Source organism: Triturus cristatus, chromosome 4_1 (assembly GCF_964204655.1).
Source record: "Triturus cristatus chromosome 4_1, aTriCri1.1, whole genome shotgun sequence".
NCBI classification, from domain to species: domain Eukaryota; kingdom Metazoa; phylum Chordata; class Amphibia; order Caudata; family Salamandridae; genus Triturus; species Triturus cristatus.
Window position 1 is genome coordinate 655,343,996 of NC_140585.1, and position 72,089 is coordinate 655,416,084.

Sequence of the window (72,089 nt, forward strand, 5' to 3'; positions counted from 1 at the left end):
TAAGACCTGTGGTGGGGTGATTTAGTGATTACCACCGAAGATTGAGATATAGAAAACCGCACTCCCTTAAAAAGAATAAATTACATGATTTGTGAACTATTGAAAACTTCAATGGAATTCTACTAGCCCAGACTTGTTGTATGGCATATTGATTAATCAACAAAGACCTGGCTCACAACAAAGGCAACATTAGATTTATACAAAGGACAAGGGGTTAAGGGGGTATCTGCCTCCACCCAACCGCTGACAACTTTTTCAGTCTAAGACCCGTCCTAGGTGCCCAAACTGTTCAAATATAAATACAGTCAGAATACTCCACAAAAATATTCCCTTAGTACACAGAAGGTGAATATAGATTGCGTCAGAAAATAAGTGAAAGCGTGAGAAAACACCTCACGTGTGCTACACCGGAGGAGCTACCGGCAGGTTCTCACCAGCATGCCCACATCTATCATCATTGGTTGTTTTCTCACTGAGAAAGAGTGTGTCCAGTGAAGAGACTAAAGAAGTGAAAAGTTAGAAGTGAGTATATCCAAAACAAAAACCACGTCAACTATACAGGACAGTGTGTCCCACAATTAAAATTGAGCTAAGTCTCACATTCACCTTTGCCCTCTTTATTCACAATCGTGACCTTACTCAATATTAAAAACACAGCATGTTGCAAACCTTGTCAAATTAGGCCAAATTAGGCCAACATGTTTCATTGCCTCTGCATCGTCGTGGCAATTTCGTCAGGGCGCGAGGTTAGTGTTTGCCTCACTGGACAACTGACTTATGTATGAGAAGTAGCTGACAAACAAATAGACAAACAAGACAAAAATTCACAATACAACCAACCAGATAATGTTGTGTAAATTCACAACCTGAAAAACGCCCAATCTTAAAGAGCTATATTTACCAAGTGGGAGCCTAGGGCGCACGTACCATCTTCCACTGCGCCAAAAGGGTGTTTATTCAACATACATCCCTTTATTTTGAAGCACTTTCGTTGCTCAAAATATACCTCTGGAGATATGTTTGTAGTAAAATATCATTAATCAAACACTGTACAGGTATATTAGGCCGAACATTTAGCATGCGCAGTGGTTGACACTGCAATCAAAACAAAACTAGCATGAATCTCACGGGCAGTGGGATTTCGGATACGACGGCTGTTGGAAATGACCATCTTTTGTGTGATATGCCCCCAGATTTTTGCGGTCACTATCCTATTTTTTGCTAAACCCATTATTGTTGGCTTTAGGACTCTGCACTCTGTATTCCTACTAACTAGTGGTAAAGAGCTTGTGCTCTCCCTCCCAAACATGGATTATTTACCTATAAGTCCCTAGAAAAAGAAACTATACATACCCAGGGCCTGTAAATTAAAAACTAGAGGGAAGCTGTGGTACCCATTGTGCCACCCTCTAAGGTAGCACTGTAAAGCACGTCTCATGCCTAGCACTACAACCTGTAGTCCATTTTAAAAGTTGCCATTTTGAACTGGGAAAATAAACCTTTTGCTAGGCCTAAATCTTCCTTTTTACCACTTATAAGTCACCTCTAACATGAGTTATAAAGGCTTACAGAACACAATGCATGGTATTTAAAAAAAGACATGTATATTTAAAGCTTTATATGTCCTGGCAGTGAAACATTTCAAAAATCATTTATCTCTGTGGCAAGGCTGACCTGCCATAGACTAACACATTTCATAAGTGATAACATCAGTATGGGAACACCTAGAAAAATACTTCATTCACTCATTAGAATTGCAATTTTAAATCCTCTTTAGTCGGGTTTTAAAATATTATTTTGAAAATGCCACTTTTATAAAGTTAGCACAAGATGATGGATGGAGCGCTGACACTTTCCAGACACTCACCCCCAGTTACAGATCTGGGTTGAATCCATCATCGTTCTATAGCTCTCTTCGCCACCCCAGGTCAGACCCAGCTATATGCAAATAAGTCTTGACCCTGTGCCTCATGGGATCAGTCCAGCACGAACTGGCAAGCCAGATCTTCACTGGACCGGAAACAAGCATCCTGGGACCGGTTTTGGGTGACACCCCTCATCAGCCAGGCTAACTTGTATCCAGTGGCAAAGTGTGCAAGGGACCATGTCTGGCAGTACCCTGCCAACTTAGGGCGAAAATAGTGTTCCTTTCGCACTTTTATAAAGTTGCCATTTTTCTGCTTAAACAAATTGTGCCTTTCTGCCAGTGTCCAAGGTCACACCATTGATTTCTTCCAAACAGTGGACAAAAGGGCCTTGAAAATGGGGAGGGTGCTCCTCTCCTGAGCAGGATGGCCTGGGGGTTGTACCCAGACCCTTTCTGATCTTCAAAGGCTAGTCTGAGGGCAGCACCTTACTGACTTCAGAAGATACCTGGCCTGTCACTGGCAAATACAGCTCGCACCCGGGTCTGTCTGCCCTTTCTTTCAATAGCCTGACTAGTGCCACACCAAGGGAAAGGGAAGAACTGCTCATTTTAGGGTTAGATAAAAGGGGGTCCCCCACCCATTGGTTGGCATTGGGCATAAAAGTAGCAATCCCAGAACCTCTTATCAAAACACTCCTGGACCTTGTACAACCAGAAGCAGGTCTCCCTGCAGTCTGAAGCCTGAAGGAAGACTAGGCCTACTTCCCTTGAGCCCAGGTCCCCACACGTGACTCCAAGGGTCAGGTAGCTGACCCCCTGTTTGAGCTGCAGGGACACAACAAGAGACACAACAGGCTTTCAGAGGCCCTACATGCAACTGCCCAGCTAAACAACACTAACTGGACTGACCTGGACCCTGCTGCTGGCCTCTGTTGGAGTGAGTCCTAACTCCCAAGAGGTTCCCTCCAGGTCATGAATCCTTGGCTGATGTTAAAATGTACTCCTCCAAAATTAAATCTGAAATTCTCAAACGGACTTCACCAAAGCCAACGCAGAAACGGCATCCGACATTCGTGGATACAGACCGCAGACTTCACAAGCACAAAGCTATTCATGTCAACAATGACAGCCCTGCATTTGCTGACAATGTGAAGTTCTGATTATTGACCAGCTCTTCACACCAACAATGACCAGCCCCTCGTCCCCCAGTCAATGCGAAGTTCTGTCTGAGACCTAGGACTTCAACAACCTGCTGTGAATGAGACCCTCTCTGAATCCAGCCTGCAGCCCAACCGCCATACAATACACCTCAGCGGCGAGAGCTTCTCGGGTACAACAGGACTAAGATAGGAGATAAACTTTTCTCTTGGATTCACCTTGTCCCTGAATCAAACCCGCACTCCATCGCAACCACCCGTAACTTTTGACTAAGACCTGGTCCAGCACAACCAGATAACACAAATTGATGCCTTGTGCTTTATAGAGTTATTTTTACTGATAACTTAATAAACTGATACCTCTGGCTCTACTGGATTTTTGTCATTTTGTAGTCACTTTACTTAAGTGGAGCTCGCACCCCTCTTGACTTGAGATCATATAAAAGGAGAGTGAAGTCAGAGTCTCATTGCTTCCCAAAGCAGTTTGTGTCTGGCAGTCATCAGAGGATAATCGTGTAGTGCATGTTTTGTGGTAGAAGAGTCTGATTGGAACCTTTGACTTCCTACTTTTTGCACTATCTCGCTACTCAGATCATTTTAATGCTCATTGCTATTTTCAAGGCCTTGTAGATTAGAATAAATTTTTACTTACACGGTTTCCAATCACATTTTTTGGCACAATCATATTTTGCACTTTGCGTCTCCCTTGTTTCATTGTCTACATTGTACATATCGTCATTCTTTCCTGGACTGGAGCCCATTATGAACTCATGTGCAAAGAACTTTTGTTAAGTCCATAAGAGTCGTACGAAAAGCACTTTAATGCAAGGATTTGCAAGAAAAAAAACAATAACTATTGTCTTTTACTATATTTCCAGAGAGAAAACGGCATTAAGTTTTAGAGGAGAAATGGCTGAGTTCGAGGACTTTTTACGTGAGATAATTAGATAAAAGGATTGCTTATGGATTTAATGTTATAAGGGTTTTTGTCTAATTTGGTATTGTTTCTTTGCAGACTTTCATAACCAAATTCCAAAGGAAGCATGACAATCCTCACCCCAGTGTTTTCTCTCTTCCCATTTACCTTTTCCCCACTGTATGGGCTGCAGTAATTTCTGTTATATTTAGAAAGCATCGTGACTCTGTGGATGTCAATAGGATTAGCTTAATGGCACTCCTGCCGACTGATAATGAAGAGAGTAAGAAAGTGGAGTGACAAAGAGGCAGACACAGGGGGCCAGATTTATCAAGGTTTCGCTTAACCCTTGTGACATACAAGGGGGCGCAAGGGTGATGCAAAACCTAAGTGACATATATAAAGCCACGCATGGCCACCTTGAGTGGCCCTGCATGGCTTGCTAAATCTACAGTAATGCAAGGCAGTGCAAATCACTGCCTTTGTTACTCTGTGGTAGGGAGGCATTTCATGGGTGGAGTGTGGGTGTTCCCATGTAGCCACCAATGGATTTTGGCTCATTTCCAGATTTCCACCTGGAAATGCTTCAAAATGCTACGTGTTCCCAGTTGAAGCATAAGAAGGATAAATAGCTTTATTACTCCTTCTTTTTACCTATTTCTACGTGTGCTGCATTTTGTGGAAAGAGGAAAATGCCTCTCACGATTGTTTTTGGGCAGAAAGGTGCAACTAAGGAGAAAAAATAAGAACACATAGAATGAATTGGAGTATTTACATTGTGAACATTATGAAGGGTTAGATTTTGGAGTTGGTTTAAGTGAGGTAGAACTGTTCATGGAGTGGGAAACACCTAAAAGAGGAGTACTACCTAGGACATCAGAAACGCATCTGGTAAAAAAGAGTCACTAAGGTTTGTAAATGGGCTCAAACAAACACAAAAAGTAGTGTGATACCCTCAGAGAAATGCGGTTTGCTTAATCAGCAAGTCAGCAGGTTACTACCAGAGACCCAGTGAGTTCTCTGTGTGGTGCTAGTGTTTTTTACCTAAAATCAAGGCAATTACAAGAACTGGGAGAGGATGGCTCACTCACGTAATGTGACATGCTTCATTATTTGCCACCTCGTCCCACCCTGGTAAGATATTACTACCAGGGTGGACTCAACCTCAGAATAGGGCTTCTGAGGGAGTTTTAGATATTTCTTCTCTCAGGACAATTATTTAGGTCCAGTTTATGACTTTAAAAAATCATGGGACAATCCAATAAAGTATCCTTTAATTTGGTGGTATCCCTGGTTGCTTAAAAGATTACCAAAGGGTAAGTATAAGAAGCATACTTAGATTTAATGACCTGTATGCGTCCTGTAAAAATAATTATGCTAACATGTTTCTGTCTTTAATCAGCTGTGGGTCTAAGGCATTCGTCAGGGCCGTGCCTATGCCCCCTACACTGCAATTAGTAAGTGCCTGGTGGGCTTAGATGCAATCAGAGGACTTACCTCTCAACTGTATCATAATTAGTGATAACCTAGGAGATAAATACAAAAAGCAGCAAAAATTGTTGTTCATGAATAGGTGAACAAGGAATTACAGTTGACTTAACTTAGCACAATATTCCACCAGAGAGATGGTCACTTTTACCCCAAAATTTAAAATATGTAACATTATATGACACAAATTAATTTACAACAGACAAGTGATTAGGGTGAGAAGACTAACTCTTGCCTTTGGTGACATATATAAGGTCAGTCTCGTGTATATCATATAACAATGCAGTGTATGTTTCTAATAGGACTTCCTTATTGTTATTCAAACTTCTTTTCGATATGTTCTTTCTGTTTTCTGGTTTCTGTGCAGTCTCGTGCTCTCCATGCCACTGGAATCAAGCTATCCTGGCTGAAGAGGGGTGATACCCCGAAACCGGTCCTAGGATGCTTGTTTCCAGTCCAGGGAGGACCTGCCTTGGCAATTTGGGCTGGACTGTTCCCATGAGGCACAGGGTCAAGACTGATTTGCATATGGCTGGGTTTAAACTAGAATGGCATGATGAGCAAAAAACGATGGATTTAGGCCCACATCTGTGTACTGGGGTGAATGTATAACATTGTTCTGCATTCTGTACATCAACTGTTGTTTTTGCATTTGTGACCCCGAGTGGGAGGGGTATGCCCAGACGTGGGTCCCGTGCTCTCCATGCCACTAGAATCAAGCTATCCTGGCTGAAGAGGGGTGATACCCCAAAACCGGTCCTAGGATGCTTGTTTCCAGTCCAGGGAGGACCTGCCTTGGCAATTTGGGCTGGACTGTTCCCATGAGGCACAGGGTCAAGACTGATTTGCATATGGCTGGGTTTAAACTAGAATGGCATGGTGAGCAAAAAACGATGGATTTAGGCCCACATCTGTGTACTGGGGTGAATGTATAACATTGTTCTGCATTCTGTACATCAACTGTTGTTTTTGCATTTGTGACCCCGAGTGGGAGGGGTATGCCCAGATGTGGGTCCCGTGCTCTCCATGCCATTGGAATCAAGCTATCCTGGCTGAACAGGGGTGATACCTTGAAACTTGTCCTAGGATGCTTGTTTCCAGTCCAGAGAGGATCTGGCTTGCAAATTAGGGCTGGGCTGTTCCCATGAGGCACAGGATCAAGACTGATTTGAATATGGCTGGGTTTGAACTGGAATGGCATAGTGAGCAAAAAAACGATGGATTTAGGCCCAGATCTCTGTACTGAGGTGAAGGTATGGCATTGTTCTGCATTCTGTCCATCAACTGATGTTTTTTGCATTTGTCACCCCGAGTGGGACCGGTATGCCCAGAAGTGGGTCCCGTGCTCTCCATGCCACTGGAATCAAGCTATCCTGGCTGAAGAGGGGTGAAACCCCGAAACCGGTCCTAGGATGCTTGTTTCCAGTCCAGGGAGGACCTGGCTTGGCAATTCGGGCTGGACTGTTCCCGAGGCACAGGGTCAACAAGACTGATTTGCATATGGCTGGGTTTAAACTGGAATGGCACGGTGAGTAAAAAAACGATGGATTAAGGCCCAGATCTCTGTACTGGGGTGAATGTAAGACATTGTTCTGCATTCTGTCAATCAACTGTTGTTTTTGCATTTGTCACCCCGAGTGGGACGGGTATGCCCAGACATGGGTTCCGTGCTCTCCATGCCACTGGAATCAAGCTATCCTGGCTGAAGAGGGTTGATACCCCGAAACCGGTCCTAGGATGCTTGTTTCCAGTCCAGGGTGGACCTGGATTGGCAATTCGGCCTGGACTGTTCCCATGAGGCACAGGGTCAAGACTGATTTGCATATGGCTGGGTTTAAACTGGAATGGCATGGTGAGCAAAAAACAATGGATTTAGGTCCCGATCTCCGTACTGGGGTGAATGTATGACATTGTTCTGCATTCTGTCCATCAACTGTTGTTTATGCATTTGTAACCTCGCGTGGGACGGGTAAGCCCAGACGTGGGTCCCGTGCTCTCCATGCCACTAGAATCAAGCTATCCTGGCTGAAGAGGGGTGATACCCCCGAAACCGGTCCTAGGATGCTTGTTTCCAGTCCAGGGAGGACCTGGCTTGGCAATTCGGGCAGGACTGTTCCCATGAGGCACAGGGTCAAGACTGATTTGCATATATGGCTGGGTGTAAACTGGAATGGCATGGTGAGCAAAAAAAAACGATGGATTTAGGCCCATATCTCTGTACTGGGGTGAATGTATGACATTGTTCTGCATTCTGTCCATCAACTGTTGTTTTTGCTTCTGTGCAATTTCGTCATTGCCTCAGGAATTGTCCAATTTGTAGATCTTCCATTAGTGCGTGGGGGTGATAGTGTAAAAATCTTAAGGGGCTATTTCTGTCTGTAGGTTTATAATAAACCTCAGTTCTCAAATGACCTCCGTCATGGTAAATCCTTAAATCTCTTTTTCGCTTATTGTAAATCTTAGAAATTGATCCAGATTGTTAAGCCAAAGGGAAAACTTCATGGTTTCTTCTCTGGTGCTCCTCCGAGTCACCAAGATATCATCGATGTACCTTTTCCCCAACCTAATCTGGTTGTGGACATCCACATAGATGTTTTTACTTTCGAAATCGTGTACGTAAAGTCATGCTAGACTCGGGGCACAAGTTCTCCCTATGGAAGTCTCATGGATCTGTAAGAAACATTCTCCCTCATACTCAAAAAGTTTACGAGTCAGGACCATATGTGTATAAACCAGAATAAAACCCACTGGTGATTGTTGGTTTTATTGTCTTGGTGTGAGAATATTTTCAATGACCTTTAGAGTGGCTTCTTGTGGAATATTAGTATACAGGGATTTCACATCTAGGGTCAATAATAACTCCCTTTCTTGATCAAAAGGCATGTCCTTCAGTTTTTTGAGGATATCCTTTGTGTTTTTCAGATATGAAGGCATTTCTGTGATCAAAGGTTTCAAAAAGAAATCACAAAATTAGTACAGAGGCTCCAGTGCGGATTCTATGCCTGACACTATCGGTTGGCTTGGAGGGGGAAATTTGTTTTTAGGTACTTTGGGCAGAATGTAAAAATATGGTGTTTTGGGTTCTTTTCCCACAAAAAAGGGCCTCATTGTCTTGTGATCCATCCGTTCTCTTGTCCTTCTCTCATTAGGAAGGTGATTTCCTCCATTATGTCTGGTGTTGGATTCTTTGTCAGTTTTTCATAGTGTTTTTTGTTCTCTAAAAGTTGCATACATTCTGCGTAGTCTTGGGCATAATCTCTATCGCTCCACCTTTGTCTGAAGGTTTTATTACCACTGTGTCATTGTTCTTGTAGGGCTTCCCTTTCACCTTTGAACAGGTTCTGAAATGGGGGCTGTGGTGTATGTCTAAGGTATTCGAGACCTGTATTGATCGCCTGTTCGAAATCCGTCACCTCTGGTGGTAGCTGTTGAACTTGTTGTGTGAAGGTGGATTTTTTTCCAAAAGACCAGTGTTAGTGTCTTTCGCATCAGCCCTATCCCCCTGATTCTCTCTATTAGTGTAGAAAGCTTGAAGTCTTATTTTTTTTTTTTTAAAGAACTCTGCCATTTCAATTTTAAGTTGGAAAAACAATCCTTCAGGGTTGGTACAAAACTCAGGCCTTTATTAAGGACCTGTTTCTGTGTTTCTGTCATGGGTGTCTGGGTAAGATTTATAACATTGTCTCCTACTTCTTGCTTGTCTCTAGTTGGGGTTCCCCTGTGTTCAATTTCCGTGTGTCTATTTCTTGGTCTTTCCAGGCCACCTTTTGTACCCTGTTCCTGCCTCCCCATCTGTGGCCCCTCTTTAAAAAGGCTATGGGGCCAAGGGAAGTATTGTTTTGGTTGGTATTGTGGGATGACATAGGGTGGTCATCCCCATTGGGGACTTGAGAGATTGTCTCTCATGTGTGGTCCCTGTGCCCTCTGATTAATTTTGGAACTCCTCCTCCCTCTCCCTCGTCTTTGAGGTTGATGGGTGATCTGCTGGAGAAACCATCTGTCCCTGTTGAGCCCTTGCTGTCATCAGACGAGGAAGAGGACTCACTGTCTCTTCGTACATAGTCCGCCTTAGCATATTGACACACCTTCTTGTGGAAGAATTTTGACAGATCCTTTTAAAATGTGTTTATTTTTTGCTGTGTTAGATAATTGTTATACTCAGTAAGGCCCTTGTTGACCTCTTCCAGTTTCTTTTTGAACATTGTGATTGATATTTGGGTTTTTAAAGCATTCTCCAGAGTATTAATCTCTACTACCTTTGCATCAGATCATTTTTGGGCTGTTTTTATGATTAATATCAGCCAGTCTCTGGTGCATTTACATGAGATGAGTGACCAGTCTTTTTGAAATTCCTTGTCTTGTAAGTAGATTCTGGGTTCATTAGTCACTATCAAGCCCTTCGGGCGGAATTTCCTCTCAAATACTCCGTCATTATAGCTTCGTGGAGCATAGTTTTCATTTGTGTCGTTTTCAAATCTGACAAAGAATCCCAATTGTTCATCTGTGTTATTGTCTGTGCTACAGTTGTGTCTCTCATATGGGCTTAATGGGCTGCCTAGTGACCAACACAGGTAAATCCATTAACATATTATGACCTGGTCAATGTCACTGGTCCCCCATGCAACTTCACCACTAAGTAGCTGCCCCCTGAGTGTGCTCTTACCCTTCTGGGTGGGGTGTTCGATACCCTTCTCCACCCGCAGGCTCCTGCCCATGCCTCATCCCTGGTGGTTCAGTGGGAGAGCTATCTGCTCTTCTGATGTTCTGCCCTCTGTCCCTCTGCTGCTTCTGTCTTTTATTTGCTCTCTCTTTCCTTCCTACTCTGTGTGCCTTTTTTCTCCTTCTGCCTTTTTCTCTTTTTTTTTCTTTTGCCTCTTTACTCTTGTTGCCTCTTCTTCTTGCCCTCCAGCGCTTTCCTATTTTCTTGCCGCTGCTGACCCCCAGGGCCCCTCATCCCACCAGCATGCCCTTTTCCCCAGTCCCTGCTTCCTCCTTTCTGCCTCCCAGCTGACCAGTTCTCTCGACTCACACTCCTTAATGGCAGCCTCCGGGCAGCACCGAGAGCAAGCCCACTGACCTGGTCAGTGTCACTGATCTGCCCATGGAGCCCCACCACTAAGTAGCTGCCCCTGAGTGTGCCCTGGCCCTTCTGGGTCAGGTGTTCGAGGCCCTCCTCCACCCGCAGGCTCCTGCCTGCACCTCATACCTGGTGGTCCAGTGGGAGAGCATTCTGCTCTTCTCCTGTTCTGCCCTCTGTTGCTTCTGTCTTTTATTTGCTCTCTATTTTTCTTTCCTCCTACTCGTTGTGCCTTTTTTCTCTTCTTGCCTTTTTTGCAGTTTTTTCCTTTTGCCTCTTTACTCTTGATGACTCTTTTTCTTGCCCTCCAGCACTTTCCCGTTTTTCCACCGCCGCTGACCCCCATGGCCCCTCCAGCGCTCCCTTTTCTCCCCTCCCTGCTTCCCATCTCCCAGCTGACCAGCCCTCCGCCCCACACTCCTTAATGACAGCCGCTATGCGGCAAGGAGAGCAAGCCCACTGACCTGGTCAGTGTCACTGCACTCCCCATGCGGCTCTACCACTAATAAGCTGCCCCATGAGTGTGCTCTGACGCTATGGGTCGAGTTTTTGAGGCCCGCCTCCACCCACAGGCTCCTGCACCTCATCCCTGGTGGTCCAGTGGGAGAGCATTCTGCTCTTCTGCTGTTCTGCCCTCTGTCCCTCTGCTGCTTCTGTCTTTTCTCTGCTATCTCTTTTCCTTTCCTCCTTTCCTCCTACTCTTTGTGCCTTTATTCTCTTCTTGCCTTTTTCACAGTTTTCCCTTTGTCGCTTTACTCTTGTTGCCTCTCTTTCTCGCCCTCCAGGGCTTTCACGTTTTCCCACCGCTGCTGACCCCTGCGGCCCCTCCCCCCACCAGTATGCCATTTTTCCTGCTCCCTGCTTCCCGCCTCCCAGGTGACCAACCCTCCTCCCTCACACTATCTAATGAGGGCTGCGCAGCTGGCATGCAGCTAGCGTGCCAAAGGCAAGCCAATCTGTTCCTGTCCGTGACCTGACCGTGCCCAGCGACACAGACCCTGGTCCTCCGACTCACCACCGCTACCATGCCAGCATCCTCCTAGATCTCAACCCCAGACGCAACAACAAATGCCAGCTCTTGACACCGACCAATATCCACACAAAGGAATTATCGGGGAATAATTAATCAAACAGCCCAGAACTATGGCATGCATGCATCACGGGAGCCGTACAAAAAATTATGGCATGCAAGAAGCTGTGCAGACATGCTGGGATTACTTTCAATAGTACTTGAGTTTAGGTTTTGTGTAATGTATTACTTGAACATTTGTTGGGATTTTAGTCCCTCCACACACATGCCACAGAGATCTGGGACCTCCTTGACACCATCTCACCCAACATCGCCTTCCTGACTGAAACCTGGACAAACTCCAGCTCAGCGCCAGACATTGCTACCACCATCTCCAATGGCTACAAGATCATCCACAAGGACCATCGCATCTGGGCAGAAGGAGGCATCTCCATCATCCACAAGAGCTCCCTCCACCTGACCACAGACTCAGATGAACCAACGACCCACATGGAACATCTCCACTTCCAGATTCAGACCAACCCCAAAACCACCCTCCGCGACAACCTCGTCTACGGACCACCCGGTCCCTGCTCCTCTTTTACCGATATTATCATCAACATCATCGCACCCCAGGCCCTCGCATCCACCGACTACATCCTACTCAGAGACCTCAACATCCACCTAGACAACTAAAAGGACCCCAACACCTCCTCCCTCCCTGAGAACATCTCCAGCATTGGACTGAAACAGCTAGTCACCACTCCCATGCACACAGCAGGACACACACTCGACCCCGTCAGCACCACAGGAAACAGAATCACCTACAGCCACACCACCGAACTCCTTTGGACCAACCACTACTGCATACACTTCTCTTTCAACAAACCCACCGCACACCAGCATTCCCACCATTTACTCAGCAGAAGCTGGAACACAGTCACAAAAGATCAACTCACCACCTTCCTCAACGACCCATCACCACCAACATCCTCAGACATCAACACCACAGTATGCAACCTCCACCAATGGATTGCAAACTGCAACAACACTCTTGCCCCCCCCCCCCCCAAGAAAGCCACTGGCAAACAACATGTCAAGAAAGCAAGCTGGTTTACCCCGGCGCTTCAAGAGTCCATACACACCTGTGGACAGCTCGAGAGTTATGGAGGCACCACAAAACCCCGGAAGCTCACGCTGCCTTCAAAGCAGCCACCACCACACACAACCACTGCATCAAAACTACAAGGAAGAAGACCCTCCAAGACAGAACCACCAACAATGCACAAAATAGCAAAAAACTATTCTGCATCATCAAGGAGTTTGCCAAAACCAACAGCGAGACCACAGATGTCCACCCTCACAAGACCTCTGCAACAGACTCAGCACCTTCTTCTACCACAAGATCAAGACTATCTATGACAACTTTGACACCCAGGACCACCCCACGGTACCAGCAACCTCCGCACTGACTCCCCCCAGACCAACTCTACACAGCTGGTCCCCACTTGCCATGGACGAAACCTTAAAGACCATGAAATGTATCTACTCCGGAGCACCTTCGGACCCCTGCCCATACTGCATCTTCCACAGAGCCGCCTCCGCCATCACACCCAAGCTATGCCAAACCATCAACTGCTCCCTCAAGTCTGCCACCTTCCCCGATGACTGGACACACGCTGAGATCAACCCCTTCCTTAAGAGACCCTCTGCTGACCCAACTTCAGGCCCATCTCCCTGCTCCCCTTCCGCGAACAAGACCCTTATGGGTATCAGAGCGCTTTACAAGGTCGATGTAAGTGAACAAATACAGGCATAGAAAAAAATGTAGGCAAGACTAATACAAAAATAGAGATTAGCAGATATATTACAGGTAATATGTACAAGAAAAAAAGATCAAGTCAATTTAGCCATGAGAATAGCTTTCACTTCTTTTTTGAAGAATGCAGAGGAGGGATTCTGTCTCGTTTCTGGGGGCAAAGCATTCCAAATCCTGAGAGCCATTCCTGAGAAGGACCGGTTGTACATTGTGGTTTCAGTAGAAGATTGCTGGAGTTCCTGGTGGATCTATTGCTGCATGATAGCACTAATTTCTGAGCTAGATAACTCTGAGTTTTGTGATGTAGTGCCTTGTGTGTCATACAAGCGATTTTCAGATGAATTCTAGCCTCGAACGGTAGCCAGTTGAGGGCTCGAAGGTCGGGGCAGATGTGACTGTTTCTATTGGAGCCAGTGATGAGTCTAGCAGCATCGTTGATTGAAGCTCTTAAAGGGGCCGTCATCGATCTGGGAAGGCCGCAGAGAGTGACACTCCCATATTCCACTCTGGGGATTACTACAACTTGAACAGGATGCTTGAAGTCATTTGGTACTCCTAGAGTGACTGGTATGGTGTTGGATAATGATTGATTGACCTTGAATCTTTGTGATCTATTTTGAAGGAAGGAGGTGAACTAATTTAGAACAGCTCCTGATAGGCCCATTCTGTATTTCAGAAGGTCTATCAAGGTGTTGTGTTTGACGGTGTCAAAGGCCGCGGATAGGTCAAACAAGATTAGTAGACAGGCATAATTTTGGTCAAGGATTTTTAATGAGTCATCTGTTATATGGGTCATGGCTGATTCGGTACTGTGCCCAGCACGGAAGCCTGATTGGTATTGGTTAAGCAAGTTGAATTGGTCTATGTGTCTGCCAAGCTGCATGTGGACACATTTTTTCTAAGAGTTTAGACAAGGTGGGGATAGTGGATATTGGGTGATAGTCATTCAAGTCCGATGGGTCCGCCAATGGCTTCTTTAAGATAGGGGATACCTGCTCACCGTTAAGGACTTCTGGGATGATTCATTTCAGGAGAGAAGTGTTTATAATCTTGGTCCAGAGCGGCAGTAACAGTGGAATGAAGTCTTTTATGTGGTTTGCGGGAAGAGGATCTGTGAAGTGACTGGAGGGGTTCATTGGGGCAAGCGTTTTTAAAATAGATTCTTCACTGTAGGTGTGGAAAGAGGACCAGGATGTGTTGTTTTTGAGGTCAAGCTTTGCGGTACCTATGAAAGGGGCACCAGGTGAGGGCAAAGAAGTGTCCATGGGGTCGGTAAGGGAGAGTAGGTCGTTGTGCAGGTCCTTCTTTATGTTTTCTGTCTTTTTAGTAAAGAAGGATGCAAATTCCTCACAGTTGGGTAGTGTGTTTGGGTTAGCTTGGTGGCGGTGGGGTACCTCCTTAGATTGTGATTTGACTAGCTCAAAACGTTTTTGGGGACGGTTCTTGGCTCGGTCTAATTACTTAGAAAAGAAGTCTGCTTTTGATTATCTGATCTTTCTGTAGTAGGAGTTTCTCGTACTCCTTAGAAGCTTGAGGTGGTCAGAGGATGGTGCCGCCCTCCATCTTCGTTCGATTAGTCTTAGGGTCTTTTAGCCTACCATCATACCAGGGTTTAGAGTCTTTAGAGGCTGCTCTTTTCAGTTGTAAGGGAGCTAGATTGTCTAGTACCTTGTTCATTGAGTGGAAGCAATGATTGGTCAGATCTTGTACATCTGATAGGCCTTCCGGGGGAAGCAGGATGTTAGGACTATAGATTGTGAGTAGGTCGGAGACATTGTTTAGATTTCTCTTCCAGATTTTAGTTTTGGTCTGTTGGCTAGAAAGTAATTTAACAGGTTCGTTGATGTGGAATGTAATGATGTGGTGGTCAGTCCAGTCACAGGGGAGGATCGAATCAAGCTGAGTGGAGTCGGTTTCTGAAATTACTAGATCAAGGGTTGAACCTTTATCATGTGTGGGGCTGTCGCAGTTTTGGGTGAGGTTAAGGTCTGATAAGAAGTCTTTTAGGCTGTTGACTCCTGGGTCGTGAAGGTCCTACCAGTGGAGATTGAAGTCACCAAGGAATATTTGAGTAATTTTTTGTCCATCCTTTGTAGCTAGAATGTCCATAAGATGTTCGATGAAGGTGAGGTTATCACCTGGTGGGTGATAGAATGCGTTTAGAGAGCATATTGGTTTATTATTGCTAGTGATGTCTAAACACAGGTATTCACAGGAGGATAGTATCGGGGAGTGGGAGAGGTTCACTGAGAGATTGCTCCGATGTATACAAGCAATACCCCCACCTGGGCCTATCAGTTCTGTCAAGTCTTGTTATGTAATGGTTTGGGGGTACTAGTATGTCTAGGATGGGTGTAGATGATTCATTTAGCCATGTTTCAGTCAGAATTAGTAGGTCAGGTTCATTCGAAAGTATGAGGTCAGCTATATCGGTTGCATGTCTTGAGGCAGACCTACAGTTTAGAAGTATACATTTTAGCCGAGTTTTGATTGGTGTTGTGGTGGGTTCGTGTTATATGGGGACTTGCATGAGGTTGTTTTCCAGTATACCTCTAGAAATATGTCTTGTAACTCTATGAGTATTGGCGGGAATGGATTGAATAAGGACCGGTTTAAACAAGCTGTCTGAGTGTTTAGTGTTAAGGGGGATGGCCGGTAGCTCATAAGAACGGAGTAGGGAGGTTAAGTCTTGGTCTGAAAGAGAGATATTCATTCTGCTCGGACGGGATGAGGCATTAGGGTAGGGCATTGTTCTCCAATTTGGTGGCACAAGTTTCGGGGGGCTTGTGTGCCGCTGTTGGGTGAGTTTTGAGTTGTTGGTGTGGTGGTGATTTCTGGGTTCAGGATCTAAGCGTATGTATTTGGGTTGTTGTAGAATCAGGACATGAAGAGTTTGCAGGTCCTCTTTGACTTGATGTAGAGATATTAGTATCTCATCAAGTCTGGGGTCTGGTGTCGGAGGTAACAAATTAGCTGTCTGGACTGTGGTTATGGGAAGAGCTGGTGCGCTGTGTGTGAAGTTTGGGAGGGAATCGTATTCTGAATCGTAGAAAAGTAATTTTCCTGTGTGATTGTCAGAGAGGGGGAGTGTGGAGGCGAGATGTGGGGAGGAGAGGATGTGGGTTATGTGTGGGATCATGGGATTGGTAGTGGGGGGCAGGGGCAGGTGGGAAGGAGGGAAGCGAAGAGGTAGGTGTGTGGTTATCAGAGAGGGGTCTAGAGGCGAGATGTGGGGGGGTAAGGAGGTGGGTTAAGTGTGGGCCAATGGGATTAGTAGCGAGGGTAGGGGCGGTGGGCACTGGGCAGGTGACAGTCAAGGAGGTAGGTGTGTGGTTGTCTCAGAGAGGGGTGTAGCAGAGAGATGTGAGAAGGTGTGGATGTGGGTTATGTGTGGGACAATGGGATTAGTAGTGGGGGGGAAGGGGCAGGTGGGAAGGCGGGCTGCACTGAGGTAGGTGAGTGGGGTGAGAATGGGACCTTGAGACAAATAGTGGTGGTAGGGGCGGGGAAGGAATTGGGGAATGTGTGTTGTCACAAGGACGTGAGGAGGTATGAATGGGGGTGTGAGTGGGACAAAAGTAGTATTGGTGAGGGGAGATGGTACAGGGGAAGGGGGGTGCTAGGAGATAGGGGTGTTGGGTGTGGATGGAACAGTAGTAATATTGGAGGTGCTGGGGGACTAGGAATAATTGTAGAGCTGTGAGTCATCTTGAAGGATCATATTTGGTTGTAGTCTTACAACTTTCCTTAATGAGAGGAAAGATATTATCAAGTAAGTTAAGGTTACGGTCTGATGCTTGCATAAGGATGATCCCATTGTGGTAGATGATGATTGTCGATGCAGCATTGTAGATTGGGGAGCGGATGATAGATAAAGTGAGACCATGTGCTGATTTCCTAGTGGAGGCGATTGAGAATAGGGCCAGAAAGGCTTTCCTCCATTGGGCTCTTCTTTTGGTATAAAAAATGATGTTGTTAGTTATGTGTCCTGAGGAGAAGCAATGGTCAGAGATTGGTGTTTCGGGGCGAGATTTTGATAAATTGTGTTTTAAGCTTTTAACTCCTTTTTTGTGTAAATCAGTGGGCTCCATAGTGGAATTGAAGCTTATGGGAGGGGGTAGAGAGGGGTGGGGGTACATGGGATAGAGGGCACTAGGAGGTTTAGGTAGGATAGGGTCAGGTCAAGTGCTCTCACCTGGGAACTAGTTGAGTAGGGAATCGCGGAAGATTTCTGTGGTTTATGGGGAACCAAACCATTATGAGTGAAACAGTTCAAGATGGCCGCTACTTTTTCCAGAAGGAGCTGTTCCAGAGGGGAGTCCTCTCACTCTTTCCATTAATTGTTCCAATTGGGTAGTGGTCCTGTTTACATTTCCAAATGTGATGTGTTTAGTAGTCCTTTTATTGTTTTGGTGTAGTAAACTTTAACTAGAGGACCCTTGTCTATTTCTAATTAGCTTTGTGCCGAGGTTAGTCCTTTCTTGATTGTTAACTCTGTTGCTGCCATTTTGTGTAGCTTGTAGTGTCAAAGATGTAGTGCCTACAGGAGATCCCAAAATCCCAAAATGGGCTCCCATTTGTGCGTAGGCATGAAGCAAAAACGAATCACACCGTACCTTGGTCACAGCCCTGATGGTTTCCCCTTAATGGACCTAGTATACTGCTGTCAGCAGCAAGAACTGGCCAGAGCTTAGTGCAGTCTGTAGGTTGATTAGTCTGCAGGCATATAGTTAAATGCTCTAGCCGAGAGCTTATGGCTCAGCGCTCTCTCTTTCGGCAGTACAAGCGCTTCTGTTACGGCTCGGTTCTCTAAAAGATGTGTGTCATCAGCGGGAGGGGCGGGGGAGGCGCCGTAACTTCTGGATGCTTGGCTCCCCTGCTCGCTGGTCAGTGTGAGCGTCTGCAGCGCATCATGCCAATCGGGCGATCCAGAGCTCTCCCGTTTCATGAGAGGCCGTCGAGCATGCCTTCGCTGCACTGGGTTCTTATGCTCCGCCAGTTGGGTGGTCCCAGATCTTCTCGATTCCTTTTAATCATTGTGCTCGCTTAGGAATCTGAGCCTGCACCGTCTGAAGAACCAGAACCTTTTGGACCTGGCGGCGCAGGGTACGCCCTCTGTCTCCGGGGTTCACCTGCTTCGTTACACAGAGACACGGGACACTCTGTCGGCGTTAGAAGATTGGATTTATTTAGCTGCAGCTAGTACAGTTATCCTAGAAGTACACAAAGTAGGTTCTCAGGAGACTGCCACTTCACTCTGTGGCGCATTAGATTAAATACTATACAATACAGAATTATTAACAAAAAACACGCCCCAAGCAAAGAAGAAAAGAGCCAATAGGGTAAGTGGAAAACAAAGCGGAACCAGTAAGAAGGGTTCGAAAATAGAAAGATCAGATGACTCGAAGAGACCTCTCCTCCAACTGTGTTTGTCATCCCACCCCCGAACTAATTTATTAACAGATTACAACTGACTTGCAGGTGGTGAGATACGTTTGTGTGTATTGAAGGACAGGCATGACACAAGAGAATGCTAGCAAGAGACGGTGAAGGCCAGTCGATAAGATATGATCGGGAAAGAATAGTGTGAGCCTACAGATAGTTGAAACAGGGATTAGAAAAGCCAGACAAGGATTAGTGTACTCGGCTAGTCCAAACACCAGCTTCACAAACAAGGCCGAGAACGTATTTTGACCCCAAGCTACGGGAAAAGCAGAATAGACTTCGTTCGCCGTGCTGCCTGAGTGATGGCAACACAAAATGGCGGCGGGTTACAAAATGGCGGGTCGTTTCGATCGTGATCAAAAATCGAAGTTCCTCACGTCCCCAGCAAACACGCCGCAGATCTCTCTCAAGTCACAGTCTCAAGGCCAGGGGGCTCGCCGCAGGACATCCACCTGTGCGCTGCGGGAGCTCACAGTCTGGGACATGCCGTGTGCGTTCATTGCCATCCGGGCTCCTCCACGGGAGAGGGATCGCCGTAGGACAACCACCATGGTCCCACTACTGTGCGCTGCGAGAGGTCACAGACCAGGACCTGCAGTGAGCATTCTAGGTCATCCGGGCTCCTTCTTGGGGGAATGGGGGATCCAGTCTGCCTGGCAATCGTCTCCTCCAGTCTTGCGGTCCGATCTGCAGTCGTGCTCTGTACCGTGTCGGAGATAGCGTGGATGGGGAAACTGGCAGCGAGCTCGCCCCTATGGATATCACCATACGGAGCTTTCAGTCAGAGCTGCCGCCTGTCCAGGATGCTCGATCTCTCTCTCCTGTCTGGACCTTCAGCCTTCAGCCTTACCAGTAATAACGTGAGAGGTAGATTTTAAGTTACTGCTTTTAGGTGGTATTGTTGTGGGTGCTGATGCTTCTGTTCATCGTTGTGTCCAATGTAATTTTCACTGGGGCTTAACTGGGATGTCCAAAAAAGCGATTCCAAGCCAGTGGAGCTCTCCTAATGAGCTCCGCACTAATCGGCCATTTTGAATGTCAGTTTAATGTCACAGCACTGAGACCGCCCGCCTTGCTGCCATTGACGACATCTGTACCTTCCTCGACCAGGGCGAAACTGCGGCCCTCGTCCTACTGGACCTCTTGGCAGCCTTTAACACCATCTCCCTCCACAGCCTAGCCACAAGATTCCACGATGCTGGTATCCGAGACAAGGCCCTCCGCTGGATTTGCTCCTTCCTCACCAGCAGAACACAACAGTTAGACTCCCACCGTACCTCTCAAAGCCAGCAGAGATCAGCTGCGGAGTACCCCAGAGCTCCTCCCTCAGCGTCACCCTCTTCAACATCTACATGGCCCCCTTGCAGCCATGGTCAGGAACCACGGGCTCAACATCATCTCCTATGCCAACGACACCCAGCTGATCATCTCCCTCACCAAAGAACCCGCTGTCACCAGGAACAACCTCCACGAAGGAATGAGAGCTGTCACTACCTGGATGAAGGACAGTTCCTTGAAGCTCAACTCATACAAGACAGAAGTCCTCATCCTGGGAGCCTCCCCCTCCACTTGGAATGAGTCCTGGTGGCTCCCTGCTCTAGGAAATCCCCATAACCCCACGAACAACGCACAAAACCTCAGCATCATACTGGACTCCTCGTTCACAATGGACCGCCAGATAAACACCGTCTCCTCAGCCTGCTTCAACACACTCCGCCTGCTTCGAAAGACCTTCAGATGGATCCCACCGAATCCAGGACGACAGTCACCCATGCCCTTGTCAGGAGCAGACTCGACTACGGCAACGCACTCTACGCCGGAGTCACCCTGATACTCCTCCGAAGACTCCAGTATGTCCAGAATGCTGCAGCAAGACTAATCCTCAACATCCCCTGTTGCAGCCACATCACTCAACACCTCTGCGACCTCCACTGGCTCCAAGTCGAAGGAAGAATAACCTTCAAACGCCTCACCCATGCATTCAAGGCCCTCACATTCCATGTACCCAACAGATACCGCCGCTCCGGCCAGCTTTCCCTGGCTACCATCCTACGAATCTCCAAGACCAGAACTGGAGGAATGTCCTTCTCTTACCTCACCTCCAAGACATGGAACACTCTGCCCATCCACCTCAGGAAATCACCCTCGCTGACGCAATTCAGGAAGGACCTCAAGACCTGGCTCTTCAGATGAATTCAGCACTTAGTCTGATCTGCCGCACCCCTCCCACACACAGTGCCTTGAGACCCTCACGGGTGAGTAGACGTGCTTTACAAACCCTGATTGATTGATATGTCAAAGCCAACTTGATGGCTGTATCATCATTTTAACTCCAGTCCTCGAATATTTTTAGAAATGACTTAATGGAAAGACCATGGGAGAAAATACTTTATATCCTTTCCTATTCCAATAAATAACATAAAGAATCCTTTGTTCAGCTATTAATGCAAGAATACGTTTTTGTCAAGTATACCCTAAACTATACCATAAATATCTTTTTGCAACTCAAATTATTCACCCAAGAACACATCTCTCTGTTTTTCACATGAATCAACATTTTTAGGTCGAGCCTGGGCAGCGCATGCACTGCTCTGCAAGGCATGCTGTATTAGAGTATTGTCTTGAAGTCCCGCCCACTCTCTGCCCATATTTTTCATTGGCTTGTGCCATTGTCTTTCGTAAACGCTGACTTGTGATTCCTTCATAGGCTTGTTAGTCCCTCCTTAGTAAAGCCTTGTCTTCATTTGTAACCTACCATGACAACACCCTATTTTACATGTGTTGTTGTCCGGTAGGTTTTAATTACAGCCTCAGAGCACTATTTCATTTAATGGTTTTCGGATGCCTGCTGTTGCATGCAGGACATGCTCTCTCGTAAGGCTTTATTATTTTCTTTATATAGCACAGCATGGGCCGCAACGCTTAGAGTGGCAGCTGTGCCTTTGCTTTATGTGCTACTCAAAACGTGCCTACATGTTTTTTTATTTACTAATTATTTAATTCTTTTTTTTTAAATTGCCCCATGCCGCACTTACTCTTTTATGTCGGCCATGCCCCTTTCCTTAAACAAGCCTAGTCTAAGGAAAGGGGTGTGGCCGCCATTAAAGTGAAAGTGGAGCATGGGGCGCTTTTACAAAAAAAAGCCTTTGCTTGTCAACTTGTCAAAAATGCTTTTTTTTGGTAAATGCGCCTTGCACTTTGACTTTAATGCCAGCCACGCCCCTTTCTTTAGACAAGGCTCATTTAAAGTAAGGGCGCAGCAAACGTTAAAGTTAAAGCGCCACACGGGAGTTCATACAAACTAGCATTTGTAATGCAATAGGTGTCGCATTTGCGAAACTTACAAATCATCATTATGAAAGTAGGATGCACACCTCGTATTACATACTTTATAACACTTGTCCAGTTTTTGCAAAGAATGCGTGCAGATTGCTATTTAGTGCCATGCCCAAGTCGCACTAGGGTAATCAACTAAAATGAGATGGGGCGTCATCTCGCCCCAAGCAAATGCACAGCTAATTATGCCTCATTGGTAATAATGTATCCGTTCATAGTAATCAGTAGTAATCAAAGTACTCCTTGTTTTCCAAATTTTTGTCACTTTTCTCCAACTTTTTATGCAAATCCACACGCAGAGTGTACATGCCATTTCCAAATTTCTACTGTTTCAACTGTGTCTATCCAGACCTTTTGCAAGAACATGACTGAAGCATAATTCATTTCAGGCAGCGTTTATTCGATAACAGATACCCAATGCATTTCGGGCTCGGCGCCCTTCTTCGGGGGTCACATAAATAATCATAAAAAAACACAGTCACAAACAATAATCTTCACTCTAGTTCATCATCATCGATGTTCGACAATTTAAGAGAAGTGCTACATAAAATTATCCCAGAGAAATGTGTTGCCATTTATAAAAGTATTAAATTCTATTACGGAAATGTTCACAATGAACCGCTCATTTCCACTAAGAAAATGGGTTCCCCCTTTCTGCGCACCACTTCCCGTGTGAAACCTACTTTTAATGTCGTTCTTTATACTTTTGGTGCTCATCCCACCTCCGTTTATCCCTGCTTCCTGACAGTATACAAATTATTATACCCTCCTTCCCTCCATCATCAACCCACTTTTTTATATACCTTCCAAATTACAAACAATGTAAAACATTCATCGCCAAATCTTTAATCTCTTACTTGCTTTCCACTTTTCATTCTAGTGCTTTCCATTCCTCTATGCCTTCACATTTTACTACTTCTCCCATTCATCTTAAATTAAATCATACACTCAACCTTTGCCCTTCAACAAGTCTACCGTCTCATCTAACATGTACCTGCCATTTGACGTTAATAACCATCCGTCCTCGCTGATCCTTCCATCTCAGCAGTATGCGCCCCACAATCCCTCTCTCCCTTAACCCGTGCTTCTAACCACCCGATTGGTTCACTGTTTAGAATTTCCCGCCATTCCGGTGCCTCATTTGTTTACACCAGGTGTTTGTTCCTTAAACAACTCCATTTCCCATAATGCAGTTCACTCGAACTCGACTAACAGATGTGAATCTCTTTCCTACAAATCAATGATGAATACACTGTGCAAACGCATAATAAACATGATTATTTGACTTGCATTTCATGATCTTTAAAAGAGTTTATTTCTAAGTCGTTTTCAACACCGTCTTTTATGAACCACGTTGTTATTCCTAGCGTGTGGATGCGTACTTTATTCAATAATTACACCACTTTTTCTTCATCAGTGGGTGCTATCCTATTGTAGGGCATCAATTACAAATCATCATTATGAAAGTAGGATGCACACCTCGTATTACATACTTTATAACACTTGTCCAGTTTTTGCAAAGAATGCGTGCAGATTGCTATATAGTGCCATGCCCAAGTCGCACTAGGGTAATCAACTAAAATGAGATGGGGCGTCATCTCGCCCCAAGCAAATGCACAGCTAATTATGCCTCATTGGCAATAATGTATCCGTTCATAGTAATCAGTAGTAATCAAAGTACTCCTTGTTTTCCAAATTTTTGTCACTTTTCTACAACTTTTTATGCAAATCCACAGGCAGAGTGTACATGCCATTTCCAAATTTCTACTGTTCCAACTGTGTCTATCCAGACCTTTTGCAAGAACATGACTGAAGCATAATTCATTTCAGGCAACGTTTATTCGATAACAGATACCCAATGCATTTCGGGCTCAGCGCCCTTCTTCGGGAGTCACTATAAATAATCATTAAAAAACACAGTCACAAACAATAATCTTCACTCTAGTTCATCATCATCGATGTTCGACAATTTAAGAGAATTGCTACATAAAATTATCCCAGAGAAATGTGTTGCCATTTATAAAAGTATTAAATTCTATTACGGAAATGTTCACAATGAACCGCTCATTCCCACTAAGAAAATGGGTTCCCCCTTTCCGCGCACCACTTCCCAGATTCCCATGTGAAACCTACTCTTAGTGTCGTTCTTTATACTTTTGGTGCTCATCCCACCTCCGTTCATCCCTGCTTCCTGACAGTATACAAATTATTATACCCTCCTTCCCTCCATCATCAACCCACTTTTTTATATACCTTCCAAATTACAAACAATGTAAAGCATTCATCGCCAAATCGTTAATCTCTTACTTGCTTTCCACTTTTCATTCTAGTGCTTTCCATTCCTCTATGCTTTCACATTTTACTACTTCTCCCATTCATCTTAAATTAAATCATACACTCAACCTTTGCCCTTCAACAACAGTCTACCATCTCATCTAACATGTACCTGGATAGACACAGTTGGAACAGTAGAAATTTGGAAATGGCATGTACACTCTGCGTGTGGATTTGCATAAAAAGTTGGAGAAAAGTGACAAAAATTTGGAAAACAAGGAGTACTTTGATTAATACTGATTACTATGAACGGATACATTATTGCCAATGAGGCATAATTAGCTGTGCATTTGCTTGGGGCGAAATGACGTCCCATCTCCTTTTAGTTGATTACCCTAGTGCGACTTGGGCATGGCACTAAATAGCAATCTGCACGCATTCTTTGCAAATTGTAATTGATGCCCTACAATAGGATAGCACCCGCTAATGAAGAAAAAGTGGTGTAAATATTGAATAAAGTACGCATCCACACGCTAGGAATAACAACGTGGTTAATAAAAGATAGTGTTGAAAATGACTTAGAAATTAACTCTTTTAAAGATCATGAAATGCAAGTCAAATAATCATGTTTATTATGCGTTTGCACAGTGTATTCATCATTGATTTATAGGAAAGAGATTCACATCTGTTAGTCGAGTTCGAGTGAACTGCATTTTAATGATTATTTATAGTGACCCCCGAAGATGGGCGCTGAGCCCGAAATGCATTGGGTATCTGTTATCGAATAAACGCTGCCTGAAATGAATTATGCTTCAGTCATGTTCTTGCAAAAGGTCTGGATAGACACAGTTGAAACAGTAGAAATTTGGAAATGGCATGTACACTCTGCCTGTGGATTTGCATAAAAAGTTGGAGAAAAGTGACAAAAATTTGGAAAACAAGGAGTACTTTGATTACTACTGATTACTATGAACGGATACATTATTGCCAATGAGGCATAATTAGCTGTGCATTTGCTTGGGGCGAGATGACGCCCCATTTCATTTTAATTGCATTTGCGAAACTGTCATAAATGTGAGACCTATTGCATTACAAATGCTTGTTTGTGCATGTTTTCAAAAGTGAATGACACATGCTATATAACTATACTTATGTGACACTGGTGAGATTCATAAATGCATTTTCAAAAGGTCCTAGCCACAAGAGAATGATGTACTCCGACTGAGCACAGTTTGGCCAATATATGATAATACTTTTCGAAAGTTCATGAGATATTGGGCCCAAGAGAAACTCATCTCTGTTCAGTATTCTCTTCTGCTTGTATCATGCTATGGGATACAGCCGTTGTTCACTTATTAAAATTGTGCACTTTCACAGGCAAACTTGTATGTCCCAACTCCAAAAACAAGAGCATGTGCAGCACGCTCACTACACTCTCACACAAGCAGAGTGCTGGATCTCAGTGACGTCAGACAGTGGCAGGAGTGGCTGACCTATTGTCCCATGTTGGATTCCGTAATGGACAGAAGAAAAGCACACAACAGACCAATGAATAAAGAGCGCTGTCTCAAAGTCACTATAAGTAAACATATTATATATACTTTTACTAAAAGCAGGTGGTCTTGGCGAGCACCAGACCAACTAAAGAGAACTACGGGAAATATATGCCCACAGAGCGATTTGGGTGGGGGCAACGCGGGTTCTATATTGGTTATAGCAATTGCTACCGTAATGTTTCCTGTCATCAAGAAATGCTTCAAACATACTGCGGCCTCTGGATTTCCATAAACATGAATTACAAAATAAACATCAAACATGGCAGATGTATAAAGTTAAGTGAAACCTCTTCCTGTCAACGGCGGAAGGTCTTGCGATGTCGCTCTTTGCAACTCCTGCCATTTTGGTCAACGGATGCCGTAAAGTGGCGGTTTGCAGTGTTGCCTTCCTCTGGTCTCATAAATATTGGCCCGAAGTAAGAGCTCATTAACTCGTTTTGTAATGTACTTAATTCCCGCTGAAATGGTGCACGTAGCTTCGATGGCAGGACTACGGTAATAAATGTAGTTAATGGAATTATCAATTAGATTTTACTGAAGGACAACAGTGTATGAATCGTAATATGAAAGACAAGCGCATAAAAAGGAACTCAATGGTGGTTAACCATCGTGTGCATCCTGTTGCACAGATGTCCCTTCAGTGCAAGCATGAGCTCTGGGAGGGGCAGGGAAGGCTACCCTTGGGGGTTCCAGTGAAGTGAACTTTGCAGGGAGGCTGCTCGGGTTTTGGAAGCAGCACAGGGTGATGTCGTTGTAAGAAAGGTGTGATTGGACGATCTAAAGCTTCATGTTGAAGTGTAATATGACATGGTCTTTGCTGTGTGTATGTGGGTAAGAGTATGAATGATGGTGAGGGCAGAAGAGAGAGATATAGAGAGATAACATGGAACACGCTTATCTGTAATACATGCAACACATACATTGATTTACATATGGCTGGAGAAGGGGATGAATATTTACATCAGCAGATATGAGTGACATGCTCTACATAATATTACATGGGTGTAAAATATTAAACAGTGTGGGGGGGACACAGCGTCCTCGGGGAGGCATTTGTCCATGTTCGGTTCTTGGAAATGTCAAGAGAAGCATAAAGGAGCTCCCGAGAAGGGTGGTGCTTGGTCATCTGGTAGCTTTTCCTAAGAGGCTTTTTCAGGATCATACGTAACACTTTATAGATTATAAATGCAGTTTATGTAGATTAGCACTCCATTTTATTATTTTACGGAGTTCTCTTTTGGCATCTCCGCCAGCAGGCTGTGAACACAGTATTACGTTTCCTGGAAACAATGCACGAGACTGTGTTTTTTTAATAAATGAAGTGTGGAATGTGATTTCGCTGCCACATCTGGAGTTTCCAGCACAGAACTGGCATGAACGTGGACCCACGTAGTCCCAGGTTTGTGATCGCAGTCGAGTAGTTTATGAACAAGTACTACTTGTCTCCAAGAAGCACAGTTTTAGACACAGAATGCTGCTTTGCACATATGACTCAAGAGCCAGCAGCTATTCATGGCAATTGTGGTGCCGGAGTTGGTTGACAATGGGATAAAACCCATAGTGCCTGAAAGCATGCACAGACCCCTTCGAAGCACGTTGTTGCCATGGTAAACACAGTTCGTTTGTATAGGGTGATTTTTGCATGTGAACGGCCACACCAGTCAGCAGTGACGTTCTCCATAAGATTATGAAATACAACAGAATCACATTCCCAGAGAGAAGAATGAAAATATAATTTAAATTTATGCGGACATAGAAAATTAGAAGGGAAATCTAAGGTGGCCACAATGGCACCAGGCTGACCTGACACTGTGCCGTGTGTTCTAAACAGATGTCGGGGTCTTGTCAAAGAGACGGGCACGTTGAATTTGGAGGCTCTCCTTTTAATCTTTTGTAGTCTGTTCAAAAAAGTAGGTTTCTCCAAGCCCTATTTGGTCATGTGGTGAGTGCTGAAAAGGTTTTGACCAGAGTCACCTGTCCCTGACTGAACATCTGGCTCAGTGTATTGTCCACAATATTACTGCGGATTCCAGTACCTTTTGCCGATGTCTCTCCACCTGCCCTCGCTTCTTCTTTTGGCGCTGCTGTCGTTCCACCGTTCGTTGGATAGCTTCTGAGCTCTGTTTCTCTATGCTGCATCTTCTTCACTGTGGCTGCCCAGTGGAACCATTGGTCTAGAGCTCCCATCCCTGTGTTTCTGACTCTTGTGAGGAGCCACCTCTCAGCTCTGTTCTGGCCATGCACCAGGTTACTGAAGTTTCCAGTTCCTCTTCCACCATCTTTACACAAGACTGGGCGGTGAAAGACGTTTGACATGCTGCTTTATGGATTTAACCTCAGCGTCTAATCTGCTTAATTCTTCCGTTTGTAGAGCGGCGAAGACAGCAGACTCAACATCACAGCTCTCAGCTTTAAGGTCCTGCAGGATAAGGTTATCATCCGAGCAGCTCCTGCATTATGCTCTTTGTACACTGCCTCATCCAGCTCTTGCTGAGAGTCCTCGTCAGCCCACTCCTCTGTTCCCAAGGCTCTGCAAATGCTGTCTCTCATTCCATTTTAAAGCATAGCATTGGAGTCTGAATGTAGGAAGGAGTCTCTGAGTTGTCATTAAGATGCCTTACACAGTCGTAATGTTCCTCATAGTGATACACAATAAGCAACTCCTGGGCACAAGGCTGGCGTATCACAACCTGAGCATGACGGTATCCTGCAGATGCTACAAGCCTCTGTCTTCTCCATGTTGGCAACACATTTATCAACAGGCACATTACCTTCCACAAAAGGCTAAAAATCCTGTTGATGCTTCATTATGTGTCCACGGTTACCTGGTGGTGCTTGAAATGATTGTGGGAGTGTCCCTCCAGCTGACCCCCAAGTGTCCTGAATAGGCAACTCCATCCCCCAGCACCTCTCAAATCTGCAGGCCTCGAGCCCTCAGCTGGCCCACAGGCCGCACTGCTCTCCAGAGCTGGTCCTTACCCTGAGCCTGTCAGACTGCTCATTTCTCAATTTTCAATCACTGGGCTAGCCCGACACCCATAGTCTGCCCCCTTCTAAGCACATTTAACAGCAACAATACTTAGTCAGGGCTTGGATTTTGTAGAATACTGATGTGGAAAAAACACCTTGGGTTTTAGCCTCACACAGAACGAATGCGGCTGACTCAGATTACCAAGAAAATAACTATAGATAAAATGTCAAACTGTGAAGAGGAGCCACACATGATAGATCACAATGTCTGCTATCTCGCAGGGTTAGAAGGTACCCAAAAACATTCTTGCCATCTCAATGGTTGGAGGTAATACAATCTCTATGGTCCACCCCCTACCACTGACCTGGCGTACTGTTTAAATGCATGCCCACCAGAAAGCACTCTCTTCCTGGTGTGGTATCTTGCCACCCAGCTCCCAAACTCTGTCAGCACTTTTGTCACAAGGTGACTCAGCCTTCCTGATGTGAATCTGGCTTGCTGCTTGGTGCCAGTCTGGCTGCTAGAGAATGAGAGAGGTGGACTGGGCCATGTAGGGAAGGGTGCTTCTATATGGGGCAAGATAAGCTAAATAAGAGCCTTAGCAGCTCTCTATCAGGCTGTAAGGGCTTTGACCCTTGGACAGGAGAGGGAATTACAGTTAGCGGCCCAACGCATTGAGGGTCAACATAGCCACCCTAACAACCTGTATTGTACAGTATTGGTGTGTTGGGAACCACATATGAAGTCAACCGGGGCTATGGTACATCCCCGAGGTGAGATAGGGCAAGTGGAAGGACCTGGAGAGCAATTTGAACCCTGCGCCAACAAGGGGCCTCAGAGGCTCGGCTGGGAGATGGGAGAATTAGATCAGCTGCACAGCAGAACATGGGGTAGACAAGAAGGTTGTCTTTTTGTGCTTGCTTTTTGCGCTGACTGTACCAGCAAATGCCAGTGGTGCAATCTGGCAATGTGGCTGATGGTCCAAGCTCCAGAAAAGCAGAGAGAGTTTCACAGTTTGTATTTTAGCTCATGGGTTTGGTCCTTGGATCCTGTGAAGGCCTTAGACCCAAGCAGGCAGGGAAGTGTGGAGGATGCCATGGTACTGGAAGACTCTAATAGCAGTCTCACTAGCACCTGATGACTGGGGCTTGAAAGGGTTAGAAGGAGTGGGGTGGAATCTCAGCCTGGTAAAACTTAGTGATTGAAGGAGAAAGTAAGATAGAGCTGTGAAATGGTGCCTGAGCACAAAGTTCAGGAAGATGACCTTTCTCTGAGTGCATGAGAGGCAGCAGGCAATAAGTATCTCTGCTGTAAGATGGAGATACAGGGGAGACACATTGGGCACTGGATAGGAGGGGAGGAGAAGGAGACCAGAAGGTAGATTGGCAAAAGCTTTGTATAACTAGATATAGGGGCAGGAGATAAGGAAATGGGAGTGCCATAGTCCAAAGGAGGTACAGGGGGACTGCAGGTACCTGGGGTGCAGAAGGTACTAGGGATCAGAAAGGAGAACTGCATTTACAGGAAGGGAGGTGAGTTCAGAGAACCATAGAGGATGTGGAGAGAAACCATATCTACATATGGCTCAATAGGGGAGAACAGGGTACCAAAAATGGTATGGAGTAGGACTGCAGGTATAAGAGGGGAGTACAGAAGACTTAAGTGTATAGGGAGAAAAAGGGCTGCACTTTCAGGGGCCCGTAAGTACAGGAGGGAGGTACAGGGAAGATATAGCAGGTACAGGTGGTGAAGGGATTTTCTGTGGATCAGTGAGTACAAAGAGTCCAGCAGGTACAGAGGATTCCATGTGATGAAATCATTTTCGAAAATATCTTTTGCTAAAATCACTTTTCCAAAACATCCAGTACAAATCCATTATTTGTGTATGTTATATTATGACAAAGGAGTCTTGTAAAGCACACAGTAACCTGAACAAATTCTCCTGGTGCCAGAAACCCAGTGGTAGAGAAAGAATTATTGAGAGATCAGCGATGCGTTTAATGTTTTGTGAACGAAGTGTCCTAGGTGAGTTGTAATTTGTAAGTTTCACTTTAAAAAATGGGTAAATTGTTTCGGCACGCTTTATGACTAATGCATAAAACTTTGAAGGAGTCCTGCTGCTGAATACAAATCCAGTTGAAGGGCATAACATGCTAATCAAGTTTTTTCTTGGTCAAGCCAATATCACAAATTGGCTGAAAATTCTTTTTTGACACTGTATTTCCATAATATTTCAGCCTTGAAAAAGCTAAAGCCACAAAGCATAAAGGGGTTGAAACATGTGTCAGCTGCCTGTAGTAGAAATTGATGAGTTTTGCAATGAATCAGAATGATATGTTATAAGTGACTGCAATATGCTCAATAACCGGTAGGAATCTTAGTGGAACATACTAGGAGAACTATAATAAATTCATTGGTAAAAACACAGTCTCATCGCCGCTAGATGACTCTCCTTTGCCTCAAATAATAGAAAATGAGTCATATTGTAATATGACTCATGTTTTATTATCTGCAACAAATGAAAGAATCAATGTGATGAAATAAATAATGGGTCTACTCCCAACAAATTAAGACAATAATCAGACTGCATCATTACAGGTACATACGGTTCTTAAATTATCTGTTCCTAGAGAAATATTGGCTTTTAGGAGGTGGAACTTAGAGGTAACACCACTCTATCATGCAAACTCTAGTGCACCCAAGGATATCTTGGCACTGACGGAGCAAGTAATAGATAGCTCTCAAAAGAAAGAGCAATCTTAGGTGAAAAGATGAGTCTTTAACCTTTATGATACATGCTGTAATTTGAATGATCCAAGATTAAGCAGTTGATACTATAACTTTGGCGCCAAGACTGAGATAGATCTGTCACCAAAATGAGAAAGCCTGAAGCATGAAACCAAAGCTATAGCAACAGAGGTTAAGTGGAGGGATCAGGCAGAAAATGTGTTGAGATGTGGGCCTGAATTGCAGGATCACCAGTACCGCGGAGGGCCTGGTGAACCACGTGCATACATTTAAACAAGATTCTTTGTTCATCAAGGCTCCTTCTCAGATCTTCTAGTACTGTCTCAGCACCAATGGCTTGGGGGAAACCAGTCTGAACTGCATCCAGTAAATTACGACGTTCTAAGAAGTTAGAAAGACAATTAGCCATATATTTCTCCACCAACCTCAGAATCATTGGAGAGCAAACAATTTGGTCTATATTTACACACCAACATGAGGTCCAAGCTAAGTGTATTGACTAAAGGCTTCAACACACTTGCAAGGAGCTGAGCCTGAGGTAAAATAATTGTTTAAGGTGGCATAGAGGGTTCAAATGACCAGGGCACCAATTCACACAGAATCCTTGCCGGGTCAATGTCATTTCTAGAGTTTTTCAAAGTGAAATTAGCATCTGTTAGGTTTTGGAGTCTTGAATGGGGGAATTGTCTCCAGTATGTCCACATTCTGCAGAATGATGTATATTTACGCTGAATGTTTCTGTGATGAATGTCGCTTCTAATATTGTCATACAGCAGTGTCTAATACGAGACAGTAGTTGCAGGTGGGGCCCACTCACACTTATTTTTGTGGATTGCCACTTATTTTTTAGGTCTCGCACCTAGTGTTGCAGTGCGTAACTGTCCAATGGTCATCAGGCATTCCACTCACACACCCAAGTAGACTGGCTAAGCAGCAACACACGTAGATACAACAGTAACCCTGCTCGCGCAGCGCGAGACCTATTGTACGTGGTTCTGAAAGCTGACCACACACTTGTGCGTGTGGTCAGGCATTCGCCGGCTGCCATTGGCGTTAGCGTGTTTTTTTTACAAAAATAAGGAACGCAATTGGACAAAGTCGGGTGCATGTCCCACCTTTGCTCCGCCCATTCCCATCGGTGTCAATTACGCGCATCAGTGCGGCACAGACGACAGGCTCCCTCACCCCCTCTCCTCTGTGGTGCGCGTGCACCACTGGTTTCGATTGCCACGTCCGCTCCTCTGTGGTGCGCGCGCACCACTGGTTGCCGTCTGGTTGTCTGTACTCTGCGCATCCGCCTGCATTCCAGAAATAACAGGAGCAAGTGGGATGGCTGGCGCAAGTGAATACCCTGCTTGTGTCTTCGTTGTTGCCTGCTTGTTTGTTGTGTGGTTTTTCAACATACTGCCCACTGTGGAAGACCTTCAGGGTGTGTGCTGTGTGCTGTCTGCATATGTTTGAGAGACTGTAACCAAGCTGACTTTATGGTAATCGGTGAGTTTACACAGCAGTAGTTAATGAAAGAAGGCGCTGAAGAAAGACTGTTGCTGTGCTATGTTTTTAACTGGCGACCGAATGAGCATAAGTTGGTAGCCTGTGGATGAGAAATATATATTCAAACTGCCACTATGGCTATTACCCACCAGAGTTCAACATTTGTTATATACGCTACGTTATGTGTCAGAACTGAAATGCCTGTCGTAACAGCTTTCCTAATTAACTTTTCATTTGTAATTTGCTAGTTCTGTGTGTGGCAGAGTGTTCCATGTCGGAAGTTGAGTCTACTCATTGTATAACAGGACAACAGGGCTGTTTGTTTCGCCGTTCTCAACACACCTCATGACGAGGGTTTTTCAGCCCCAACACCTTTAACCCTTTTCCCTCCTCTCCTCTCCTCACTCAAGCCCTCTTTATACCGTTGAGTTTATGCTTTTCCCCTTCTCCTTCAAATATGTTTTTTTCTTTACCCCTTTCCTCAACCTATACCCTACCTATAAATTTAACCTGCCTATTCCTACCTGTAGCAGACGATACACCTGGTAATACATTTCTTCATGTTACTTCAACACAGCTCTTTACACTAATACCACACCTGTGTTTCTTGGCTTCAGTAGTCGTTCCTTTTTTCTGCTTTCCTATAGCATTGTAGCTCCAATGGATTATGGTCATTGTAGTTACTGGATGGTGCATTGTTTCTGAAATGAAATATGCAGGTGTACATTGAGGGGCACGGTGCAATGTCTCCCACTGCGTACTGTGTTCATATGTGACAGTTTCCAATCCCTGGGTGTCAAAAACTACCATCTGCAAGACAACATGAGTTTAGCAATTTGTAAACATACTTTTGATCAGAAGTACATGTATTATTTTGTAGGACTTTAATTTGTAACCGGTTTGCCAATCTCTCCTGCTGCTTCGCAGATTAAGTCATGTGCGTTTTTTCTATGAGGTGCCACAGGAAACACCAGCACTTTTCCAGACGTTCAACGAATACTGCAGAGGAGCGCAAAGGGGTGGGTTTTTCTGAGTCCTCAAGATTACCAGGCTTTCATCGCATTTCCGAATGCTACATAACAAACATTAGCAATGAGATAGGTCTTGCATTTGCCGCAGTTTGAGCTATTAGTATTGTAAATGACAATGCTTTTTATTTATGTGTTCTGAAAACCTGCAAGCAGTGCGTAAACACGCACTTTGTACTTATAGTTGTTGCTTACGAGAAGCAAGGCTAGCAGAAACTGCGCCTGTTTTACTGCCAGCCTTGCTTCTCGTAAGCAAGAATTATAAGTACAAAGTGCGTGTTTACACACCGCTTGCAGGTTTCTAAAACACATAAATAAAAAACATTGTCATTTACAATGCCAATAACTCTCACGCTCTCAAATGCGAGACCTATTGCACTGCAAATGCTTGTTCTCAACAGACTTTGATCCAGAGCAAGACGGAGAAAAAAACAAAGTGGGGAAAGAGGGAAGAAGAGAAAGACTGATAAATAGTGACAAAAGAGAAGGCAGGGATGAAAAAGAACCTGCAAGAATAAGGTAAGAGGGCAGGGAGTGCCTGCTGGTGGATGAAAGAGGCATGAAGGGGAATAAAGACTACTCAAGTTGTGTATTTCGCCACTCTGGCATTCCATAAGGCTGGCCACAGGCTTCTAAACAAAACTTTGGGCACATTTATTTATGATATTACAAATTAACTTCTGCATATGGGAGACAGATCTTGTCTGTAAAGGAGTGAGATTTTGTGAGGTAAGAACAGCGTTTGCTAGCCAGGAGGAATTTGCCAGTTTTCTGACCATCATAGCTGGAGTCAAGATGGTCACAAATCAATGTCCTATAATGAAAAGCTTTAGCCTGATAAAGATGGTTTTGTAGCGCCTTAATATTGACCTATAAATCTGCCGTGCTTCAGGAGAGTAGGTCAAACACCACCAACTCTCTACATTTCAGACCAGTCCCCTCTCTGCTGTATACTCAGGATTAGCTGGGACACTGGGCCAGGAATCCTTTTTAACAGGTGGAATCACTCACTTAAAAGCCGGCAGTTATTTAGAGAAAGTTCTTCAGGTTATGTGATCCAAGGTGGCTGTAGCAGCACAAAAAGATGATGGACGGAATGCTGAACATATTAACCATTCACCCAAAGTCACAGATCTGGGTTTAATCCATCATTTTTTTGCTCACCATGCCACCCCAGTTTGGACTCAACCATATGCAAATCAGTCTTGACTCTGCCCCCAATGGGAACAGTCATACCCTTCCCACTAAGGGCGATTATTTGCATACGGCTGGGTCCAAACGAGGGTGGTATAGTGAGAGTGTCACAATAACTCTGATTTCCAGGAGGGTTACAGAGACAAGCAAACAGGTTAGAGTGCATGTACAGTGATTCTGATGACACTGAGCTTTAGGCGCACAGCATCGTATCATCAAACATCACTGGAAAGCTTAATAGGTCAAAAAGGCGAGAGCTATTAATTTGTCAGTGCTTGTTTCCCCTGTGAGCTTACCATTTTGATAGGAGGCATATACATGTTCCACCCTTGATGATCCATTTCAGGTCTAGTAATTCCTCCAGTTGTTTCCCAGGCACAGCATCTTTCCTTGCTAGAATGTCACTGGAGGCTTGTGTCTACGATTAGGGTCATCATCCGTTTTTTTGGCATAGAGATTATATTTCGAGTGCTATGATAAGTATTTGTTTTTTAGAACTGTCAAGCATCTTCGAAGATATATTGTGTCCTGTGGCTCAGTGAGTTCATTCACTTGTTGCTCACTGCTTGTGGAACTGGTGCCATTAACAGATATTGTGGTTTTATGCAGTTGCCTATTTGTGGGTTAGGTAATGGTAAACGCAAAACACAGGTTAAAACTTTCTGTGAATATCTTGTGATGTGCCCTCTGAGTGCCTGTTCCTTGTGGTGTGCTGCTGTTCTTGACTATATGAGTTACATTTTGTGCTAATGCTTTCATCTTCTGAGAGCTGTATAGTTTTCTGTGCATATTTTGTGGGCCTCTCGAATGCGATGATGCATTAGGACCTGTACTAATCTTTTAGGTAAGGAAAGAAAAAGGTAGCATGAGCTAATAATGTTTGACAGCAGGTATGGGGTTGCTTCACCATCATTCGTGAATTGGTGCTCAGCTTCAAGAAAGTTTGTTAGCAGGACATATTCCTGGGCACTGTTCATCTTCACCAAAAGTGTTCATGTCCAACACGTCTGCAGTTATTGTTAAGCTGCTATTTGCGCACCTTTTTAGGTCTCACCTAACGTTACAGCACGCAAGCGCTGCTCGCGTAGCGAGATTTATTGTGGTAAAAGTATTTTTGGGAGAAGGACTTCTGATCCCGTCCATGCTTTCAATTGGTCAATGTCCATATTTATTTAAAACCCTGTCTTTTGATTGCTCTGCAGGGCTTTTGGTTACCGCCCTGTGGCTTTTTTGTACACGCCCTTGGGACACCGAGTCTACGGCGTCTCTCTGTTTTATGGCTGTTCTGTTATCTCAGGAGGCGTGACAGGTAACGTTCAGACAGAGTTTATCCAATTAGCTGGGGAAGACCATGCGCGTGCTGTATGCATGCATCCCGCGTGCCCTCTGTTTACGAGTGAGCCGGGGAGAGGAGGCACGCGCTGTAGCTGCCCATGAGCACCACCCCCTGCTTGTGCCCTATCCGGCCAAAGGCAGTAGCACAGCAGAAGCTCCAGAGCTCGAGCAGCATGCACTGCTGGCCCGAGTCTGAAAGAGGTTAAATATTGCCAGCTGGAATGCCATGCAGGGATCAGGCATTCACCAGCAACTAGGATGCGATTGAGGCGCGCCTCTGCTGACACAACGTGACGGAGCTGAGGGGAAGAGCTGCAGGCAGTTTCGGAAGAGTTCTCCTGCTCCCTCCCCCATGCAGTCCATCACCATCACACATTCCGGAGACCCGAAGGAGCCTTGCGCCGTTATTTGCCTCGTCCTCCCCTCAGGTAAACACCCATGGTTGCGTGCAAGTGAAGTGTTGCCTTGGGCGGGCTGCAGGCCAGAGACTGTGCGGGCAGACGACTAATAGCAGGACTGCTGGGGTCTATGTGGCATTGCTCAGTTAGTGGTGTCTTGTTGTTTTCGCGTGTCTCAAGTTGCCGGTGTAGTGGTTAGCCCAAAATACCATGAATCTGGTTGGCCCCAAGTCCCGTGATGTGCATGTTTCATGACGTGGCAAGAGTCGATTGGCTGCCTTCTGGTCGCTCCAGGTGAAGCGGTTGACAGTTGAGGCGGCGGCTAGGTCGGTACACGTTCTCGGGCTGATGGAAGACGGCGGAAGCGCGGCGGCACGAGGGGCTTATTGAGCGCCAAGTGCTGGTGGCAGCTTTGACCTCGAGAGGTTTCTGTGGCAGCTACAGACTGTGACCCGAATCATTAGCGCGGTGAGGAACCATGCCACGTCCCCAAGACACCACATCCTCTCCGGCTTCGACACTCTCCTCTCCCTCTTTGAGGAAGTTCCTGTACCCCAGCCGTCACTATCTGCTGAACTGTGAAGCCTACCTTCTCTGTCCGTATCTTTAACCATCTCTGTTATTTCAATGGATTATGCAACCCCCCAACCCTGTTCCTTCACCCACTCCACTACCCATGCATACCTATCCCTTCCCCTGTCTTCCTATCACTCTCTACACTCCCTTTATCTTCCTCCCTTCTCCATCCCTGTCACCCCGTCACTCTACCTCATTTCTTCACCATATTACCCTTTTCATTTCCACCCATCAACTCTTTCTTGTCTTCCGTATCTTCCTCTAGCCACTCTCTCTATTAGCGCAACAATCTCTCCCTCTTTCCTCCATTGCTTCTTCCTCTTCTACCCGTCCAATCTTTTTATGTTCATCCCGTGCTGTTCTCTCTATCCCTCCTCCCAACCATCCTTCCTACTCTTGTCCATCCCTAGCCTGCTTATGCCTGCTTCCCTCACCCGTATCTCCCCTCACAATTTTCAGAGCCAAACCATGTCTCTGGTAATGGTTTACTGAGAGCGACCCCTATCAATAGGCTTGCATAATTCTGAGCAAGGTAAGAGAACAGGCGCGAGGGCAGATGGATAGGGACAGAAAAGGCGCAAGCCCAGCCTCCGTACCCCCAGAGAAAAGTCTGGACAAGCCAGGAATAGGGCCAGTCACAGGGCTCTTTCTTCCTAATAGGAACATAAGCAATTGGTGAGCCATTGAGGGAACCGTGGACGGGCCGAGGGCTCGAGGCACAATCTTAGATTCTGTCAAGGACTGGAACATAGCACCGGTGACAGGAGAAGAGACAGATTCTCAGAAAGAACCAATAACAGGGCCAGAGAAAGGACCAGCGATAGGCTCAAGGCCAGGGACTGTGTCAGGACAGAACCCAAACAAGCATTGGCATAGCCAATATGTCTCGCTTTTGGGACCATAAAGGTTTTTAGCCGTGCAGCACATTATCCTGGGTGCTGTGTCAACCTAACGAAAGACAAATGTAGTTAAAATGTAAATCAGCCGCGGAAATCTTATTGCTTTACCACACATTTAGCATGTATTCCGCATGGTTAATAAGGGAAGCTTTAGAACATAATTCCAATACATCATTAAGCCACATAAACCATGGTTAGCCCATTGCAACTGCAAAAACAACTTCAATTTGCCCAGCACATTACCATTTCATTTGTGTGGCACGAGGCCTAATGGCTAGGTCGCTCGACCTCGGACCTGGGGAACTGGGTTCGAGTCTCGGTAATGTCGCTGAACATCCTGTGATTCTGGGCAAATCACTTAATCTCCCTGTGCCTAACAAAACAAGCATTTGCAATGCAATAGGTCTCGCATTTACGCGAGTTTAAGCTATTGGTATTGTAAATGACAATGCCTTATATTTATGTTTCAAAAACAAACAAAAAAGGCGTTGTCATTTGCAATGTCAATAGCTCAAACTTGCGTAACTGCGAGACCTATTGCATTGCAAATGCTTGTTTAGTCTGTCGCGGCAGAAGAGCAGAAATAATTCTGCACCCTCCCCTTCTCAGTGCATTGTGCTGTGTGGGCCAGTAGTTACTGTGGTCGGTTATATGGCTCAGCGAGTTAAACTGTCGCCGTGGGCATTTGCTGTAACCTTCAGGTCACAAGTTCAACGTCATATCACAATGCCTTTCTGAATTCGGTCTAACACCAGACAATAACAGCGCTTGGAAGCAGTGATCAGTTGTTCCAAGTGCTATATTTTATTACCATGTGCCTAAAATGATCGTAACCTTTGTCTTGAACCTTTTAAGGCTATCAGCAGTGAGCCAAAAATGTACCTGTGGGGCTCAGAGCAGAACCTGATTTTTCGGGTTGATATATTCATGTTATAAATTGGGCATTGGTGGTTTCGTCATCTCGAGGGAAAACAAGAGTAAAATTCTAAGAGCATTGTGAACTGGTTTTGGATAATAAATTCTAAAACAGGCATCTGCAATCTAACTCGCCTAAGCGGTATAGCTCCGTGGGGTACATATTGTCTTGTGAACAGTTTATTTTTATGGCGGGCCCAATGCTCTCTTCGCCAAATATAGAGAGAATACCATGTGAAGTTGGTGGTTCTCCGCTCAGAAAACGAAGCCTGGACATTATCAGCACCTCCAGATGAACGGTATTCTAAGAAGGGCAGAGATTCCGCTGTGCTCTGCAAGTGTGAGTGTTTAAGGGTGCGTTGCACGCGCAAAGACTGGCAAACAGTTCCTGCGACAGTCTTGAACCCCAGGAGGGCAGCAACACGCACACCCGCATGCACGCGCCCGAAAGGAGCTAATCATTCAATGCCGGTTCAGGGACTTAGGTGGGACCCAAAACCAAAGCAAACTCAAACATAAAGAAAAGCTGGGTGGAAAATCATCTACAAAAATGTAAGATGCTAATGTAAAGCCAACGCGAGCCAAGGGCGAGGAAGAAACAAGAGGCTACTGAAAATAATGTGGTCCTGGGAGTGTCCAGAAAACCTATGTCCTCGTCATGTCAGGAAGCTTGAAGTCACCTGCAAGGGCAGTGGTGACCCCAGCATCTGCACGGGCAGAGCACAAGGTGCTAGGCATGCCATCCATGATTGGACACTTGGAGCACTGCGTCCGAAGCGTTGTTCTTGCAGGTGGTGGCTTAACGGGGTGATTGACCGGACAAAACTCATAACAGTGTGCCTCCTATGTTTCTTCACGTGAGAAAAGCTAAGTTGTCTGTGTGAGCGCAGCGGTCACAGGACAATCTCTAGGAATTTGAAAACGAAAAGACAAAAAAATAGAAATAAGCATCTATTTCTTTACTTTTGCTATAATCGCGGCACCGGCGCTTTATTTTTAACATTAAAAGTAAAGCGCCGGTGCCCGATTATAGCAAAAGCGCCTTCATGAAGTACCCGTGATGGAGACATATGGCGGCTGCGCGCGTTCACACGCACATGCACGCAAGCTTTAGGCCAGCGGCTGCAGCACTTTGAAAATCCCCTTACAAAAATTCGAGCAACAGCGCATGTGCTGTTCTAGGCTCGACCTAAAAATGAATGTGTGTCCTCATGTAACGTAACTGGTGCTATGTAAAGCGCTCTGATACTCGATTGGATTCGGGTCAAATTCCCGCTATATAAAACTCTGCAGAAAAAAAAAGGTATGCAGTTCTTGTCGCCACTTTACACAGCCATGCTTACACAATTACAACAAGCATTTGCAATGCAAGAGGTGTCGCATTTAAGTGAGTTTGAGCTATTGGCATTGGAAATGACAATGCATTTTATTTATGTTTTGGTTTTTAAAACATAAATAAAAGGCATTGTCATTTATAATGCCAATAGCTTAAACTCGGGTAAATGCAAGACCTATTGCATTGCAAATGCTTGTTGGTAAAAAGACATTGCATTGTGTTGTGCTGGTCAGGTTTGTGCTCAGTGTTATAAGTGCATATTGTGGCTGTGTCCATATCATTTGTTGTAAGGGTAATTGCACAATATCAAGGGGTGGGGTGGGGTGGTTGTGTGTGTGTGTGTGTGTGTGTGCGTGCGTGCGTGGGTGTGTGTGTGTATTTTTATAAAATCCACGCTATCAGGACCGGTTGGTCGTCATAGTGTTGGCAACCCCTGACAGAACGAGACAAGTACTATCTCTGCGAATACCGCTGCACTTTGGTGACAGGTCTTATAGTGGTTTTGGGTACTTTTGAATGAGTGTATCAAAAAATCGAACGTAAAGTTACATTTGCTTTGATCTGTTTATCACCTACCCCCGTATAAAACCGCATGTGAAGTTAAAATTGTAAATGCACAAATTTTAAAATCCTGTAACGAAAAGAGCTGATTTGTTACGAGTCACGAAACCGTTTCTACAAATATAAAAGGTGGGCTGGGGGGACTTGGCCTACAACAACCTGGCCTTTGTCATATATAGTAAATGCACCTCAAATAACCTCACCAAGTACCCAGCTGGGTCCTGATCACTTGTAGCTGTAGCTTCCACCACCTAAGTCCAGGCAGTCAGTACTTTATGCTGCTTCGTACCGCTACTTCAAAGACAGACTCACAGAGAAGGGGACACCAGGGACAGTGGTACTGGGAAGCACTGGCAGGAAGTGAAAGTTGTGCCGGGGTGAGAGGTACATGCAGTAAGAGGAGGTACGAGTGAAGGAAACTTGGTGGAGGGGTACAGAGAGGTAGAAATAATCACCTATGTTCTTATTCTACCAGTCTTCCATGTCCTGTACCTTTCTTTGTCCACCCGTTCCCCATTTAAGTTCCCCACTGTCCTTCACAACGCCCCCACTGGGACAAGATGACATCCCTCTAGGTGACTGGTACCACACGTGTGTGACATGAGGCTCATTACCATTGCTGCAGGGATGATGCAGGCCCTGCTTCTGTTTATGGTCACACAGGCCATTGTACCCCAGCATCAGCACCAAGTCTCTTTGGCGCAGCACTGCAATGCAAAATGAGAGGGTAGTACTGTGTGGTACTATGTGGACCATGAGTGGGAGTGGCCTTTGGTCAGACAGTAGACTCACTATAGTCACATTTGGGGACCAGATTTACTAACCTTTCACCCAATGCAATGCAGCAAGGCAACATGCTTGAAAGAGCAGAAATGCCCCATATCTACCAAGATATGGTGCACTCCTGCTCTCTCGTAGAACTGACACACTTCAGCAAAGTGTAGGGGTGCCCACGTTACAGGCAGGATTGTTTTGGTACAGAAAGAGATACTATCCTTCACAAAAATAGTCCTCAGAGGCATATTCCACATGGAAAGAGGAAATTACGAGGAGAAATAAACCTGTATCTCCTCTTTATACCAGACTTGTGTAGGCGCACCATATTGGCACAAACCGAGATTTACTTCCTTTAGTAAATCTGGGTTTGCATCAAAATCCATGGGTGGATGCATGGGACCGCCCATACGCCACCCATGGAACACCTCGATGCACAGTAATGCAAGGCAGTGCTGTGCCATACTGCTTGTTTACTAAGCCACTCACATCAGGGTTTGCATGGCTTGGTAAATCCAGAAATGCATTTTGTGTCGGGCTGCATTGAAAAAGTGTTGCAACTCCAACTCGAAATGTTAGCCAATCTGGGCCTTGGTGTCCTTGTTGCGTTGGTGTGTAAAGTGAGGCAACAGAGGCCCTTTTTTGTTCAAAGGTTAGTCCCTGGCTGTTTACATATGACCAGTGAGTGGCCTCTGAACACAATCATCTCCACTTCTCACCCATCTCAGCTGAATCACCCTTTATGCTGGAGCCAAGTTGTTTGTGAGCGATTGGGGGCAGGAGGTGAAAGGCAGGTAAGAAGGGAAGAGAAGGAAGGGGGCTGGGATTTCACAGTATTTGTAAGCCACAAAGGCCTCACCTTTGTAACTGGTGCCAATCTATTGGTTATGCAAATTCTTGTTTGTAAGGCACTGTTTACAAATTTAAAAGAAGAAACCTTTCAAAATACTGGAGGAAAGCAAACACATATCTTAATGTCTCTGAAAACTGTACACTGATTTCAATCTTTATAAATGGCATGGTTTCATTTTCAAATACTTTTCACTCAGGGAAGTCTCAACGCAACCTAAAAAGAATAAGGCAGTATGGGAAATGCTTGCCAGGGACTAATTTACTTTCCAAAAGTCTCAGAACTGAAACATGCTCCAGTCATTTGCTCTTCAGACTAGCACAGTGAGCACATTTATGGGACTCCAGAAGAGGAGACATCTCCTTTTCAGTCATGCTGTTTGCACCTTTTGCCTCAAAAGCCAGCTAAGTGAGAGCAGCAGCCTAATCCACTTCCAGCACCATAAAAACCTTTGCATGTCATTCTACATATTGTGCAATATGTAGAATGAAAGAGCTAAACCAAAAACAACCCATTAAGTCATACCCTGTGATTATACAGGGGGAGCACGGTTGCAGGTATTTGTGGGGGAAGCATCACACAATGAAGACAGCATGAAAACAAATGTACTCTCTGAATGAAAAAGAGAAATAGTAGTTCTCAAAATGTGAGGAGTCAGAGGATACTTGACAGCCAATTTAAAGGGTGATAAAGAGGCTATGGAGGAAATGCCTCTTCCTTCAGGATTTCTGGGCACTGTAACTGTGTAGTGAACAGGAATAAATAAATAAATAAAGAGTACATGTATATGGCAAACAGAAAAAGCTATTTCTTCACAATGAATGATTGCTTTGGCTTCTATTGTCTGCCTAATGTACTGGAGTGCATTCCTAACCCATGTGCTAGAGACCTGGCTCGCTCACCCAATCTCGTCTTCTTGCTGAGCTCTTGCTTTTACAACCATTGTGGACTCCGCCTCTGGTTCCATCCCCACAGGCACTTTCTTCTTCTTTTAAATATGGAATTGTTTGCTAAGTCTTCGGACTGGTATTTGGATAGCGCTTACTAATAGTCTCTTAGTAATTTGATCTTACAACAAGCATGTGCCAGGTTTACCTGGTTAGCGTGGGATTCATCTTTTATTTGTAATCACGCCTTTTCACTTTCCACTTCTCTTTTATTGAGGCATGCCTTTTTCTAACAGTCCCTTCTGGCTCACCCTGCATGTTTTGATACACTGAAGCGTGCTCAAAAGCGTGACAATGTTCAAGCAATGTCTTCACTTTTTGTTGTCAGCGCGGATTGTGCATTTTTCAACTTCTGTGCGAGCTTGTGCAAAAATGTAAGTCTTACTTAATGTTTTGTTTCTCTTTTTCAGATTCAAGGGAGCAACTCAGGAAATGCAGAAGTGAAGCGGAGAAGGAGGATTGGAATCGGGGTCCTCCTTGGAATCCAGCCGCTTAGGTAAGTGTTCTCTCCAGGACATGTAATTGAGGGGCATATTATCAAGACAGGCGATAAAATTATCGCCGCTTTAGCGGCAGAAAACTGTCGCTAAAACGGCGATAACGGGCTTGAAAATATGCTCTATGGAATCCCAATTGAAAATCAGGTTAGATGTCCTTCACATCTAACATGGGCTTCAATTGGAATTCCATAGAGCATATTATCAAGCCCATTACCGCCATTTTAGCGGCAGTTTTCTGCCGCTAAAGCGGCGATAAATTTATCGCCTGTCTTGATAATATGCCCCTCAATCTGTGGGTTTTCAGTTGTCGAGCAAGGTGAGGCTTGGGTGTGGCCTTGTACACTGTGCCAAGCAATATGGCTGCCAAGATTTCTAGATCTTGCGCGGCCTAAACAGAAAGTTCCAGGCCTTCTAAAGCATTCAAGTTTGTTGAATGGGCCTTAATGATTCTAGGCTATTGATGTGTGTGTGGTGTCACGTCATGGTATTTACACGGTAAAATCTACCCATAATCATTAGCCTGTTGCGCTAACCCCCCTATTCAGTTTTGTACCCTAACCTGTCTTTCCTCCAAACTCACACTGAGGAGACCCAGATGAGACCTAGACAGGAGGGGGCAGAGAAGTCTTGGTCAGGTTACTGAGGGTTATGACAGTATCACCCCCTTAAGATCCGCCATCTTGGCAGTGGTGTGACTTTTGTTGAGTGTGTTTTATGAAACCTTTTAACTAACTGAGGTGCGTGCAGTAGGTGTTCTACTGTTCCCAAGACCAGTCCTCCAGGATGTATCACTTCCAGTCCACTTAGCAGAACACTCAATCTTGCTTTTTTTCAAGTATCTATTTAACCTCTTATTCGTATTCACACTCTATTATCATTGGGGTAGGTCGTGAATGTATTGTTGTCTTTAGATGTGAGACTTTCAGTAAAGATGCGAGGAACAACAGATGTATCACCATAGTGAAAGGGAGTTTTAGCTTAACTGTTACTGCATTGAGCAATGTCAAAAATAAGGAAGGGTCCTAAACAATAGGGTCTTAGCTTGTGATTCCCATTTATTTTTAAATGTTTGGTTGCCAACCAAACTCAGTTTCCTATTTGATACGAGGGTTCATTAGATCTCTTTTGATCAGCATACTTCTTGATGGCTATTTAGGCTTCTTGCATGCGTTCTTTTGCTAAAGTTAGAATGCTAGTTAAATGATTATGATTTTCCTCCACCGAAGATACTGAGCACTCTTCTGGCAACTTTAAGCATGGAATGTTTCGATGAAACCCATTCAGACATTAAAAGGGGGAATATTCCAGTGTTGAATGTTCAGTGTTATTATACACAAATTCAGCCATCCAAAAATTCTTTGACCAATCATTACCATATTGTACTACAGGACATTGTTAGTATTGTCCAAAGGTCTGATTTAATTGCTTGGTCATTCCATCTGTCTCTGGGTGAGAGCTTGTGGAGTCAATCTGCAGGTATTTGCTTAGATGTTGCCAAAGACGTGGGGTGAATTGTGTTTCCTGATCAGTGATGATCATTTGAGGGATACCATGTAATATAATGATGAGTTGAGAAAACATTTAAGCTAATTCGGGAGCACTAGTGAGTTTTGATAGAACTATCAAGTGCCCCATTTCAGTTAGATGAACTATGACTAAAAGAATTACCATATGGCCTTTGCTAAGGGGCATATCTGTCACATAATCTATTGTCACAGTGTGCCGGAGTGAATACAATAGGGGAAAAGTATGTAAGAAGCCAGCCATTTTTTTATGATTATCCTTTAATTACCCACAAATTAAGCAAGTATCTCTATATAATGCTCTGCATCTGTTTTGACGGTGGAACACCAAAAATATTGTAGTATGAGGGATGTGTTTTTTATATCCCTAAGAGGCCAGTGTTGTGATACCATTGAATAATTTGTTCCTGAAGATCAGACTAGGAGTATATATAAGTTGTGATCCTGATAAAGCAATCCTTCCTTTTCATATCAATTGGATCTACCCTTTGTCTGTTCTTTTGTTTGCATTGAGGTTATTAGAGTCTTTAGTTATGTTAACAGGTTCTTGGAGAGAAAACTTACAGCTTGGTCATCTGTTACATTATTTTTGCATGTTTCTTGCAAAATATTGGGAGGATTGATATCAGGGGTTTCGTCTGTTGGGGCATATGATATAGACAAGCTGTCCACTGTAGCATTTTGAGTCCCTGGTTGATAGGAAATTGTAAAATCAAAATCTGAGAAAAATAGGGACCAGCGTAGCTGGCGAGGTGTCAAGACTCGTGCAGATTTTAGAAACTGTAGATTTCTGTGGTTGGAGTAAATTTTGATTGCAACCACTTGTAATCCCATCAGGTAATGGCACGACTCCTCGAAAGCTCTTAAGTAGCCAACAGTTCCTTATCAAAGGTAGTGTAGTTTAGTTCACAAGGAGAGAATTTACAAGAGTAAAATGCCAATGGGTGGAGATGCTCCATGTCAGGGTGTCTCTGGAACATTACTGCTCCCATGGCAAAATGAGAGGCATCGGCTTCTAGGATAAAGGGTAGGCTCACATTGGGGTGACATTTGACAGGGGCTTGAATAAAACACTTTTTGAGGCGAGAAAACCCCTCCTCGGCCTCAGGGATACATTTAAATGGTGCTCATTTATGCACAAGCTTGGTCATCAGAGGGACCACTAAGGAAAAGTCTTTGATAAATCGTCTGTAAAAGTTGGCAAAGCCTAGGAAATTTGTAGAGTGAAATTCTTAAAATCTTTTTTATCTATATTTTAAAAAAATGCTATTATGCTTTATAGCTGAAATTTTACTAAAATGTATCGGTTTTATATTTTTTCCAAATTGTTGATCTCTGAGGAGGTCTAAATCTATAAAATTGTATTGAATTGCTGTAGAGTTTTTACACTGGTGGGTGCGGACACTGTAGGATTTCCTTAACCTTACCATCATCCATTGAGCACCTTTTGGGACAATGATGTAACCTAGGAACTCTATTTGAGAGACATGGAACAGGCACTTTTTCAACTTTGCAAACAGTTGCTACTCTTGTAATCTCTCTAGAAAAGCCTATACATGATTTACATGCTCCTGCAGAGTGCCTGAATAAATTAGGATATTGTCAATATAGATTATGCAAAAGACATACCAATAGCCTTTCAGTACATCTTCCATTAAGTATTTGAAGCCTGCCAGGTTGGATGACCTGATACTCAAAAAGCCCAACCTTGGTCCTAAATGTGGTCTTCCATTTCTCGCCCTTACGAACTCTGACAAGATGGTATGCACCCCGGGGATCCAACATGGTAAATATCACTGCTTTCTTTCTTGATCCAGTTAACACTGGTATTAATGGTAAGGGGGATTGTTTTTTCATGGTTATCCTGTTTATAGCCCGATAATAGATATCTGCCCGCAACTCCCCTTCTTTTTAGGGTACAAAAAAGAGTGGGAATGAAATTGGGGTCTTTAAAGGTTGAATAAACACAGAGGCTAGATTTTCTTCTGGGTAGGTTAAAAAATGTTGCATCTCTGGTTCGCTTAATGCATCGATTCAGCTGCAGGGGATTTCCACTCTGGGCATCAAATCAATGCAGCAGTCATGATACCTGTGCAGGGGAAGCTCACTTGAATTCTGTTTTTCAAACACTTCTCTGTAATTTTCATAGCATTGAGGTAATGTTACTATGCAGCAGGTCTTTTTCATTTATGCTTCCATAAGTTAGCAATTTTGTAGGTCCCTCTGTTTGCAGAGTTCTTTCTGCTCCCTGAACACAGTGTGTCTGACAGTAATCTGAATTTAGTTGCACCAAGTGTATGGCCCAAAGTACCATGGGGTCATAGAGGGTTCGCCATGGCATCCGTAAATTGACGTTACATTGAAGTATGTCAATAATTTTGATTTGGATTTGTTCTTGGTGTGATGTACTTATGGTCATAACCAATTCTCCTGTGTGGTAATGTGTTAGACCAGCTGTGAAAGCAGAGCCATTAACAGCCTTAACAGGCTTTGGGACACTTTTCTTAACACATGGTATTCATAGATCTCTGGTTAATGTTTGTCAATAAAGTTTCCTGTAGCTCCTGGAAATAATAATGGCAGGACTTGTATTTGTCTCCCTTTGGGCAAGACAAGAAATACCATTACATTAATATGAGCCAAAGTATTTTGTTGAGTGTTTGCTAGGTAAGCTGAGGTCACAGAGGTTTGTTCTCCTACATAAGGAAGCTCTGACGAATCTGAGAGGGTTCATTTTCCGACTTTGACTTTTCTTCTGGTTTATTGGCTAGCACAACTGCCTGACTCTTACTCACTGGCTTTTGTTCCATATTATTTCCCTTGCATTTACAATCTTTTATGAAATTTTCACTATGGCCACAGTACATGTATAGCTTTAATTTTCTTCTCCTATCTCGTTCTTCTGACAATAGTGGCCTGCGAATACCACCCACTTAAGTAGGTTATACATCATTTGTTTCACCTACATTGTTTGTTGGGGTCTTACTTGGACTGACCATGATGACTTGGGACTCACTCCAAGACTTAGCATTGTTCTGAACGATGATTATATAACTGCAGTGTTAGCTCAATTAGCTCCTCACAACTAATCATTCAAGACATCTTTTAGTTCCCCCTGGAGACCTTGGTAGAATAGGATGACCTTTTTTCCTTCAGCCATTCAGTTTCTACAAGTAACCTATTAAATGTGGTAATGTATGTAAGTAAATCTTGTGGCCCTTGTTTCAAGGTAAGTAGCTCTTTGTCTAAATTGCATAGCATAGGATTATTCTTTTCTATCAAAGGGAAGGACCAGGGGACTGCGTTTCTGCTCAAGTAGGAAAATACAAAGGTCGTTTTTGACTGCTCATCAGGAAAAGCTGTTGGCTTACAGAGAAAGGGTAATTTACATTGGTTAAAAAAAATAGCACATTTTTTTAGGTTCCCATAATACAGTTCAGGAGTAGCCAAAGATATCTGAGGAGGTTAGACTACATGAATTGGTGGTAGGGGTTAACAAAAGGAGTCATTGGGTAAACTTGGGCACCTGCACTCCCAAGAATGGTAGAGGCGCCTGATGTTGGGGAATGACTGTTGGAACTGAGTGGTCCAACAAGTGGAGGTGTCTGGCTCCACGGTTTTAATGGAACTCTCTTGCCTGAATCTCCCATTCCTTTACAAGCTAGTCCTGCAACCTCCCTATAAACGGAATTCAATTCTTTCCTTAGTACCTGATTTTCTATTCGAGATGCATGAATCTCTCCCAGCTGTGAATGTGTCAATGATAATACTTGGAACTCTGGTGGTGTCATAGCTCTGCCAGAGTTTGGGGTTCGGCAATCTGTCACAACTCAAGTCTAACGTTGCACTCACCTGTAGTTTCCAGACCCAGCAAGAATGATGAGTAGACTTTCAATGCCCAACTGAGCTCTATGGAATGAATAGTTTAATGCTCAACGGCCAGAAAGTCAAGGGGAAGGGATATAGGGGACAAAAAGCAGCCTGTAGGCATTGCAAGATATTTGCCCACCTCTGGTTAAATGCCTGACCAGTCTTAGACAATGTGTTTCTTCCTTCACTCTTGTGGGGCACTGCAACTGTGTAGTGAACAAGAATAAATATATAAATATATAAATAAAGATTACATGTGTGTGGCTAACAGTAACAGCTATTTCTTCACAATGAATGGTGGCTGTTGCTTCTATTGTTTACCTAATGTATTGATGTGCATTCCTAACCCATGTGATAGAGACCTTGTTCACTCACCCAATCTCTTCTTCTTAGTGAGCTCTTGTTCCATCACCACTGGCACTTTCTTCTCTTTTAGATATGGAATTGTTTGCTAAGTCTTTTGTCTGATTTTCTGGATAGCTCTTACTAATAGTCTGATAGTAACTCGCTTTTACCAGCATAAGCCGGGTTTACCTATGTTCGTGTGGGAATCGCCTTTCATTTTCAATCGGGGCTTATCACCGCATTCCACTTATTTGTTATTGAGGTGTGCCTTTTTCTAATAGTCCGTTTGATGCACCTTGCTTGTTTTGATAAACTGAAGTCTGCTCAAAAGTATGACCTAATGTTCAAGTAATGTCCTCATCGTTTGTTGTCAGCGCACATTGTGCATTCTCTACTTGTACCTGGACTTGCATAGAAATGAAATCCTTCCTTAATGTTTTCTTTCTCTTTTTTAGGGTCATGGGAACAGCTCAGGAACTGCAGAGGGCTCATTTAGATTTCAGCAGCTGAGGTAAGTGTTCTCTCCAGGGCGGGACTTGTGCCTCAATCTGTGGCTTTTCAGTTACCGAGCAAGGCGAGGCTTGGGACATGGCATTTTATACTGTGCCAAACAAAACGGCCACTGAGATTTCTAGATCTCGAGCAGCCTAAACAGAAAGTTCCAGCCTTCTGAGGCATTTGAGTTTGTTGAATGGGTCTTAATGATTCTAGGCTCATGATGTGTGTGACGTCTTGTCATGGTATTAACGCGGTTAATTCTAACCATTATCATGAGTACATTGTGCGTATGTAGTATTTTACCCTGTCCTATCTATCCTCCAAACTCGTAGTGAGGAGATCCAGGTGTGACCTACACAGGAGGAGGGCAGAGAAGCCTTGGTCAACTTACTGAGTGTTTTGGCAGGTACACATGATGCTTTCACCTACAGACAGCTAAAAGCTATCTGGTATGCAAGACTTAATAAAAAGACCATCTGCCTCTGAATTGCTCAAAGAATAGCAGGAGCAGATAAAAGGTTTGAACTTAACTTGTCAACTTTCTATGGTCTCATTTTCTTTGGATTATAGCAGGCAGTTCAGTAACGTCATATGTATTTTTTGATTCTATGAAAAGGCAGAGATGTGGGGACAAGTGTTACACAGTTGGTACCCAGTTCAAGGACCCTTGTTAAGAAGGCACCACAGAGCAGATTTAGTAATATTTGAGGTGACCAAAGTTCCCGCACTGAGTTACATCTAAGGAAGGAAGAGAGCAGCACTCAATCATACCAACTAAGATAAGATGCTGTTTTCGCTCTCAGCCTTATGCTGACACAATGTACACAGCTCTGATGAGTGAGTCACACCATCAACTGGAAAATCTGACAATCAAAGCACATCATTTAACCTACAGAATACGAAAAACTAAATTTAATAAACTAGGCATAGTGACATGTAAGGCAATGAGAAATCTGTCTTTGCCCTATTCCTTTCAATATGAGCCCATCTAGCATTAACTGCACAGCCTATGTGGGAATTTCCTCCAAAAAGTAGCACTGTGCCATAAATTATTTTTGTAGACATCAGGTTAGATATCAAATTAGAGTTTTGCACATTTACACTAAGCTCTAAGTGCTCCACAATCACAGAATGCAGCTGATGACCTGCAGTGAGAGACAATGGGGTAGTGGGACAACAATGGAGTAGTGAGGGAGGGAGGTGGTATGAATTAATGAAAACTTCTATATTTGTGTGATTAATAAAAACCATTACAAAAATTCACTGGTTCCACATAAAAACATTAAAACTACCTTAGCACAGTTTGCAACGATGTTCTCAAAGAACAAGTGAACTAGGTACATGTCCCTTAAGAACTACACGGAGGGGACTAACAGTTACAACATTCTACTAACCTCCTCATAATTCATTATATACCTGCTATACATGTGTCTTGAGAATAAACAAAAACCTCACCCACAAGCTACAGAACATCCAGAACGCTACCGCAAGTCTGATCCTTAACCTGCCAAAACACTGCCACCTGTGCACACACCACTGGCTCCCCATTGAGGCGAGATTCACCTTCAAGATACTCACCCACGCACACAAGGCCCTCCATGGTACTGGACCAGCATATATGAACTGCCGACTCAAATTCCACGCACCCCAAAGGAACCTACGATCAGCCCAGCTCTCCTACGCCGTGATCCCCCGCACCAGGAAGACCATATCGGGAGGCCGCTCCTTCTCCTTCCTCGCGGACAATGCCAGGAACGCCCTTCCGCTCCACCTCAGACAGACAACATGGCTCCCCATCTTCGCAAGAAACCTCAAAATATGGCTCTTCGACAGACCCCCTCCTTGATGGAATGGATCCTGCACCCCCCCCCCCCCCCCCAGCGCCTTGAAACCCTCATGGGTGAGTAGTCGCGCATAACAAACTCCTGATTGATGGAATAAAAGCTGAAATATTCAGGTAAAAACATACATGTTAAAAAATACTTGTCTGGAACTATGCCTTGCTAAAAGGGTAAATTGATTCCCAAAGTGCGGAAAGAGATTAAAGTGCTGTCGAAATTGCTGCAACTCTGGTCAGAGCAGCATTACCAGTTACTGCCATTTCATACCACTCTTACTTTTAAAGTGTAAATCGGAGGAAGGTGCTTGTGATGGGAAGATGGAGGTGGGAGTGCAGTTCAAAGAGTGGTAGGGGCAGGGATGTCAAGGCACATGAATGGGGAAGCAGCTCACACCAGAGAAGGGGAGAAAGCAAGAAAACACATGCACTCCTAGGAAGTGGTGGAAGCAAAAGAAACAAGCATTGACAAAGCCAATAGATTTCACCTATGCAAAATCTAATTGACTTTGTCAATGTTTTTAGACATGTTGCACAGCAGCTTGGGCTGCTGTGCAACAAGGCTGAAACTAAATAAAGTAATAGAGCTATGAGGTGGCCAGCTTTGAATTCTTCATTCATCCACCTGCACAGTAGGGTTGCAGTGGACAGACAGTTACCATTGAATGCCATCCTATACAAACCATGCCTTGCTATTTCAGCCCATCCCCCTTTGGCCTTGGAGCCATTCCCGCTTTTCATCTGCCCATTAGGGACCCAACTGCAATGCAACGAAAAATGTTGACGACCCTACGAATCCTAAGTCATAAACTTGACTAGGCCTCAGCAAGCCCTCAGACTGACTTATAAAATAACATTTGTAGCATCCGCTATAGAAAAATCTGGATCAGTCAGTCAATGTACTTTCAAATGAGCCAGAGTGAAGAGCCTTTATGTTCATGAAATGCCTGTTTGAAGATGCTGAACAGAGTGTTTGTTCCTGGGTGGCTTTGCACATTGAGGCATGGCTGCAGGCCGCTTTTGGGTACTACAGGTAGCATAAATATATTGCCCGCAGGCGTACAATTGCTCAACGTCCTGTAAAGACAACAGAATATAACATGGCTGACCTCCATGATCTCAGTGCGTTGGTACTAATCTGACAAACAGTTAGTGTTATTGCACCTACATGCTGAAATGAAAGAGCACACAGCAGTTTCTGGCAAAGGAGAATGGAATCAATGTATCATTTATGCGTAGCTGCAGTCATTGGCCATCCAACCCTGGCACTAAGGAGTCAGCTGCGCCATCTGTTGAATTGTCAGTTTGGGTCTCTGTTCTTCCCTCTGTCCCAGCAGCCCTTCTTTTGGAGTGAATCATTAGAATGTCTCACTGGTGACATTATCATCGCAACAGAGACAGAAAATAAGAGGACTTCAAATATGCATATAAATATTAGTTTATGGTTCCCGGAGCTGCCTGGGCTCCAAGTTGCAGCTCCGCCAGGGAGGCACAGGATGAGAGTAATGACTGGGCTGCAGAAACAAAGTAAAGAAAAAATACCGTTGCTTTAAGGCTGCCAGCGCATATGGTAGAAGCAGGGGTGTAACACAGGCCCCCGCATCCCCGTGGTGCGTGGGGGGCCCCGAGCTTCAAGGGGCCCCCGCAGCACAGTAGTTGGGCCTGAAAGCTCCGGATTCACTCCTGAGTGGGGCACCTCCATGTACTTTGCAGGGGGCCCCTAAACTTTTGTTACGCCAGTGGATAGAAGAAGAACATGCTACGGGTAGAGGCAAGAAAAGGAAAAGTGGAAGGGAGGTGGGGGAGAGGGGCCATGAAAGAATGAAGAGATAGGGTTGGGAGGGAGGGGAATGCATGGATGAAGCAGGAGGGGGTGGTAGGGCCACACCATGTATGAAGGACAGGAGGGGGTGGAAGGGACAGGGAGGAATTGAAGGGTCTTAAAACACATGGGGGGCACTTGAGGGGGGTAATGACTTGGCAGCCAAAGCAAAGTAAAGAAAAAATAATAATGCTATGTGGCAGCCAGCACCGGTGGGAGAAGCAGAACAAGGGACGGGTGGAGAGGATGGCAAAGACAAAGCAGAAGGGGACATTTAAGGACGAACCGTGAGCGAGGGCATGCAAGGACAAAGGCAGAGTGACAGGCATGTAACAAGGACAGGAGTCAGGTGGGAGGAATGGGGAAGGAGGGAGAGGGCCTTAAAACACAGGTGGGGAACTGGAGGAGGACTGGGCTGCCAAAGCAAAGTAAAGAAAAAATAATAGTGCAATGAGGCGGCCAGCACAGGTGGGAAAAGTATAATGTGGGATGGTGTGTGGGCACAAGGACAAAGCAGAGGGAGTTAGGAGGGAGGGTGATTGCAAGGACTAAGCCTCAGGGAGTGGAAGGGACAGGGCATGTAACAAGGCCAGGAGGCGGGTGGAAGAGACAGGGAGGGATGTAGAAGGCCTCAAAACACATGCACTTGTAGTGCTTAGCTAGTTTAAAATTAACAAAAAACATACCTCAGCAAGTAGGCGACCAGTGGAATGGCACTGGTCGCAGACAGGAAATTGTACGTCATCCAAACTCCATGAAAGACTGGAAAAAACAAAAAGAAAGTGAACGCATGAGAAGCTGCCCAATTAAATTAAGGAAATGAAAGCAATGTATTAGTCAATCAATGGTAAGTAAAGGTAAGTGTTGGGTAGGCTTTAAGCCCATTTTAAGCTTTATTTTATTTATAAGAGATTTCACAAGTGCTGTGCTGGCAAAACCTAAAAAGTAGTTCCCAGAATATAAACAAAAGGATACGTCATTCGATTAAAAGTATGGCAAAGATGCATTGTTCAGGGGAGGGAGTTTATGTGCCACCCTGTAAAACATTCTGTATCCCTATCTATGACCCTACTCATCAATCAGAAAATCGTATTGAAAATGTCATTAATCTAGAGAACACTTGGTCTTCTGAACGCTTTGCTGCATCACTGCTCAAAGTTATTTCTACCATAAGTTAGTATACTGACCAGCTAATAGTTCTTTATTATTTAATCTTCATGTCAACGATGTTTTGAAAAAGTGGTCCAAGACCTTGTTCATGCCTGCATGACCTTTCAGCTTATTCAACTAGTTAACCAGCCCACGAATGCAGCTGAACATACTATTGATATTATTATTGACGTAAAAGAGTTACTTAACATCACCTCAGTAACTGAGCTTATCTTGGCCAATCAAAAAGCAATATTTTTTCACATCATTTGCCAGCCACACTCCAAAGTCTATCCCAATCCTCAAACTTCTCCACCATTTTGACTTTGGCCTAAAGTGAATGCTTCTGAACTCGCCTCCATACTCGAAAGTGCATTTCTTGCCCCTTACTCGGACATAAATTCCCTTTCTGATCTTTACTACCTGGGTCATGAAAGCACTTGATTCTACAGTCCCCTCTAAAATCAGAATTTATTTCAGGAAATACCTTTGAACTCCTTGGTACTCAGCAGTACTCGGCTGCCAAGTAACACTGTAAAGAAGTCCGAAGGAACCACCTATTACCCTGGTGATAAAGCCATATACAAAAATAACCTCCCCATTTGCAAAAGTTTAGTTTGTACCACCAGAGCCAACTACTTCTATGAGCGCCTCTCGTCCACTAAAAATCCTTCTAGTGGGATCCCTATCTACCAGATGCTTGCCTATCCAGATGCTGTGTCCACTTCTGCTCCTTCTAACCAACAGCTCTGCTCTGACCACTCTGATTTCTTCCAAGATAAAATTACAGAACTAATCAGTTCTTTTCATTTGGACAGCACATCCCACTATGCTCCATTCCTGTCTTCTCCCACTTCATCACATATTCCATTAGCTTCTGATTGGTTATCTTTTGAGTCAGTAACTACATTCACATTCTTTCAATTCTTCTTGCTATTTCTTCCAGATCTCCTCTTGATCCATGCCCTGCAACATACCCTAAACCTGTTGCCTCCCTTTCTGACTACATTTCTGACCTTGCTTTGCAATACTTGGTTCACCTCCGGCAAGGTTCCTGATGACTGCAATCACATAAAAGGGGATTGGAGAAATGCTTGCAAATAGTCTAATCATTGGCAATCGGTCGAGGTAGCATTCCAAAGCACCCAATGGCTTGAAATACTGCCATGAGCAATTGCCAGCTGTTAGACTATTTGAAAGCATTCCATCCATCACATATTGTTTGTTTTATTAATTTATTTATTTGGTGTTTTATATAGCGCAAACATGACCCTAAACAAGGGTATCAGAGAGCTTTACAATTACATATCTTTAAACTTAGAATAACACTTATGACATGTGAGTTTAGTAAATAAACAGTGAGCAGCGAGTTGCTAGAAACAGTTATACTACCAGGTCCTGAGTAACTATACATTGATTTGTAGGAAAAACATTTGTGCTTAAACACACATATATACAAGCCCAAACATAATAACATACTGGTTAGGGGACAATATGAGTTAGCATATGTGTGAGCAAAATGTCCTCTGATAATAACAAGGCTGCTGACATTATGGAAGGAATTTGCTCATAAAAAAGTATTTGGCTTCATTTTTTAAAGCAGAAATGGACGATATTTTTCTAATGTTCCATGGGAGTGCGTTCCAAATTCTTGGTGCTGCACCAGAGAAGGCTCAGTCGTAAGTTATTTTCCTTCGGAAAAGGGCCGGTTTCAGTAAAAAATCTCCATGACTCCGGGAAACTCGATATCCTCCTGATAGTGTGATTTTCTGGGCAAGGTACATTGGTGTTCTGTGGTGTATCGCTTTGTGAGTGATGCATGCGATTTTTAGTTAAATTCTTGCTTCTAAGGCAGTCATTTGAGCGCTTTCAAATGAGGGGTGATGTAGTTGAATTTTCTGGAGCCCGTTATGAGTCTTGTGGCCGTGATGAGACAAGCTTTTAGAGGTGCTGTTGAGATCTTGGGAAGCCCGGCTAGAGTTGTGCAACCGTACTCGATCCTCGATATGACTAATGCCTGTACTGCTGTTTAAAGGTCTGAGTTATTTATGAAAGCTTTCAATTTTCTGAGGTAGCTTAAATGGAAACGGGCATTTTTTGCTATCGTGTTAATGTGTGTTAGCATACTCAGGCTTTTGTCTAGCATAATTCCAAGGGACTTGATGGAAAAAGCCCTCCTCATTCCCCTTTGAAAAAGCCTTCTCTCTACCCTCTGATCCTTTCCAATTATAGGTCAATCTTGCTGCTACCATGGACTGTCAGGATTGTTGAAAGCTGTGCAAACCAGCAACTGTCTATGTATATTGAGCCCCATACCCTATTTAACAACATCCAGTCTGACTTCTACCCCAATTACAGTACTGAGACTGCTTTAGTGGCTGCTATTAACAACATCAGGCTGCTCCTAATTTCAGATGGATGAACCAACCTCATTCTCTTAACCTTTCCCAGCATTCAACATAGTTTCTGACAAGATCTTGCTAAACAGACTCACCATTCTCGATATTAAGGACGCTGTCTACAACTGGTTTTCCTATTTTCTTCAAGGGTATTCCCAAGTTGAATCACTAGCTCATTTCTGCTTTAAATGCAATCTCATTATCTGTGGTGTTCCCCACTCCTCGGCGCCGAGATCCACATTTCTTAACATCTATCTGGCTGCTCTTATTTCTTCCTTTGGCCTTCGCGTTTATGCTTATGCCAATTATACCTAACTGATTCTCCAACTTTAAGGAGACATTGACTCTCTACTGAACCAATTCAAGCATTGTCTCTACGAGGATGCCACTTGGATGTCTATGAACTCCTCCAGGCTAAATTCTAACAAACAACTCCTCATCTGTCTATGTTACCACCTACTCAATCTCAATTTTCTTTCTACCTTATTACACTCTCTCTACCCTATTTCTATTTCTCTACCTAACATTTCACTTTACCTAATCATTCATTAGCAACGTCAAATCTCATCTCTCCCTGCGCCTCATATTTCAAATCATCCTCTATCTCATGTCTCTCTCTACCAATCTCACTAAGCATATCTTTTCACCTCTCTACCTCACAATTTTCTCTCTGTCTCACCATCTTTTACTCTTTCTACAGTAAAATCAAGTGCATCTTTTTTTCTCTACTGACCTCTTATGATCTTGGGTTCCCTGCAGAGCTGCAGGGATCAGATTTCTAATACCGTGTGCAAGGACTTAGCTCAATGCGCCAATACGAATTAGAAATCCAGTTGGACTGCGACCCATACACCTCTCACTGAGCAATACTTTGTTGGTGGTATTTTCTGGTCACAATTAGTCCCATTAGATGACTTTAGAAACACAGTGGAACTCCAAACCCTCTCTCATTCATGAATAATACACTAAAAAAAGCAAGAAGAAACACAGATAAAACTTTAAAACGTTTATAGCTAAAATACAGGAAATAGCAAGCCTACAAATCAAGTTTCTTAAGATGGTTAGAACAGCATATGTTCTCTCTGTAAAAAAAATTGCAGTTTATCTAATCTCTTTCTCAGCCCTTACCAGGGTATGATAAGCAGTACTCGGTTGAAGGCCACTTCTTTGCACCGCTCCTGGAGCAGTCCCCGACTGGGACTTGCTGTCATGGTGAATGAACTTGAAAGGTCCGTTGTGAAGCCTCTCCAATTAGTGGTCTGATACCTGAGTTTATATAGTATCTGATCAACAATTGTATCTCATGTTTATAAGTTTGGAAACACTAAAGTCCCAACAAGTCAAAATAAGTATGAGGTTAAATGTGTCATCTCAATGTGCATGTAGATAATTTGCCCCTATAGCTAAACAAACAGAAACATGTCAGCATTCACTCTAAGAGTCCACAATGTTATGGCAGCGGTCATAATATATATGAGCAACAGAAATATGTCAACCTAGATAGAAGGCGGACATGATGCTAACACTTCTGTGCATTTCTAAACCTTCACACTGTAACAGAAAGAGGTATAAGAGTGTGCAGGCAAGCACATGACAAGAGTAGAAAAAGTCTTGACAGGACTTGTCATAGATTCACGGCAGAAACTCTATTTTTTCTTTCTTTACCTCATATCTCCCTCACTACGTTATCTCTCTCTGTCCTACCCCTCTCTCTCACTGCGTAACCTCTGAACTCAACACCTAACTTCTCAATTAACCTCACCATTTGTTTGTGACCTCACCTGCCACTCTCTTTCCGCCTTTGTTTCCTCTACCTCACTTCTCTCACTCCCATAAATGTTTGTCTCTGGTCTGGATTTATGTTTTTCTCCTTCTATAATTACCACCAGTATCTCGCTCAGTACGTCCTTCTCTGGTTTAACTTACCCTGTGTTCCTCACGCCTACCTCTCTCCCTCTTTATACATCTTGTTACATCTCAGCCTCACAACTCTCGCTACCTCGTCCTCACTCTCTCGCCCTCTCTCTGTCTACCTACTTTCGCTTTCCATTCTTCACCTCAGTTTATTTATGTATGCATGTGATATTTGTTTAGCACACACCAATCCAACAGACGGCAGATAACCGCACAAGTTCAGATGCACAGTCACTTGTCGATTGGAGGGGAAGCTTGGTTTTGAGTGTGGAGTTGGAGTGCTACTTCAGTCCGATGTGATGTTCTCTGAAGAGGTGTTTCTGCTGCACTGTCCTAAAGTGGCACCATTGAAAGGGAAAAGGAAGGACAAGGAAGGGAAAAAAATTATAGCGCTCATTATCAGATTTCATCCAGTCAAATGATGGCAATCCTTTCAATATTGCAATCAAACATATTATCTGCATAAGTCCTATTTTATATTCTGCATTAGTTCATTAAGCATCCACCGAGTCACCCTCACTTTGCCTTGCTACAATATGGAGTGCAGACTGGTCATTGGGCTGATTAATACTGTAGTTGCAAGACAAAGATGTCCACACCCAAGCTTGCTCGAGCTCCCTTTTTGGAACCATTTGGCTGCAGACACTGAGCAGTGCAACCGTTCAACTGTTTTGCGTGCTTCAAATTATGAAAGCTTAACGTTTAAATCGATACGGTTTGGCATCAAGAGAGCTGGAATGGAATTACATGAAAATGGGACACAAAATACAGCGGGCCCACAAATATTTCTAGCCCTGGGCCTCCAAAAAACTTTCAGATTTCAACGCAAGACTGTGAATATCGGGGAAAGTGTTCGCCCGTCGCACTTCAATTGAAGGTTAAGACAAACCTGTCCGGCCATTGCTTCGCACAAGCAGGTGAATGGAATTACACACTTGATAAAGCCACAGACATCCGTGTTCTTCCATCCCTGGCTCTTTCAGGGCCAATTGGGAAATTATACGTTGTCACCTGCCTCCTCGTCCTTGTTATCGCACGCTGAGTGTCCTGTAGAATAATGGGGGTTACCGGCGAGGGTCTGCAGAGATGACTTTGCCAGACGGTAATTCACACGTGCTCCTGCCCAGTTGTTTTTCTTCTCATGACAGTTAAGATAAAGAAATAACTGCTTTCCCGCCACGTGTTAAAATAACCTTCTGTTAGTTCTCCTTAAGATAAGAACAAAGAGGGTGGGTGAGAGACAAGCCTTTCATCCTCCTGCAAAAACGGCCTCTGCTAATTATCCGTGACTCACAGTTGCAAAGTTTGAAAGAGATGTCTCTGGCAATTGGCTCCCATTTACATGACTCAGCAGGTGTGTTAGAATTTCTTAATTTATGACTGAACGACTCAGCTGTCAGGGCTTATTGTTAGGACCTATTGTCGCTTAGAATATATAGCTGGTGATTTCTACCCAATTTATTCCACACAAAACACATCATTCAGTTGTGAAAGCGATAGAGTAGGAGAATGTATCTTAAAATAAGTGCTATCATTTGCATTAGAGATTAACATGAAAATGCTTAATAGAATGAAATGTAGGAAAATGTGCCTTTTCTCACTCGTGAAAATGTGCAACATGATTTTTGCAGTAAGCATTAATGTCTATCGTAATTACACTACCAGGCCAGACTAGATTTCTGCCTTTTTCTATCTTTCAGTTAATTTTCTGTCAAATAAATGCTTTTAGTAAATGCTGACCTATGCTATATTATTTGACTTGTTTAAACATGTCATCTCTGTAGAATGTGCTGACTTTAAAAAATATTTTTCTTCTTTTCCTGAGCTCCGTGTTCTTGATGCAGCAGAAGCTTTTTCTCTGTTTATGGGCCCAATACCAACTTAGTCACTTCACTCAGATTCTATACTTCTCCCACAGAGGCATTGGTTCTCCGATGGACCTTTCTTTGTCACACTGAGGGGTGAGAAATCAGGGTGTCGAACTGTTGGCCACACAATGAGGACCAATAATTAGTAGCCAACTCACAAATTAGTGATCACATTTACATACACTACTCTCAGACTATAACTCTCTCTTTCATGCATTGGAAATCAAATAGCTTTAAGCACAGTTTGTATGGAAACAACATTAAAACACAATAATGTATTAAAGATCCAAAATCAATGCATATAAGTAAAAGTTTTAAGCTGTTCATTCATGAGTCTTACAGCACGTAGTACAACATAACACATTTAGTCAACGTAAGTCTATTGCTAAATAAAATAATCCATAAAGAGGAAAGTTAAGTGTTAGAAATGGGGTCTCTAGTTGGCAAGGGCTTAAACCTTTGTCCATGTAGGGAGGGACCTTTCCTTCTAGTCAGGGTAAGCGGGATACACTTCTAAAATAACACCTCTTCACCCTCTTGGTAGCTTGGCACTAGCAGTCGGGCTTATCTCAGAGGCAATGTGTAAAGCATTTGCACATAAGACACAGTAATACAGTGACAACACTACAAAATGACACCACACAAGTTTTAGAAAAATAGCCAATATTTTATCTGTATAAACAAGACCAAAAGCAATAAAGATCCACCATACAGTTATCAAAATTATGCACTTTGCAAGAATAGTTTTCCAATGCAGTTCCTTGAGGTCAGTAGCTCCGTCTGGGGCTACTGCAGTGCTGAGACAACAAAATCCAATAGTTCCAGCCTACCACATTGAAGTGGACTGGCATTGGTGTAAGAAGACTTGAGAACAGTACCTTTGTTTCTGGCCAACCGTGTCGGTGCAGGCCAGTCGTGGCAACCGTCGCAGTTGTGATGCGAAGCATAGTGGTGTGGCGTGCAGTGTCCTCCAGTGATAGTGCCGGCAGCAGCTCGTGCCGGACGTCCAGCGGCGATGGTGAGACCAGGGCTGCTGTGGGAAGTGGGGTGGGCTTGTTGCGATGCTGACAAGCCACGGTGCAAGCAAGACACTAAACCAGGGAAAACAGAGTCAAAACCAGGAGGTCAGAAAGGAAAAAGACAGGGGAAATACGTCAAAAGATGCCAGGTCCAACATTAAGGTTAGAGATTCCTACCACCACCAAAGGTAGAAGGATGATTCAAAAGAGTTCTCTTAGCCTGGGCAAAGGGATCAAGTAAGAGTCCACTAGGGAAAAGTCAATGGGCATGAGTAAGGGAAATGGAAAATTCATCAGTAAATTTCAAGTCTGGTCTCTCACCGGATAGCTCCAAATCGTCTAGCAGGTAAGTTCATCAACATGGGGGAAAAGGAAAGGGGCATGTAAATATAGCCAGGCTTGCAGGCTGGAGACTGTGGGGGCTCTGGTGAAAGACAGCTCCCTCCACCTAGGAAAGTGATTTTTATACACCAAATTGTTCATTTGTGAAATCAGTTGTCTCCATACAATGCTTTGACTATCATGTGACCATTCTTCAGCACACTAGGTATAAAATTGATACTCCAACATATATTCCCTTACTGTGCATGAGGTAATGACTGTCCATTCCATCCTTACAGGTTAGTTGACAAAGAGCTTTTTCACTTTGTTGTTCTTCATGGATTAAGCCAAAAGGCCAAGTTCCCTCCAATTCACTCACAAGAAAGTACTGGTAAAATGTCTATTGATTAAAGAATGTTGCAGAAACAGAACAGGTAAAGCAACATTTGCGGAAACGTAACAAAAGTCCATTACACCGGGTTATGAAATTATGCAGCCTAAATAAAAAGGCAATTCAATGTCTTTTAAAGGTAGCAATTCTTATTTAGTAAAATAAACTCATAATTAAGTTTAAGCATAATGAAATCAATCAAGCATCCTATATATAATTAATTGTAACATTTGTCAGTGATTTTTGTATTAAAAATGCTCAACTTTAGTTATGGCTTACTACCACAGTTTTAAAAGTACCTACATGCAAACTATTCTTAAAAATCATTAGAATAAAATAATTTTAGGAAATCTCAGACTCTAGTAATGTCAAGCATTTACCCTGAAAGATTCAGTCATATACAATGTAACATGAATACATAGCACCACATTTTCATTTTGTTATGGTGCATTACAATAAAAGCAATAAAGATGCTAAGTCTCTTCATTAGTAGCTGCACAATTGTATGTAAAACGTATTTATTACTAGATATACTGCTTTTTATTAATAATTTGGGTTAGTTTGCATCATTGAAAGCATTTTCATCAAATATTTTAGTAATCCATTAATAAGCATGTCAAACTCATTGTAACTAGATTCTTCTATTTCTCCAAATCCAAGCACACTATTATGGTGCTGGTACTTCAACGTTTCTCAGATTCAGTGTTGTTTTTCTATATGTGTCCAAAGTGCACATTAGAGTTCTGCTGTCATAATCAGTTTTTATGTCGTGTAAAGAATGATCAGCTTTTACGCTATAACATTCTCATCGTATTTAGTTAGTTTTGTAGCTGCCAAATATTCACAATGCTGAATACTGAATAGTGTATTGAAACAATAAAGCTTACATGAAGATGTGAATCTCATCACTGAATCTTGTAGGTTACAAATAGAACCTTTCTGCCTTTATAATGGTTCATTGTTAAGCAGTGAATAAGGAGTATCTAATAGTTTAGACTGCAGGGTTCTTGTGGGAACTCAGAGTGAAGCTAAAGCACAGGAATGTTTAGCAACAAAGTTGACACTTGTAGATAGCACCTTGCTGACTTCATACGTTTACTGTGGGAATGAAGAAGCAGCAGACCATCAGATGATCCTTCCTCATTGGCTTAAGATGACCTAACACCAGCATGGATTGTCACATGCGTTTTTGTGTTTATATTTTACGTGTACCTAGTTAAAATTAAGGCAGTCAAGTCAGTGTTGTCCAGACCGGTCCAGGCCATTCTTCAGCGACCATCCCTTTTTCCCATGAGCACTTTTTGCCCTATTCACTGTGAGCTACTGCTGATGGTGATTTCTGTTGCCTACTACTTTGTGGGTGTCTATTTTCTTTAACAGTATATTCTGATACTGAATGGTAAAGCGCCACCTCCCAAAGGTACCCCTGCATTATATCATAACAACTGAGCATGGGTTACATACTTGTTCTTGGCTTTGCCAATGGAACTGAATTACTGAGAAAGAAGGTGCATTGAGCTTTCCTAAATACAGGACATTTAATACCAGTAGTCTTGATAATTTGAAAGGAAATTGCATGAGATGAAGCCACCACCTAGACCCACTCAAAATGAAGCTCTGAGTGTGCGGGAAAAGGTTGCAAGGGAAAAGGAGAGGGAATAATACCAAGGAAGGACATAGCTATCGATGCAGAATTATGGGGATTCTCAATGGGATGAAGAACAGCATAGGTGGAGAAAGGCTATCATTGTTGAGAACACAATTATATATCCAGCTATTACTATGGAAGCCGCTAAAAAAGGAAGCAAAAACAATCACCAAAAGAAAGATAGGGATGAGATGGATACTGATTCAGGGGATGAGATTTTAGAACAGATGCTAGCCTCAAAACCTCCGCCATATACGAACTCTACTGATCACAGACAATCAAGTGATGATGCGAGTACCACAGTGGCAACTGCTCCTGTAGATCAAGATTTAGCACAGAATGAAAGACCCCTAAAGATACTCCAAATTGTCCCACCAGTTGTGGTTCAACCACAGGTTGCAGTTCAGACTGAGACTAATACAACTGGAGTGTGTACCACAGCCCAAATAATGCCTGTAAACAACCCGATATTGCCCAAAGTCACTGCAAATGCCCTTCAAATGTAGATTTAAGGCCAGAAGTTCATCAAGTTCCTGGAGGTGTACATTCCACAGGGTTTGTTCTGACTCCACAAAATTCTCTGATTGTTGTGTGGAGACCCCACAGACAGTACAAGTAATGGATAGATGAAGGGACATTAGTCTTCACAGCCCCTATTACTCCTAGTGACATAAATGCTGCTGGAGAGGGTTATATGCCAGCTTAGTTAGAAGAAGCAGTGGGAATTAGGAAGACGGAAGGCAGAGAGGTGGAAGAGAGGCCAGACACGAAGAGGGAAAAGTCTTTAAATGTTGCTCAATTGAAGATGGAATTAATAGAAACAACAAGGGGATGTTTAGGATTTGAACATATTGAGCAATACCAAATAAAGGAATTAATTTGCTTGCATAAGGAGATTACACAGTGAGCAGCTTTAGTACATGACAAATTGACAGAATTGGCTCAGAAAATGTTTAAATGGACCATCCGGAATTAGTAAACATGAGAGTTTCAGGAAAGCATTTACACATTACGGAGTTAGTTAAATGCATTTGCAAATGGAATGAGACTGAGAAACTAAAAATTAAATGGATGAAAAAGCATGAAAAGAAAAAGAGGGAAGCACCTTTAGCAAGAAAGCAAGATGAGGGAAGCGAGGGAGAAACAACAGCATACCCACTCAGAGAAATAGCAGGAGAAATGTATGTACATGTTCCTTGGAGTAGCGGTCATTTGGCTGCAATTCCAAAAGTGAGAGACAAACCGGTGCAAAGGTATGCACAAGTGGAATGATTCATAAAGAGTACAAATGTGCCATGGACAGATTTGAATATGTTTTTTGACATTGTAGTACCTTCTGATTTATGGGCTGAGTGTAAGACTCAGTAAAATGGACGAAAGAGGAACCTGTTAGGGAGCCTAGGGCAAATGCACCATCTCCTATAGTCATGGGGAAATATGAGGCAGTGATTATTTTTCTGAAAGGCAGCATGCCACCGAGAGATTTTGATTGTATTAAAATGAAAAGAACTACTTAAGAGCTGAAAGAAACAGTGCATGAATACTATGAACAATTGTTACAGGTGTTTCAGCAGCACAGTGGATGAGAATATCCTGATGAAAAGGAATGGGTATTTTTGTGTCACAGCTTGTTTTAGGACTGTCATTAGTGATCTCTGCGCATATTACATAAAGCGTGATCTGTTGGCAGAACAAGTCACTCTATGAAATCTTGAGATATGCTAAGTACTGTAGTGACAAGGTAGACATGAAGCAGAAGAAAAATAAAGACAAATTTATGTTGGCACAAACAAGGTTGGCTCAGAAAGATTTTCAGAGTATTTAACGTGTCACAAGGTAGAGGTAGAGGTGTTTCTGTGGGTACAGGTTCTGGAGCACATGTTGCTGCAATGAAAACGATTACTCTCTGTCACATCTGTCATTAAATTGGACACTGGATAAGTGAATGTAGATATAATCCTAATAATGTTGATGGAAATGTACAGATGCTGACCGGAATGCAAATGCAAAGTGCCAACACAACAGATGCAAGTGCCCCCCTCCTTTCAACTGCAGAGCTACAGCCACCATCTTGTCCAGATTGGACTATGGGAACGCCCTATACATGGGCCTACCGGAAAAGCTCACCAACAAATTGCAGGTGACCATGAATGATGCAGCCATGCTGATCTTCGGTCTTCCCAGACGGGCTCATGCGACCCTTCTGCTGCGCAAGCTTCACTGGCTCCCCATCAAGAAGAGGGCAAAATTCAAGGGCCTCTGTATTGCCCACAAAGCAATCTACGGCCAGGCCCCGGGCTACATTAAAGAGCGCCTTGGAAATTATGTGCTGGGCCGGAAACTCCGGTCCTTCAGCACCCGCAACTCTAGAATAAACTGCCTGATGGCCTCCGCAAGGAATGCGCTCTCCTCCCTTTCAGGAAATGCCTTAAAACGCTCCTGTTCAGCAAAGCTTTGGACACAATCCAACCATCTGCAACGTGTGTTCCTGGGAACTGCTGTGGGTTTCGGATCTCTCTCTCAAAGCGCTAAGAGACCTGCTGGTGATTATGCACTATAGAAATAGCAGTTAACATTAACACTATGCAGGGTCAGGTCCCCATGATGCCTGACCCACCGGTCCAAATGAGCTGCTTTACGTTACTTAGTGCTGGGGCATATTACATGAGTTGTACATGGGCATTCCCATGCAATCACCCAAGCCTTTTCACGCAAAACCATATTCACAAAGATTCGTAGACATGGTTTTGTGCCAAACATTAACGCCTATTCAAAGGAGGCGCTAACAGAAGTACTTTTCCAACTTTGCATGCGTACTGTACTGTGCAGTATGCATACAAAGTGGGAAATGCTTTGCATCATGTCTGAGCATCATATTTTGTACAGGAAGGGTACCCTGTACAAAACCTATGCTAGACACATGCATACACCCTAGCGCTATGGCAGTAAGGTGTGTGCATGGCTCAAGGCATTTGAAATCAGCGCCAGTGCAAGGGAAAGGGGAGGAGTGAGCCATATCTTTGAAGACATGGCGCTCTCCTGCTCTCTTCCTGTTCGTAACGCAGAGCATGCCTTTTTTGGTAAATCTCCTCCAAAGTGTCTCCAGGAAAGCTGCAAAATTGTCAGAAAGAAGTTCAATATCTGGGACACATCACTGTAAAAGGAGCTAGAAAGGTGTTGCCAGAGAGAGTGGAAGAAATCTTACAGATGAATCCACCACAAACTCAAAAGGAATTCAGGATTTTTGGGGTAATGGTTGGCTACTGTAGACAGTGGATACCAAACGTTTCCTTAATGGAAAAACCTTTACTAAGGTTGACATGCAGGGACATGTCAGATCAGAGTCCATTGACAATGACTCAAAAGCATTCCTAGAGTTGAAATACAAATTGTGTCATGTGCTAGCAGTAGGAATGCCTGATAATTCTAGGGAATTCACACTATTTTGCAGTGAGAGTAATAGGTGCGCTCTCTCAGTGTTGACACAGATGCATGGAGATACCCAACAGCCTGTGGCATACTTTTCTACTACACTTGATCCCATAGCTGCAGGTCTTCCCGGTTGCCTAAAAGCGGTTGCCACAGTGAGTACTAGTCTGGAGAAGAGTGATAACATTGTGATGGGTTACTTAACTGTTATAGTCCCACACTCTGTGGAGCTTTTGTTAACAAGAATGAAAGCACAGCACCTAACCCATAATCGCTTGACAAGATAAGAGCAAACCATTCTGTCCTGTGGTAATGTAGTCTCTAAAGGTGTCATGTGCTAAGCCCTTTAACTTTGTTGTCTGTAAATTATCTTGATTGTGATGCAATTTAATATGATTGACTAGATGTCATTGATTTATGCACCAAACCAAAACCAGATATTAAGGATGAACCTTTAATTGAGTCTGATCATGTAATTGTTTTAGACGGCTCATGTTAAAGAGGTAGCAATGCTACACTAACAGCAACATATGCAGTGTGCACAGTAAATGATGTTTTTGAAGCTTTCTGGCTTGAAAGGCTTACCTTAGCACAAGTTAACAAATTAATTTCCCTTACAAGAGCATGCAGTTTAACTACACAAATGAGAGTCACCATTTTTACAGATGGACAGTATGGGTTTGGTGTTGTACACAACTTTGGGCAATTGTAGTCACAACGAGGTTTTTTAACTTCTTCAGGTACACAGATCCGAAAAGGAATCTACATCAAGAAACTGTTGGGGCTTTGCAGTAGCTCAGGAAAAATGCAGTGGTTAAATGTGCAGCTCATCAAAGTGGTAATGGTTACGCTGCCATGGGTAACAGACAAGTGGAGTCAGTAGAATGGTATTGTGCTTTGTTGGCCTGCACAATAAATGGAAAATTCACATAGGTCAGAGGAAGAGCTTTCATTTACAAGGTTGATGAAAGTCCCTGATACATGGGATGAATTAAAGAGACTGCAGGAAAATGTTTCAGAGGCAGAACAGAGCACGTAGATTAAAGCAGGTTGTGAGAAAAATGCAAACAACAGTTGGATGTCTGCTGATGGTAGACCAGTAATGCCCGATAGCTTGTTTTTTTCAATAACATAGTATTTTCATGGATACACACATTTAGGTATGGATTCCATGGTGAGACTCTTTAGGCAGGATTTTGAATGTTGGCTGAAGAATTTTGCCACAGATGTGTAATATATCAGCACATGAATGAAGGAAGTAGGACACACGTTAAACTGACACACATAGAGAGACCAGGTGGTCCCTTCTATAGGATGCAAATGGACTTTATTGAGATGCCGGTTTATAACAGGCTTAGATATGTCCTAGTCATTGTATGCATTTTCTCAAGGTGGGTGGAAGCCTACCCAACATTGAGAAATTATAGCCTCACTGTAGCAAAACTGCCAGTGGCGGCTGGTGACATCTGTAAGTAGTGGGGCGTAAAAGTAGCGAGCGGCACACTGTGGCGGCCGAGCATAACGTATCAAGTGGGGTTCGAGAACATTTTGAAAAAAGACCGGGCAAATCGTGCATTTTCAAGGATATTTCACAAATAAAGAATGCTAATAAAGCAATTGGGAAAGTGTATCAATTACATCAATAAAGTTTTTTTTACATGTGGAAAAGTTAACTAGACGTGGGATTCGATCATTCATATAATACTCATATATATATATATATATATATATATATATACACACACACACACACATACACTGCCAAAACACACACAAACAACATACACATTTGCAGAAAGCAGATCAACAGCTGCATATCCTCTACCGAGAACCCAAAAGACAAAGTAACTACTTTATGTTAAGCGCAGCATGTTCCTCGCACCTAAGAGCAGCAACACACTTTACAGAGAGGATTGTTATTGTAGCAGGGCATCTAAGCCTGCACATAGAACAGTATGGTGTGTGGGTCCAGTTGAGACCGAGTTACTGAAAGCAAGATGTGACTGTGGTAGGGATGCTCCTGAACTATTTTGCACAGGTTTATAGATTGCGAGGGGGACAGCGTAACTTCTAGAGCACATCACAGAAAAATATCCAGATGTGTTTCCTATCATATGGATCAAGAGTCGAGCATTTATTAATATTCCGCACTAGCATATATGTATTGAAATGGCTAGATTTCAAGTAGTTATATATTTTGAAATAAGAAATAATCGATTTGTCAAAATTCACGAAGGACGCATGCGCTGGACCGTTCCTGAATTTCAACTAAAAGTGTATAATGGGACAAACAAAACTCCACGTTGTTACTAGCCAATTCAATAATTGGGTGGGGTCAAGAGGTTTGCTGGATCCATACTTCTAAGTTTCAGCCACGCTTTCTCATACAGAGCCATAGTAATAACTCCTCCTTTTATAACAATAAGTTAAATGCCATCCCTGAAAATTCAGTCCATGGTTTGTGCTGGTATGCATTCTGACTCGCATGAACATCGTACTGCCAACGGAGCCCTTAGTATGTGACGCAGAGGGTCAACTGGGGAGGAATAGCTGGACTTTCATGTCTGCTTTTCAAATTTTAGTTTGTAACTCGTATGGTAAAAAATAATTTTTGTACTGAGTTGTCGTCTTAATCCCAAAAAAAACCCTAAACATTCTAATAAACTTACTAAACAAGAAACGAGTCTGGCGCTAAGGAGAGCACAGTAACATTTGTTAATGTGGTTTGACTGACAATCAACTTCCAAGTAATGCACGCCCAGCCAGATCCCAGTAACCTGCCAACATAGTCCGTATATTTGGCCTTTACAGTCAATCAATAAATCACGTCAATAAAACACTTTCTCACGCAAGTTCCCAGCCTGGTCAAGAATGCTCCATTCTGCAGTCCGCTATTCAATTAAATTGCCGTTCTCTCCCCAGTGTCTCCCCAACTGACAAACTCAGCTCTGCAAATGGTGCTATTAATTGGAGATGGGAGGGAGTTGTGACTGACATGGTCAGCAGAGGAGTCAGCACACGTCTGGGGGTTCCCTGGTGTTCTTTCCCTTCCTAGCCTAGTACTCTCACCAACCCCGCAAAGTGCACTCCATTGAGCAGATGCTTAATATCGAGCTCCCCCGCCCCCTCAGATTTAAGGACTGTGAGCGCATACCTTGCTCGAGGAGTTTGGTGGAGCACAAGACAGGAACCAGGTCCCACAAGGCGCTGAAAGCGCTTCAGCAATACAGGCTCCACAGACCTTTCAGGAATCAGGCTAGCCCTTCCACATTGCGTATCGGCTGCCGGGCCCGGGTTTCAGTGATTCCAATGGGTGCAGCTAAGGGCCAGCAAAGCAGACACACAAACTATCATTTAACAAAAAATGTGCCATAAAATACGCCTTAATCTAATCGGACTTCATAGATCGAACGTGTGGCTTTTCAGTGAGCAAAAAGCCCAGTATGCTTCCTAAGCTGACCAGTCAAACAAAAACATTTTGCCTCTTAATTTCAATTGATTACTTTCCCCTATTTTACATACTAAATTCTCAGACAACCCCTCGTAGAGGCAAAGCTGCAGAGCCCTCACGGGGACTTCTGGTGTT

The 72,089-nt window shown here is 43.8% G+C and overlaps 1 pseudogene; it reads right to left on the reverse strand.

Moving 5' to 3' along the window:
- Positions 1-27,879: 27,879 nt before the first annotated feature.
- On the reverse strand, positions 27,880-43,990 carry LOC146855344 (OTU domain-containing protein 3-like; annotated as a pseudogene).
- Positions 43,991-72,089: the final 28,099 nt, after the last annotated feature.